The sequence below is a fragment of the Triticum aestivum genome, chromosome 7D, assembly GCF_018294505.1.
Source record: "Triticum aestivum cultivar Chinese Spring chromosome 7D, IWGSC CS RefSeq v2.1, whole genome shotgun sequence".
Taxonomy (NCBI): domain Eukaryota; kingdom Viridiplantae; phylum Streptophyta; class Magnoliopsida; order Poales; family Poaceae; genus Triticum; species Triticum aestivum.
The window spans coordinates 620,619,324-620,691,412 of NC_057814.1; the positions used below are offsets into that span (position 1 = coordinate 620,619,324).

At 41.5% G+C, this 72,089-nt stretch overlaps 1 protein-coding gene and 1 pseudogene across 1 annotated transcript; both read right to left on the reverse strand.

Moving 5' to 3' along the window:
- Positions 1 to 3,603: 3,603 nt before the first annotated feature.
- Positions 3,604 to 6,864, reverse strand: LOC123164711 (senescence/dehydration-associated protein At3g51250). The gene is made up of 4 exons (XM_044582262.1): positions 5,981 to 6,864; positions 5,137 to 5,303; positions 4,133 to 4,217; positions 3,604 to 4,045 (listed from the first exon to the last, which is right to left on the reverse strand). Exons 1-4 carry the CDS (start codon positions 6,733 to 6,735, stop codon positions 3,847 to 3,849), a joined length of 1,206 nt encoding a protein of 401 aa, XP_044438197.1. The 5' UTR covers positions 6,736 to 6,864; the 3' UTR covers positions 3,604 to 3,846.
- A 4,503-nt stretch (positions 6,865 to 11,367) lies between these two features.
- On the reverse strand, positions 11,368 to 16,382 carry LOC123167975 (protein argonaute 4B-like; annotated as a pseudogene).
- Between the last annotated feature and the right edge of the window lie 55,707 nt (positions 16,383 to 72,089).

The following is a 72,089-nucleotide window of genomic DNA, read 5'->3' on the forward strand; positions in this document are numbered from 1 at the left end:
CGTTCTCATAGTGCAAAATCATATCCACCAGGGTCATTTCACCGTCTAGGTGGAGGTGAAGGCATGAGTTTAGACTTTCACTCCTCTGGTTGCTTTTCATGCCAAGCCAAAAACCCTCTGTCAGATAAGCCGCGGCCCACAGTCTCCTCTTCTTATACATCCGTCTCAACCATGTTACTGTTTTTTCCGACTGCCATCTTTTGGAAAACGCGTGCCATCTCTCCTCAAACGTGGCCGTGGACGTGCTGTAGTACAGAAGAGTTCGGAACTTCTTCAAGGACTTGTGACTGAGGTGAATCTTCATAATTTTTTCTATATGCCACGTACATATACGGTGCCACACGTCTGGCAAGACTTGGCGAATTGCCTTGATCATCGCAGCGTCGGCATCCGTGATAACACTCATAGGCATCTTTTGACACATGGACCTCAAAAAAGTCTCCAACAGCCACACATATGTCTCTTCGGTCTCGTCCGAAACTATGGCACAAGCAAAAACAGTGGCCCCGCTAGGTTAACCACTACGACGAAAACAGCGGCAGTTCGTTTGATGCTGCCGCGAGCGAGACAAACGTGGGGAAACGGGATGCGGTACCTGCGAGCGCTGGAGGTTGACGACGGTGCCGCGCGCGCTCTCGGACGAGATCGCCGGCGATAAGATCGCTGCCGCCGATATTCCTACAGAAACTCACCAGAATGATGGAGGAGCTGCGTGATTGATGGATCGGCCGTCGGCAGGTCCTACCTGGTCGTGGGGTCGTGTCATCCTTTTTTTTCGGGATGTCACCGTATACATACGTATGGGTCATACGGGTTATACGGGGCTTGAATATGGGCTACGGGGCTTGGATATGGGCAGCGGCGGGCCGGAGAAAAAATAGACGGCGGGGGTCAAGAATACCCCTAGGAAATTGAGTTAGGGGGGTGCACCGGAGCAAGCCTCTTGTGTCACAAGGAGCATTAGGGGAGCAGAGCAGAGGATGGTTTGTTTCATTGTTGCATCTGATGCTATTGACAGTTGCACACTTTGTACTGTAGACAATACTGCATGGATGTATACAAAAAGATACTACTAGCACACTACGATTGTAACCAGAGGAGAAGGGAAATATCGAGCTGGGACTCTATTTTGCAGCGCTGCTGTGCACCAAAAACAACATCACACATTGCTGAGGTAATTGCACAAAATCATCACATTTTTGGGCTATGGTAACCAAAATTCAGACAACTCACAAACTAATAGATTTCGGCGCATCCCGGGCCTCACAACTCTATCATCTCTCTCAAGCTTCTCTTTTTGAATTTGTGCTGTGTTGCCCATCACGCTCCAGCCTCTGTCACATCTTGCCGCTTCTCACGGCGTCGCCATATCACATTGCACCATCGGCATCTCGTGGTGCTCGTCGGATTGCACGGCATCCTGCCTCCCTCGTGCGCACAGCTGAAGCAATATTTGCGTGCGTACACTTCCATAAATCATCTAAACTACATGCCAACTCAAAACTAAACATGCGGATACAAATAACAAGATTAGTGCCAACACATTTCTGGCAACAAAACTATCTTCTCGTTCGAACTACTGTGGTTTGAAAGGGAAGACTTCTTGGGCATGGTGACTAGGGAGTGGGGTAAAGAAAACCAAGAGGAATCGAATGTGGAAAGGTGGCAGTACTTAAGACAATTCTTGCGGGGTTGGGCTAAAAATGCGAGTAGAATGTATAAAATGGAAAAAAGAAAAACTTCTTAGTATCATTAACTAATTTGATATTAAAGCTGAGGTGAGTCCTCTCTATATGGTTGATAGAGTGGCTAAAAGAGAAGCCGACGAGAATCTTGCGAAACTTCTCAGAATGGAAAGCACAAGAAAAAGAAAATCATCCAACTTGAACACGATGAGGGTACAATAGTAGGTCATGAAAACCCTAAATTGTACATCTCGAATTTCTATAAAAAGCTCTTTGGGCTTAGAATTTTGTCTCTTAGGATGAGGGAACGATGGGGATATCCCACAATTATGTGCGGAAGTGAATGCGGTGCTCAACCCTCCCTTGACGGAAAAGGAGGTGTTCGAGACAACGGCATAATGAAGAATAATAAGGCGCCCGGTCCAGATGGATTCCCGGCGGAATTATCAGAGGTGTTGGGGGATAATTAAGGGAGACTTGATGCCCATGCTCCAGGATCTTTTTCAATGGCCAACTTTATTGGGACTATTCCTTTACTATCTAAGAAGGAAGAGGCGGTTCACATTGTGCAGTTCAGACCGATTTGCTTGCTCAATATGCTAGTTTTAAAATTTTCACCAAAGTGGGCACAAATCATCGTACACAGATTGCGCATAATGTGGTTAAGCTGACTCAAACTGCTTTCATGCATGGGCGCCACATGCTTGAGGGTGTTGTGGTTCTGCATGAAATTTTACACGAAATCCATTCGAAGAAATTGTGTGGAGTCATCTTCAATGTGGATTTGAGAAGGTGTACGATAAAGTTAAGTGGTCAGTTCTGCAACAAGCTCTGCGCATGAAGGGCTTCGAGTCTCATTGGCGGAAGCAAGTCGAGGCCTTCGTGCAAGGAGACAGTGTTGGTGTCAAGATAAATTATGATGTCGGTCATTATTTCTAGACATAAAAGGGATTGCCACAGAGAGATCCATTGTCTCCTATCCTTTTTAATATTGGTGCAGATATGTTGGCAATCCTTATTGGTAGAACCAAGGAGGACGATCAGGTAGGGCGATGGCACAACATCTCGTGGATGGGGGTGTCTCTATCCTACAATATGCCCGACGTCCGGGATTTGCGAAGCGATTCGCCGCCCCCAAAGAAGAAACACCGATAAAGGCCTTTAGAAACTCCGAAGACCACAAATGCTTGCCGAATCCATATGGATCCTCCAGAAACCTAAGCCGACCAGATCCTGGAAGACCCGTTTGAAACACGGCTCCACATGCCCTCCGCCGGTAATAAGCACACCAAAAGAACGAGAAAAGGTGAGGAGAAGATAATTCCTACACCAGAACAGTGTCGCCTCGCGGTTCCAAACAAAACTATGAAGACTCACTAAAAGAAACCTAAAAAACACCCATGTCGCTACACAATAGGTCTAAGTCCGATGTCGTCAGGACCATGCACCGACTCCCTCTTCTCTGGTGACCTAGCTAGGTCGGGGTGCCGTTGAAGATGGCCATGCTGGCACCGACTCCCTCTTCTCTGGTGACCTAGCTAGGTCGGGGTGCCGTTGAAGATGGCCATGCTGGCACCGACTCCCTCTTCTCTGGTGACCTAGCTAGGTCGGGGTGCCGTTGAAGATGGCCATGCTGGCACCGACTCCCTCTTCTCTGGTGACCTAGCTAGGTCGGGCTGCCCTTGAAGATCGCCATGCTGGATCACCAACGCCGTCGAGCACCGTCTGACAAAGTCCGTTACTATAGCACACAACTCCTTGGACATCCCACCGCAGCCCTCAAACGCTTTAAGCTCGTTGTTGTGCTTGTCCTCAACCTCCACAAGGAGTAACAAAGTTTAAAAGAGGACGCTCACAGAATATGCCAAATCCAAAGTCAGTCAGCCTATGCCAAATGAATGAAGGGCCAACACCGCAATAACAGCAGTAAAATCCAGTGATTAACCTACTCCATTTCATCGACTGACAGAGCACATAACGAAAACCAAGCAACAGATACTCCACTGAGAAACGCATCAGCCGAGGGAAAGACATGACAGGCAGGTAGTTCTCCTTTTCCAGTGCACATATCTACAAACAAGACGGTACATCAACTGGGACTGGCGGGAGATGCAAACTTCTGATGGTCAGATCCCTGACACGACCGGCTCGACTTCGAACCCTACTTGCTCTTGCTGCTGCTCTTCGCCCGGAGTTCCGCGGCTCCAGCCTTGACGGTAGACTTGGCGAGCGACGTGGGTTTCAAGACACTCTTCGGGTTCAATGCTTGCCGGAGCTTGAACACGGCCCACGCCGTTCCGATGGCATGGCCTGCCGCATCGAGCCCTTCGTTGGTCGCCGCAGCAGCTTTCTCTCCGTACCTGACAAACGAAGAAGAAACATGGTGTGAGGGGAAGTACTCCATCTTCTAGTCCAGGAACCAACATGGAGTGGAGAATAACACCTACTTGTGAGATACCAGACCGGTTGTCACCGTTGACGATGTTGATAGCACATCCTTCCCAGCCACTTCTACAGCGTCAGAAATCTTGCCTGTTGACACCAGTAAAAGATACATAAGCAGGACGACATAATCGAATATCAGAAGAACGTAAGTTCCCCTGTTACTTTTAAGAATGACGTTCAGGTACACCTAACAGTTAGAAGCAACTCAGCAGATGAAATGCATGATTTGATAGAGACTATTTTGCAAGAGCAAGAACAGATCACAATGTGCTCCCAGGAGATCATGTTATCACTTAAAGTAGATTATGCAACGAAACATTTTACGAGAGCCGGCATCCCTACATATTCAGATTTAAGGAAGTATGGTGGCAGTTGGCAAACCGAGGACAGGCTTTTGGTTCACTCCACCATACTGAGGTAAGTTCAACCAGCATATAGAGGGCTTGATGGCATCACCAGTGGTTGAGTGTCTGAACTAAAACTAGTTTTGCTGCCAGTGACTTCATATGGATATGATGGCAGTAGCTGATAGCTCGACTAATATTACAGCATTTTACAAGGAGAAGCAACAGTTCTTTTGGGTTTCATCTCCATAAGAGGAGAAGCAGCAGGAATTAACCATTTTTAATGTAGGACTGAATATTGTGCAACATTGAGAAAAGAGGGGACAAGGAAAATGAAAATTGCCAACCAATTTACTTCTCTTACTACTTGTAAACTAGTACACTTAAGTACCAGGGGTAATTTAAAAAAAAAAAAGTACCATGGGTAGAAGAAACTAAAGCACACCCACAGCCTGCTTTCCTTCAACTAGTAAAAATCAAGTGATTTTTCACACTTCTGCAGGCATGTTCAAATTACAGTGTGGTATATTGTTCATGTTTCAGAGTGTACTGGAAGTTAGCATCTTTTCCATGATTCACATGGCAAATACTTTACTGACAACACAAGATGCACCACCAATATTAACTTAGGTCACATTCTGCTCAAGAGAAGGATCACATACCAAATCCATCAAGCGAAGCAAGAACAACCTCTCCAGGCAATAGGCTGAAAAACTTCTTGCCAGCTTTTGAGTTAACCAATGAGCTTGTAACATAGCTAGTAACCTTCACAACTCCAGACAGTATTCCAGTTGCTACTTTCTCTGACATTTTTGTCACCTTCTTAGCCCTGCCAGCAATCACATGCACATATTCTTTCAGACCAACAGTACCAGAAATATTTGACTGAAATTAAATTCTCAAATTGTGTAATTAAGCACAAGGAAGCCTAAAACACATAAAAGCAGAGCAAGGCCAGAAATCTCAAAATGGAACAACACAATCAGCCTAAGGAGCACAAGTTTAAGTTAGTCCAGTTGCAAAATTCATCAGAATGCAGCTGTCTACAATCACAGAGCCTTTCGACGCGAGTGCTTGTGATTCTTCCTACATGAGATAGTATGCAATCACGGCATCAAGCCATAGCTATAATTCATGAATCACCATACAGAACAGGACCAACCAGCCAAGTTTGACATAGCACCACGGATGCCAAACAGCAGAACAAGTAAAACAGAGCAAGTGTCAGCTCGATTGCATAAATGATTTTGGGAGATTATCCATACCAATTATAAAGATTTTTAGCACTACCGAAAAACCATCGAATGGAAATGAGATACCCATGATAGCATTTTGCATCACGATTTAAACTAGTAATCTAGTCTAGCATTCTAGCTATGAACTGTGATGTGCCCAAACCTGAAGCATTTACTCATTATGCATCACAAATTGCACTGAATAAGTTCGCATCACTGCAAATTAGATACACATCTGATATGAAGAACTGAGAAAGACAGTAGTAAGTACCTTTTGATCCGCCGGAGCATCTCCGGGCTGACCTCGGCCTCGGTATCGCCGGGCTGGATCCTCTTCCTGAGCACCTCCTGCCCCCACCGGAGCCGGTCGACGGTCATCACCCCGCACCACAGGATCCCCTTGGCCACGTTCTCGGCGCCGGACGCGATGGCCCTGGCCACGGCGCTGCCGTACTCCTCGACGTTGGGCGCGACGGCGGTCCAGTACGCGGCGGCCTCGACCTCGCCGCGGACCCCGCCGGCGAGCCCCTCGCTGCCGGCCACGGAGTGGGCGGAGAACCTGGTGTAGGCGCCGAGCAGGGCGTCGAGGCGCGGGTCGGGGACGGAGAGCGTGAGGCCGTAGTGGAGCGGGTCGGGGGCCGGGTCGTCGGGGGAGGCGGGGACGGCGAAGGAGAAGGAGTAGTGGCGCGGGTCGAGCTTGACGGCGGCGACGTCGCGGGCGAGCGGCCACTGGACGGGGCCGAGCGCCGCGATGGCGGCCAGGGAGGTGTCGCCGGCGCGGATGCGGTGGAGGGAGAGCTCGCCGGCGGCCAGCGGGTGGCTGCGGCGGCGGTCGACGAGGTGGAGCTGCGCGCCGGGGGCGCGCAGCAGCACGTCGTCCGATGGCGCCGGCGCGTCGGGGGAGACCGGGGACCGCGGGATCTCGGGCGGCGCGAGGTCGGCCATGGTGAGCGACGGGTAGAGCGGCGGCGCCGACGGGGCCGGGCTACTAGGGTTGGCGGGGTTCGGGCGGGTGTAGGAGGCCATTCGGGGGATTGCAATGCGGGAGAGCTTTAAGGCGGGGAGGAGTGGCGGAGGAGGAGGGAGAGCCGTGGGGATTGGGGAGGACGACGGCGACGGCACGTCGGCGGTGGCGTGGCGCCTTGTATAGGGGATCCCCGGCCGCGTGCGTGGCGACGTGGCGTTGGCCGGCCGGGTCCACGCGGTTGGGGGTGGTGGGGCCCGGCTGCACGGTTGGGTTTGTTAATTGGTTGGGTTGTGCGATCCAGGGCGCTGCTCTCTGGTGTATGACTGGTGGGGCCAACGCTTTGTTTGCTTAGCCTCCGGTGGTATGTCGACCCCACTGTCGGTGACGTAGCTTCGTTGGGTGCTGAGCGCGGTCGGCGCACGCGTGGGCTCGTTTCACCAGCAATCCCATCCATAGCTAGCGGTGGGGTGTGCGTGGCCACACTCGGAGACGTACCCCAAGCATGGAGTTTTCCTCCATGACGAAGCAACTTCAAGGACAAGAACGTCAACCAAATATCGCTTGACAGTTGACATCACAAGAAACGAATAGACCTAGGAGGATGGTACTTTTCCTCCGAAATATAGCGTACATAAATCTCTAGACTAGAAATCATTTATGAACAATCCAGTCATGCAAAATCATATGACCTGCATAGAGATACGTAGCTTGGAGCGCTCCATCAAACAATGGTGGATCAACAACTCCGGACACAAAGTCCCAAGGAGGATAGCAAGACTACCGGGAAGAGGAATGCCCGTGTCTTCCGTCACAAGTCTACTCCTCTGGCGGTTCTCCTCGCAATGATCAAGAATGAGTGACGCCTCGCTTTGGGTGGCCGCCGGTGGCAAGTGGCACCCAGGGAAGATAATTTTGGGAGAGTCATGACCTTATGTAATTCGGAGTTCTTGTAACACAACTCCAAACTCTGTTCTGTGGCGCTTGTGGTGGGTGGTCTGATGACCGGGACTGACTACCAGTCAGTCGACTGAAATTGTGATGGGTCAATCGCTTTTTTTACCCCATAGAACGTGTGGTGTGGTGTGGTGTGTCGTGTGCGTGCGCGCGCGTGAGCTAGCTAGCTTCGGCTGGCCGTGGCGCGTGAGCTAGCTAGCTCCAGCTGCGTCCATGCGTGAGCTTCCTAGCTCCGGCTTTGTCAGTGCGTGAGCTGGCTGGCCATGGTTAGTGTCATGATATTGTATTGCACAAAAGAAGAAACAAAATGTAAAAACACATAAAACAAACAATGACGAAAAATGCATATATTTGTTTGAAAAGGAGGAAAGCCCCCGACCTGTGCATCAGAATGATGCATGCAGCCACTAACGAAAAGTACGTAAATGGAGTATGAGGTCTAGAACTAGCTCACAAAAGAAGCACAAGAATAGTAAAGATAAAAAGATGTCACAGCCGGCGGAAAAACAGGCTACAACGACTAAACACCTAGCCTTGGTATTACACTTTCAGAACAAAAAAACTAAAACTAAATCAAAATAATTAAATTTTCTAAGAAAGAATGAAACCCTTTAAGAAGAAAGAAAATGAAAATGAAAACACTTTCAAAACTTGCACACATTTTGCATTGATATTACACTTTTTGAAATATGCAAAGAATAAGCATATAATAGTGCAATTTTTGCATTCTACTATAATTTCCATAGTGTAACTGAAATAATATATTTCCTTTAAGAAGAAACACAACAAAAAGAAAACTTGCGCATAACTTTGCATCGAAATTGCACTTTATCGTACTATGCAAAAATAATCATATAATCATGAAATTTTGGCACATATTATATTCTATTTGTTTGTATAAAATTACACTCAGCCAAAAATCCACAAAAATCAATAATAACCAATAAAGGAAATGAAATGGGAAAAATAAAAAACCATAGAAAAAGAAAACAGAAACAAAAAAGTGAAGCAAAAATACCCTTAAATAGAAAGAAAATGATATAAACAACTAAAACAAAATAATGACAAAATTTGCACACAATCTGCACATAAATTGCGCTTTGTTATAATATGCAAGAATAAACACATAATAGTGAAAATTCTCGCAAAAACAAAATTATCTAAAGAAAGACTGAATTAGTGGCATTGGTATTTGATCCATGGTGTCTCTACTTCTCCAGATCAAAATATTGAATTAGTGCTATCGGTATTAACCGTTTAAGAAGAAAGAAAAGAGAAAAAACAATAATGATAACATTTTTACACGTTTAAAAAGAAATTGCGCTTTTTTATAATATGAAAAAAAAGCACAAACAATGAAATTTCACAAAAAATAAATTCCTAAGTAGGAATGAATTAGAGGTATTCGTATTACCCTTGAAGAATAAATAAAATGAAATAAAAATTTAAACAAAATTAAAATAGTGAAGTTTTCTAAGAAACAATGAATTAATGTTATTGGTTTCCCATTAAAGAAGAAAGGAACTGAAAATAATAAAACAAATAATGAATTAGTTTGCAAACTATTTGCACAGAAGTTGCGCATTTTTAGTGTACATGTAATCATGAAATTTTGGCACATATTATATAGTATTTTTTTATATAATTACACTTAGCCAAAAACCCACAAAAAACAAAATTAACCAATAAAGGAAAGAAAGTGGAGAAAAGAAAAACCCATAGAAACAGAAAACAGAAATAAATCAAAAATTATCCACAAAATAGAAATAAAACCAACTAACAAAGAGAATCAAAAAAACAAAAGCAAAAGCACATAAAACAAAAAAGTATTAAAAAATCAAGGGAGAGAGAGGAGGGTTGGATTGCACAGTTAATGGGCTTCGGCCCAGAAAAGAAATCGACTGACCCAAATAAGGGGTCAGTCAAAAAAAAGAGAAGCCCACACAACAGACAACACAGGTCAGAAAAAAAACGCAGGACGAATCTTACAGAAAAATCCAATGGTCACAAATTCGACTGACCCTAAAGTGAAATTTCAGCTGACTGAAAAGTAGCTAAATTGCTGAAGACCACGGTCGTGTAGGAGCGAGTTCAGCATGGTGTGATACACGAGGCTGGCCTACGCGAACCTCTACAGGTACAAGATGTTGTACCAGAGCTCCTCCCTAACAGGCTACCTCAGAGCCAGCGAATGCCTCATTGTACTGCTGAAGGAGACATGATGATTCACCATCGTGAGCTTCTTCTGCTAATTCCATTAGTTTGGGATTGGTTGCTTATTTGGCTCCTGCTGCTGATGGCTCTAGGCGTTTGCATAGCTAGTTTGTTTGCCGGTGCTTCTACTCTACTCTGGACAATTATTGTTAACTTGCAGTTTGCGCAGCATTTTCTCAATCAGTGATGTAATGAAGCTGGAGATTGTTAGAGGCACAACACATGGTACCAACTGAGCCCCCATAGCAGATTCCTCTACGGGTCCACATCTGACTGAGCCCCCGCGTCGTCCCCGCTAGGGCGACTCGGGCGGCGCGCTAAACCCAGCCACCGGGGGCGCACACTCCTTCTTCCCCTCCCTCCACCGCCGCCGAGGGACGCCGCCGGTCTAAGCCCAGGGGCCGACGGCGGTGGCGGAAGACATCGCCTCTCTCCCGTGGCTCTGGGGTTGTGTGGGGCCTCGAATCGTGTGGAGGCGCGCCCGATCCAGTCAGCACGACGGCGATGGCTGTGGCACGGCGGCGGCGTGGGCTGTGGGCGCGGCGGCCAGCCCTGTTCGGCCGGAGGCGGCGGCGCACCATCTGCCTTTGGATCGGCGGCGGCGGCGGCGTGGAGGGCCCGGTGGTCGCGTGAGTCATGCCTGGCCGACAGGTGCTACGTTGAGTCATGCCTGGTTGGCAGATGCTACGCACAACAGATCTTCCAGAGTCTTCGCATCTGGACGGACGAGCGCATGGCGGTGGCGCCGTGATGGCATCGACGGATGTCCGGACTGACAAGGATGATGCGGATCTCTCTCCTGAAGATGGGTCAGTGGTCCAATGATGATGGCGGTTTCTAAAACATATGCATGTGGTGTGCGCTTTAGGTAGACTGCACCGGCTGTTGCTCCCGATATGTTATATGTATGGATCGGCGACGACACCGGTTTTAGATATGGAGAGTGAGAGCACTCCACATTATCGAGTTTGTATTTGTGAATGGTGGCTTCGAGTGAATTATGGATAGATGTCAGACCTTTGTGGAATAATTAATAAAGATGGCTGCATGCATCGATTGATGCAGAGACCGGGGTTTAACCTCCTCTTCTAAAAAAAAGGGTACCAACTGAAGCCATAATAGATCAAGAGACTGAAACTGAAACAATCCCCACCTGCAAACCTGTGCTAATTAATTCTCCATCCATAGAATTCGACAGCATCTTTTTCTTTACATTCACAACTGCAAAGAAAGATCACACATCCATCCACAACTACCTGCAACACCATACCACCATACCAACAACATGCATGGTTCACCCATATCATCTCCAAGTCTAGTAGTAGTAGTAGTAGATCCAAGGTCGGGTTGGTTCGATGCCAACACAAAAGACAACATGCAGTTCCATGGTTTCCATCGACATCAAAGGACCGACTCACACACGACAGCTAGAGTAGTTCCAGCTGCTATTTACTTAGATAGATATAGATAGACACAGGCACATAGCGAGACACAGCTTTCCACTACCCCCTGCAGCAAGCGGATCAGCAGAAAAACATGGAGGTCCTCACATTCTTGTGCAGTTCCGGCACCGGGATGTGCCCCCCTCCCTGGCTTGACGACGCGTCCGACATGTCTTCAAACTTCACGAATGTGCCAGATGCGCATACATAATCGGAGCAACTGCAAGCCATCCCAAGCAAAAACACAACAAAACATAAGGAACAATGCTCATTATTTGCCAAGCAAAGACAATGAGGAACAATGCTCATTATTTGCCAAGCAAAGACTGATATCGCTGTTGTGCTCCTCTGGTACCTGAAAAGGTCACAGCAACAGGGTTAAGGCATAGCTTGGCCACAGTTTAATTTTTTTATCAGATACAAATTCATCAAGCTCTGTCACCCTAGACTGCGTGTCTACGTACACGTATGAAAGCGAATGCACAAATTCCTGAAGCTCATCCGCGGTGAAGCCGATCTCATCATGCAGAACATGGTAATGTGTTGGCCTCGACGTGCCCTGGCACACACAACAAACACAAACTTAAGTAGGACCATCACCGGGCATACTGGTACGTGGTGGTAGTAACAAAAAAACAGAGCAGAAAACAGAGATTACTTACTATCATCCCAGCATGTGCACACATGTAGAAGTCGAAATTCTTGGGATGGCAGACCTGTTTATCAACGACAGTCCCTACAGAATGGTGACATGAACACTTGCTTTTACCATCGTTTCAAAAAAAAAATTGCAAGTTTATGTGACAGGCGATGTTTCACTCTACAAAAAAAAAGTAGGGGACTCTGCCGTGATTGGTCGAAATAAAGTTTACCAGGAGGAACATTATCTGGAGACTGAGTCTGGAAAAATCTCGTATGATGATTTTTCTGAGCAACAATGACTGTGAACTTAGGCTGCCACGTCTCGTCAAGGAGCTTGCAGGCCTGCATTGATTAAAAGTAAATGAAATAACACTGTCAAATGCAGGGTAATTACTTGTACGTCACACAAATACACTACCTCGATGATCTGCTCCAGCTCAATGTTGATGACCTGAGTAAACTGGCTTTCGCTAACTCCATCCCTAGAATTAGCAAAAGTTATACAAGTTGGTGGTTAAGACATCATCAACTATCCATTTTCAGTAGAAAAAATTTCTGGAACTACAAAATTTACTGGTATTACCAAATGGTAATTTCCAAACTTAGTACCTGAAAATAATAATTTGCTCTGGTTTTCGATTCCCAGAACTAGTGTAGAAGTCGATAAGCGATTCCCTGGAAGTCCCAAGTGCAATGGTATTTATTCAATTAGGAAAGTGTGCAATAAAGTATAACATACATACAAGGACATGCACACATAGTATTATTCACAACAAACTGAACACAAGATTGGATCATATGTCGCGTCTTACCGAATAAGGCCATCATCGCCCTGTCTCCGTGGTTTAAATAAGGAGGACATCATTTCTAGTTTGGGTGATTGAGTGTGCACTGTTGCTCTGTACTTAGAGATGAGAGGCCACTCGCGAGAATTAACCACCTAAAGGAAATCCAAAGCCATACTTACAAGTACAGCCATAGAAACATTTCAAAATTGCAATCATGCAGATGACATCTGAGCTACTATTCAGAGATTAAAAATGCATCCCTCTTACCGCAGCAATGGAAGGCCTATCTGATTGCCCAGGCTGACCATGTGATACATCCATGCCCAAGATGATTGTAGGCACCTTCCCCACAATGGGTAGAACTGCAGGTGCAGGGGGTTGTTCACCTTGCAGAAGTGTGTTCAGCCCATCAAGCTGGGTAACAACCGGTGAAAGGACAACAGCCATATATAAGCATACACACTAGTCAATAAATACAGTAAAAAGAAAAAAGGGTCATGTCAACAAACCTTAGCATTTATCTTCAATAGCACATTAATTAGATACTGATCGTTGACTCTTGGTGGAGGAGCTAGACATTGTGTGAGGATGCCCCATTCAACAAGACACTTCCTCTTCCAAGGACCTGGTTGAAGCAAATATATATTAGTCCCTCCGTCCCATAACGCAAGACGTTTTTTGACACTAGACACTAGTGCAGTGTCAAAAAAACGTCTTACATTATGGGACGGAGGGAGTATATATTCTGCAACAGGTAATCATGCTTATAGGGAAGGGCAGATGAACCAACCATAAATTTCGCTGTTTTTCTTCACAGGAAGAAGGCACAACAGGAACTTTGGTTCTTCAGGTAGCTTGGATTCTAACTGAGCAACCATCTTGTCCACTCTTTTCGACACGGGATCTCGTCTTGATGACGGGCTCTCCTCAAATACATCATCAAGAGGGTCCTCCATTTTCTGCAAACAAATGAAGTTCAGCAACAGAAAATAACAAAAACTGAAGATGTTGTAGAAAAAGTAGAACGTACAATCCCCAGTCCGGATGCAATCCTTTTAAGGCCTTGGACAAGACCAAGAACATCACAACGTGCAGAGAAATTGACAACTGCCCACCTCGTGACAGAACAGGTCTGAATCAGCTTCTGAAACAAAAAGAATCAGCAAACAATCAGAAGGTTCATTAATGATGAAGAAGCAATAAAGGAATGTTATGAACAGAAAACGTGCTGACCTTTCTCGCAAGATTCCAACGACCTTTTTGTGGGACGAATTCTTCACCGTCACCGGCTTTCAGCTACATATAGAAGGCTTACTTAGATACATTCAGAAGAACATCGAGCACAAGCATGCTAAACTATGTTTGGGAAACTGTCACTAACCTTGGGTGGTGACAGGATCCTCCCTTCAATTTGAGGAAGATTTCGGGCAATTGAAATGCCGCACGCCTTAAGCATGGGGTCAGAGTCATAGTCGCTACGTTTAAGTGCCTTGCATTTAGCGTAGGATGAACTATCAGTGAATATCCATATGACTAAAAGCAGCAAGTTATATATGGTGGTAGCAAGCTGAAATCTACTAGATGATAACTCACATCATCAAGAGTTGACATTCTTTGATGAGGCTTTTGTCTGGACTTCTCCACAAGAGTTGACATTCTTTGATGAGGCTTTTGTCTGGACTTCTCCACAAGTGAGGACCTCTGCGGAGTAGACAGAGCTTTGGTGTATCTTTGCAGAGGAACAAGCGTGCAAAGCTGGCCATGCGAAAAGTTCACACCAGGATATCAGATCGTTGATAAAATTTCCGAAGGAGAGAATATTATAAGGGTGAAATAGCATAACTGAGATGAACCTCGACAGGGAAGTACGTTGGACGCTTTGGCCTCCCAGCATTGATACATGGAAGATTACCAGAATAGCGCAGTTCTATGCCTCTGTTCTGTACGAAGTAATCATAGACTGTTATTTCAACAGTATCAGTGTCTCCGTTGTCACCGTTCCTCCGCCTCAATGGAAACCTAGTTAAGCAATCGATAAGTATAGCAGTAAAATGCACAAAATATAACAAGCACCGGTAAACAATAAGACACCTTCCCAAATTACTAATTTATAAGCACTGGTAAAATGAGTTGAACGGTAAGGAGGAACTCTCACGTTTGTTCGTTGCAATTTTTCTCACTCAAACCAAATATCTTGAACTCTGAATTTGTGTGAGTTGTTTTTATCTTCAAACTCTTGAGGGCACGCTTGGCCTGTGAGGCAAAAACATCCAAATTAGAATTATCAAAATAAATATAGTAGGATGATTGTTCATGCTATATTATCAAGAACATCAAAGATACAACTAAACTTTGGCCAGTTAATTTCGTCGGGGCGACGAACCATCTGGTTAGCAAGAAGAAAATCGATAACAGGACCAGGTTTAACTAGCATGGTAGTCGAAACATCTGCAAGTTAAAATAAGTTTGACATGACAACGTTAAATAGCTTGTGGCCGATGGAGTTACATGACAATACAATAGTGTGAGATGCATACCAATATTTAGGGAGAGCCCACTCTGTGCACCACGGAAACTTGAGTGAAATCCTTGGCATCCCAACAAACCGCCGCCCAAATCAATGAAACTTTTAGGATTATTGTGGAAAAATGATTGGCGGACTAGAAGACAGCCCCTGTGAATAGTCAGAAAAATTAACCATGGTCAGGGCATGAAGGCATATCTAGAGCATAAGCGCAGAGTAATGCTTGTGAGAGGCATGGGAGCAAGACATTCATGAAGATACATACTGTTTTGCAGAATGCTGCCTTAGTATGATATCAAGAACTCGAATAGCCTCCAGGGAGTTCTCTGATTCTTCACCTCTAATGGCCTGCGCGATTGCGGCCATAGGGATTTTCGCCGCAAAGCTCAGCTCCACTTTTATAATCTTTGACTGGTACGGCCTCCTCACTCTCTTCGTGTCACTACCTTCAGGACTGTTGCCACTATTACCTCCAGAGCTCCTACAACCAACTAATAATTGGGTTACACTGAACACAGAGGATGGTATGTAGTACTACATAGGGGCAGATAGCCTGCAAGCAGGTCAAGGAGTAGAACTCACTTTCCACTTCCAATGTCTTCCAATACTACAGTGAATTCATTGTGTACTTGGGGAAGAGCCCCAATTGTAAAGAGGCTCTTCTCACCATCATATGCAAAGTCCTTGTTCGCAAGATCGGAATGGTACATTTGCACCAGTTTATCCTGCACCTTTCTCCCTATCCCCTTTTCAACAACAGGTTGATCATCCTCATACTTCAGATTAACCTACACATCGACAGTGCCAGATAGCATGGGGATATGGAAATTAAGGTCACTTTTGAAATTACTAGGTGGTGAATTAGCATGGGGAAAGCAAGTAAAGCGTGATCACATGGTAGTGGTAGAAAAATTCCTCTGAACCCTTCAGGGAGACTTTATAGTGGTTAGCAAGTAGCTGGATGGTGTGCCCTCTCTTCCCTAGCCTAGCCCAGGCCTGGCCATTGGGAGCCTTTTGGGCTTTGTTGGCTTGTTTGGAGGCAGTTCCTCGGCGACATCTTCTTCTGCTTTGATGGGCACCACGTCGGGAGGCAGAGGAGGTGGTGGTGGCAACTCCTCTGGGCCTCCATCACTCGGGTCCATCTTGGCAGGACAGATGGAGCTCTCTGCATGTGCGGAAGGTCAGATGATTAGCAGTAAAAAACAAGTAAAAACAAAATTGATTCCAGTTCCATGATGACCAAGAAGCATCAGCTGTTCAGATGAAAGATTAAGTGCAGTGTATGCTTATACAGTCATTATATACATTGTAGGTGTAGGAATTACTGGAATGATGATTATTGTGATCAGAAAGAAATGTCTAGATATGAACAATATTTACACTCTGGCTCTAATCAGAGTTATCCTTCACTAGGAGAACCTGTATATATATAAAAAAAGACTTCTACTTCGGTACACCCCCTCTAAACACAAGGACGGCTCAGATTAGCCCATACCTCTTCATATGTAAGGGCATGATAGACATTTTTTATAAACTCTTTTTTTTAATCACGTATACGCTGTACATTAACACACCCTGCCGTGCTGGGCTGGCCCATTCAGCACATTCATCCTTTCTTTTTTTTGAAACCGCAAAAAAGGTGCTTGCTGTAGGATTCGAATCTAGGTCCTTCAACAATTAGCACAGCCGCATTAACCAGCTATGCAACCGGACCTCAAGTGTTAAATAAGTTTTTTTATAATTGAAATACAACACTTGAAAAGCGCAACATTTTCTGGTTGTTTTTTTCTTTTCTTTTTTTGTTTCTTAAATGCGTCGTGAAGTTCTTATAATTCATGATTTTTTAATCAAAAATGACCACAAAATTTTAAATTCTTGAATTTTTTCTTTCAAATCAGTGAACTTTTTTCCCCAAAATTGATCAGTTTTCTTCACAAATTCGTGAACTATTTCGCAAGTTGGCAATTTGTTTTTGAAAATTGTTGGCATTTTTTATAAATTGATGAAATTTGTTTCTAAATCAATGGATTTTTTAAACTTTGTTAATTTTTTTCCAAATCATGAACTTAATTTAAATTATTGATGAACTTTTTTCAAAATCAATAAAAGAAAAGAAAAACAAAATAATATAGTGTAAAAACTGAAGAAAAAACCAGCCCGGTTGAAAAGGAAAACCAGAGTCTTTCTTTTTAGCGTTATATTTGACGCACTACAAAAGATGAAAAAAGGAAACTTAGACCATGATCAACGGAGGTGTTCGAGTAAGCGAGATGGCTCCGTCTAAGAGCACGTCGTTTTCCGACATGCTTGAAATGGCCCCGATTTTTTTTCATGCCTTGTATGACCAATTCAAGGCACCATGCCAAGTTGTTTTGGTTTTCGACAAGTTTTGCATTTTTTGTAGTTTTCTCAGTAAAAAAATGCTCGATAATGGGCGGCCGTGTCGCAACTTGCATACGGTGTCAGAAATCGTACAAACCTGGCACAGATGACTACCATGGTCATGCCCACCTGCTTGAAAAGGTTGGGGTCATTTTAAGAATGTCCAAAAGTAGACCATGTTTAATGAAGGGGTGTTCAGGTTGGCTAGAAGGCTCTACCTGAGGGTGCGTTGTTTCTCAACATCCTTCGAAAGGCCTAATTTCTCCACTTCCTTCTATGATCAAATCAAGGCACCATGTCAAGCTGTTTAAGTTTTCTACAATTCTTTCATTTTCTAGAGTTTTCTCGGTGAAAACAAGTTGATAAATGGCGGGACGTGACACAACATGCATACGTTGTGGGAAATTCATTCAAACCTGGCATGGATTGAAGGAAATATGCCCTAGAGGCAACAATAAAGTTATTATTTATTTCCTTATATCATGATAAATGTTTATTATTCATGCTAGAATTGTATTAACCGGAAACATGATACATGTGTGAATACATAGACAAACAGAGTGTCACTAGTATGCCTCTACTTGACTAGCTCGTTGATCAAAGATGGTTATGTTTCCTAGCCATAGACATGAGTTGTCATTTGATTAATGGGATCATATCATTAGGAGAATGATGTGATTGACTTGACCCATTCCGTTAGCTTAGCACACGATCGTTTAGTATTCTGCTATTGCTTTCTTCATGACTTATACATGTTCCTATGACTATGAGATTATGCAACTCCCGTTTACCGGAGGAACACTTTGTGTGCTACCAAACGTCACAACGTAACTGGGTGATTATAAAGGTGCTCTACAGGTGTCTCCGAAGGTACTTGTTGGGTTGGCGTATTTCGAGATTAGGATTTGTCACTCCGATTGTCGGAGAGGTATCTCTGGGCCCACTCGGTAATGCACATCACTATAAGCCTTGCAAGCATTGCAACTAATGAGTTAGTTGCGGGATGATGTATTACAGAACGAGTAAAGAGACTTGCCGGTAACGAGATTGAACTAGGTATTGAGATACCGACGATCGAATCTCGGGCAAGTAACATACCGATGACAAAGGGAACAACGTATGTTGTTATGCGGTCTGACCGATAAAGATCTTCGTAGAATATGTGGGAGCCAATATGAGCATCCAGGTTCCGCTATTGGTTATTGACCGGAGACGTGTCTCGGTCATGTCTACATAGTTCTCGAACCCGTAGGGTCCGCACGCTTAACGTTTCGATGACAGTTATATTATGAGTTTATATGTTTTGATGTACCGAAGGTTGTTCGGAGTCCCAGATGTGATCACGGACATGACGAGGAATCTCGAAATGGTCGAGACATGAAGATTGATATACTGGAAGCCTATATTTGGATATCGGAAGTGTTCCGGGTGAAATCGGGATTTTACCAGAGTACCGAGGGGTTACCGGAACCCCCCGGGGGCTTAATGGGCCATAGTGGGCCTTTGTGGAGAAGAGGAGAGGCGGCCAGAGCAGGGCCGCGCGCCCCTCCCCCCTAGTCCAAATAGGACAAGGAGAGGGGGGCGGCGCCCCCCTTTCCTTCCTCTCTCCCTCCTCTTTCCCCCTCCACTCCTAATCCAACTAGGAAAAGGGAGGGAGTCCTACTCCCGGTAGGAGTAGGACTCCACCTGGCGCGCCCCTCCTGGCCGGCCGCACCTCCCCCCTTGCTCCTTTATATACGGGGGCAGGGGGGCACCCTAGAGACACAACAATTGATCGTTTGATCTTTTAGCCATGTGCGGTGCCCCCCTCCACCATAGTCCACCTCGATAATACTGTAGCGGTGCTTAGGCGAAGCCCTGCGTCGGTAGAACATCATCATCGTCACCACGCCGTCGTGCTGACGAAACTCTCCCTCAACACTCGGCTGGATCGGAGTTCGAGGGACGTCATCGGGCTGAACGTGTGCTGAACTCGGAGGTGTCGTGCGTTCGGTACTTGATCGGTCGGATCGTGAAGACGTACGACTACATCAACCGCGTTGTGCTAACGCTTCCGCTTTCGGTCTACGAGGGTACGTGGACAACACTCTCCCCTCTCGTTGCTATGCATCACCATGATCCTGCGTGTGCGTAGGAATTTTTTTGAAATTACTACGTTCCCCAACAGTGGCATCCGAGCCTGGTTTTATGCGTAGATGTCATATGCACGAGTAGAACACAAGTGAGTTGTGGGCGAGACAAGTCATACTGCTTACCAGCATGTCATACTTTGGTTCGGCGGTATTGTTGGATGAAGCGGCCCGGACCGCATTACGCGTACGCTTACGCGAGACTGGTTTTACCGACGTGCTTTGCACACAGGTGGCTGGCGGGTGTCAGTTTCTCCAACTTTAGTTGAACCGAGTGTGGCTACGCCCGGTCCTTGAGAAGGTTAAAACAGCACTAACTTGACGAAACTATCGTTGTGGTTTTGATGCGTAGGTAAGAACGGTTCTTGCTCAGCCCGTAGCAGCCACGTAAAACTTGCAACAACAAAGTAGAGGACGTCTAACTTGTTTTTGCAGGGCATGTTGTGATGTGATATGGTCAAGACGTGATGAGATATAAGTTGTTGTATGAGATGATCATGTTTTGTTGAAGTTATCGGCAACTGGCAAAAGTCTTATGGTTGTCTCTTTATTGCATAAGATGCAAGCGCCAAATAATTGCTTTACTTTATCGCTATGCGATAGCAATAGTTGCAAGAGCAATAGTTGGCGAGACGACCATGTGACGACACATTGATATAGATCAAGATGATGGAGATCATGGTGTCATGCCGGTGACGATGGAGATCATGACGATGCTTTGGAGATGGAGATCAAAGGCACAAGATGATGATGGCCATATCATGTCACATATTATGATTGCATGTGATGTTTATCTTTTATACATCTTATTTTGCTTAGTTCGACGGTAGCTTTATAAGATGATCTCTCACTAAATTTCAAGGTATAAGTGTTCTCCCTGAGTATGCACCGTTGCGAAAGTTCTTCGTGCTGAGACACCACGTGATGATCGGGTGTGATAGGCTCTACGTTCAAATACAACGGGTGCAAAACAGTTGCACACGCGGAATACTCAGGTTAAACTTGACGAGCCTAGCATATAACAGATATGGCCTCGGAACACTGAGACCGAAAGGTCGAGCGTGAATCATATAGTAGATATGATCAACATAGTGATGTTCACCATTGAAACTACTCCATCTCACGTGATGATCGGACATGGTTTAGTTGATATGGATCACGTGATCACTTAGAAGATTAGAGGGATGTCTATCTAAGTGGGAGTTCTTAAGTAATATGATTAATTGAACTTAAATTTATCATGAACTTAGTCCTGATAGTATTTGCAAATTATGTTGTAGATCAATAGCTCGCGTTGTTGCTTCCCTATGTTTATTTTGATATGTTCCTAGAGAAAAATTATGTTGAAAGATGTTAGTAGCAATGATGCGGATTGGATCCGTGATCTGAGGATTATCCTCATTGCTGCACAGAAGAATTATGTCCTTGATGCACCGCTAGGTGACAGACCTATTGCAGGAGCAGATGCAGACGTTATGAACGTTTGGCTAGCTCAATATGATGACTACTTGATAGTTTAGTGCACCATGCTTAACGGCTTAGAATCGGGACTTCAAAGACGTTTTGAACGTCATGGACCATATGAGATGTTCCAGGAGTTGAAGTTAATATTTCAAGCAAATACCCGAGTTGAGAGATATGAAGTCTCCAACAAGTTCTATAGCTAAAAGATGGAGGAGAATAGCTCAAGCAGTGAGCATGTGCTCAGATTGTCTGGGTACTACAATCGCTTGAATCAAGTGGGAGTTAATCTTCCAGATAAAATAGTGATTGACAGAATTCTCTAGTCACCATCACCAAGTTAGTAGAACTTCGTGATGAACTATAGTATGCAAGGGATGACGAAAGTAATTCCCGAGCTCTTCGCGATGCTGAAATCGACGAAGGTAGAAATCAAGAAAGAGCATCAAGTGTTGATGGTTAAAGACACTAGTTCAAGAAAGGGCAAAGGGATAGAAGGGGAACTTCAAGAAGAACGGCAAGCAAGTTGCTGCTCAAGTGAAGAAGCCCAAGTCTGGACCTAAGCCTGAGACTAAGTGCTTCTACTGCAAAGGGACTGGTCACTGGAAGCGGAACTGCCCCAAGTATTTGGTGGATAAGAAGGATGGCAAAGTGAACAAAGGTATATTTGATATACAGATTATTGATGTGTATTTTACTAGTGTTCGTAGCAACCCCTCGGTATTTGATACTGGTTCAGTTGCTAAAGAGTAGTAACTCGAAACGGAGTTGCATAATGAACAGAAACTAGTTAAGGATGAAGTGACGATGTGTATTGGAAGTGGTTCCAAGATTGATATGATCATCATCGCACACTCCCTATACTTTCGGGATTAGTGTTGAACCTAAATAAGTGTTATTTGGTGTTTGCGTTGAGCATGAATATGATTTGATCATGTTTATTGCAATACGGTTATTCATTTAAGTTAGAGAATAATTGTTGTTCTGTTTACATGAATAAAACCTTATATGGTTACACACCCAATGAAAATGGTTCGTTGGATCTCGATCGTAGTGATACACATATTCATAATATTGAAGCCAAAAGATGCAAAGTTAATAATGATAGTGCAACTTATTTGTGGCACTGCGTTTAGGTCATATTGGTGTAAAGCGCATGAAGAAACTCCATGCTGATGGGCTTTTGGAATCACTTGATTATGAATCACTTGATGCTTGCGAACCATGCCTTATGGGCAAGATGACTAAGACTCCGTTCTCCGGAACAATGGAGCGAGCAACTGACTTATTGGAAATAATACATACTGATATGCGATCCGATGAGTGTTGAGGCTCGCGGCAGGTATCGTTATTTTCTGACCTTCACAGATGATTTGAGCAGATATGGGTATATCTACTTGATGAAACATAAGTCTGAAACATTTGAAAAGTTCAAAGAATTTCAGAGTGAAGTGGAAAATCATCGTGACAAGAAAATAAGGTTTCTACGATCTGATCGCGGAGACAAATATTTGAGTTACGAGTTTGGTCTTCAATTAAAACAATGTGGAATAGTTTCACAAATTCGTGCCACCTGGAACACCACAGCATAATGGTGTGTCCGAACGTCATAACCGTACTTTATTGGATATAGTGCAATCTATGATGTTTCTTACCGATTTACCACTATAGTTTTGGGGTTATGCATTAGAGACAGCTGCATTCACGTAAAAAAAGGGCACCATCTAAATCCGTTTGAGACGACACCGTATGAACTGTGGTTTGGCAAGAAACCAAAGTTGTCGTTTCTTAAAGTTTGGGGTTGCGATGCTTATAAGAACAAGTTTCATCCTGATAAGCTCAAACCTAAATCGGAGAAATGTGTCTTCATAGGATACCCAAAGGAGACAATTGGGTACACCTTCTATCACAGATCCGAAGGCAAGATATTCATTGCTGAGAATGGATCCTTTCTAGAGAAGGAGTTTCTCTTGAAAGAAGTGAGTGGGAGGAAAGTAGAACTTGATCAGGTAACTGTACCTGCTCCTTTATTGGAAAGTAGTTCATCACAGAAATTTGTTCCTGTGACTCCTACACCAATTAGTGAGGAAGCTAATGATGATGATCATGTAACTTCAGATCAAGTTACTACCGAACCTCGTAGGTAAACCAGAGTGAGATCCACACCAGAGTGGTACGGTAATCCTGTTCTGGAGGTCATGTTACTTGACCATGACGAACCTACGAACTATGAGGAAGCGATGATGAGCCCGGATTCCGCGAAATGGCTTGAGGCCATGAAATCTGAGATGAGATCCATGTATGAGAACAAAGTATGGATTTTGATTGACTTGCCCAATGATCGGCGAGCCATTGAGATTAAATGGATCTTCAAGAGGAAGACGGGCGCTGATAGTAGTGTTACTATCTACAAAGCTAGAATTGTCGCAAAAAGGTTTTCGACAAGTTCAAGGTGTTGACTACGATGAGAGTTTCTCACCCGTATGTATGCTTAAGTCTGTCCGAATCATGTTAGCAATTGCCGCATTTTATGAAATCTGGCAAATGGATAAACAAACCTGCATTCCTTAATGGATTTATTAAAGAAGAGTTGTATATGATGCAACCAGAAGGTTTTGACAATCATAAAGGTGCTAACAAAATATGCAAGCTCCAGCGATCCATCTATGGACTGGTGCAAGCATCTCGGAGTTGGAATATACGCTTTGATAAGTTGATCAAAGGATATAGTTTTATACAGACTTGCGGTGAAGCCTGTATTTACAAGAAAGTGAGTGGGAGCACTACAGCATAAAGGAGTGTTTGAAATGAGTTTTTCAAAGAAAGACCTCGGTGAAGCTGCTTACATATTGAGCATCAAGATCTATAAAGATAGATCAAGACGCTTGATAAGTTTTTTCAATGAGTACATACCTTAACAAGATTTTGAAGTAGTTCAAAATGGAACAGTCAAAGAAATAGTTCTTGCCTGTGTTATAAGGTGTGAAATTGAGTAAGACTCAAAGCCCGACCACGGCAGAAGATAAAAAGAGAATGAAAGTCATTCCCTATGCCATAGGTTCTACAAAGTATGCCATGCTGTGTACCAGATCTATTGTATACCCAACCACTGAGTTTGGCAAGGGAGTACAATAATGATCTAGGAGTAGATCACTGGACAGCGGTCAAAATTATCCTTAGTGGAATAAGGATATGTTTCTCGATTATGGAGGTGAAAAAAGGTTCATCGTAAAGGGTTACGTCGATGCAAGTTTTTGACACTGATCCAGATGACTCTAAGTCTCAATCTAGATACATATTGAAAGTGGGAGCTATTAGCTAGAGTAGCTCCGTGCAGAGCATTGTAGACATAGAATTTGCAAAATACTTACGGATCTGAATGTGACAAACCCGTTGACTAAAATTATCTCACAAGCAAAACATGATCACACCTTAGTACTCTTTGGGTGTTAATCACATAGCGATGTGAACTAGATTACTGACTCTAGTAAACCCTTTGGGTGTTGGTCACATATCGATGTGAACTATGGGTGTTAACCACATAAAGATGTGAACTATTGATGTTAAATCACATGCCGATGTGAACTAGATTATTGACTCTAGTGCAAATGGGAGACTGAAGGAAATATGCCCTAGAGGCAATAATAAAGTTATTATTTATTTCCTTATATCATGATAAATGTTTATTATTCATACTAGAATTGTATTAACCGGAAACATGATACATGTGTGAATACATAGACAAACAGAGTGTCACTAGTATGCCTCTACTTGACTAGCTCGTTGATCAAAGATGGTTATGTTTCCTAGCCATAGACATGAGTTGTCATTTGATTAACGGGGTCATATCATTAGGAGAATGATGTGATTGACTTGACCCATTCCGTTAGCTTAGCACACGATCGTTTAGTATTCTGCTATTGCTTTCTTCATGACTTATACATGTTCCTATGACTATGAGATTATGCAACTCCCGTTTACCGGAGGAACACTTTGTGTGCTACCAAACGTCACAACGTAACTGGGTGATTATAAAGGTGCTCTACAGGTGTCTCCGAAGGTACTTGTTGGGTTGGCGTATTTCGAGATTAGGATTTGTCACTCCGATTGTCGGAGAGGTATCTCTGGGCCCACTCGGTAATGCACATCACTATAAGCCTTGCAAGCATTGCAACTAATGAGCTAGTTGCGGGATGATGTATTACGGAACGAGTAAAGAGACTTGCCGGTAACGAGATTGAACTAGGTATTGAGATACCGACGATCGAATCTCGGGCAAGTAACATACCGATGACAAAGGGAACAACGTATGTTGTTATGCGGTCTGACCGATAAAGATCTTCGTAGAATATGTGGGAGCCAATATGAGCATCCAGGTTCCGCTATTGGTTATTGACCGGAGACGTGTCTCGGTCATGTCTACATAGTTCTCGAACCCGTAGGGTCCGCACGCTTAACGTTTCGATGACAGTTATATTATGAGTTTATATGTTTTGATGTACCGAAGGTTGTTCGGAGTCCCGATGTGATCACGGACATGACGAGGAGTCTCGAAATGGTCGAGACATGAAGATTGATATATTGGAAGCCTATATTTGGATATCGGAAGTGTTCCGGGTGAAATCGGGATTTTACCGGAGTACCGAGGGGTTACCGGAACCCCCCGGGGGCTTAATGGGCCATAGTGGGCCTTTGTGGAGAAGAGGAGAGGCGGCCAGGGCAGGGCCGCGCGCCCCTCCCCCTAGTCCGAATAGGACAAGGAGAGGGGGGCGGCGCCCCCCTTTCCTTCCTCTCTCCTCCTCTTTCCCCCTCCACTCCTAATCCAACTAGGAAAAGGGAGGGAGTCCTACTCCCGGTGGGAGTAGGACTCCACCTGGCGCGCCCCTCCTGGCCGGCCGCACCTCCCCCCTTGCTCCTTTATATACGGGGGCAGGGGGCTCCCTAGAGACACAACAATTGATCGTTTGATCTTTTAGCCGTATGCGGTGCCCCCCTCCAACATAGTCCACCTCGATAATACTGTAGCGGTGCTTAGGCGAAGCCCTGCGTCGGTAGAACATCATCATCGTCACCACGCCGTCGTGCTGACGAAACTCTCCCTCAACACTCGGCTGGATCGGAGGTCGAGGGACGTCATAGGGCTGAACGTGTGCTGAACTCGGAGGTGCCGTGCGTTCGGTACTTGATCGGTCGGATCGTGAAGACGTACGACTACATCAACCGCGTTGTGCTAACGCTTCCACTTTCGGTCTACGAGGGTACGTGGACAACACTCTCCCCTCTCGTTGCTATGCATCACCATGATCCTGCGTGTGCGTAAGAAATTTTTTGAAATTACTGCGTTCCCCAACATGGATGCCTACCATGGGCATGCACGCCTACTGAAAAAGGTTGGGGTGATTTCATGCATGTTCAAAAATAGATTATGTTCAACAGAGGATGTTCGGGTAAGCGAGAAGGGTCCATTTGAGAGCATGTTTTTGCGGCATCCATTAACTCACCCCAAATCTTTCCATGATCTTATATCACTGATTAAACGCACCATGCGAAGTTATTTTGGTTTCTACAAATTTCACTTTTCCGGGGTTCTCTCGGTTAAAAAAAGGTAGATAAATGGCCGGACGTGTCGCAACTTGCATATTTTGTCGGAAATCATTCAAACCTGGTATGGATCCTTACCAGGGGCATGCCCTTTGCCTGCAAAAGTTGGGGTCATTTAAAAAATGTTCAGAACTAGACCATGTTCAATGGAGGATGCACCCGGATGGGAGTGACCATGGTAGGCAACCATGCTAGGTTAAACAATTTTCGACACCGTATGCAAGTTGCGACATGTTCGACCATTTTATCGGTCTTCTTTTACAAAGGAAACTCCAAAAAATGCAGAATTTATCAAAAACCAAATCAACTTGGCATGGTGCCTTGAATTGCTCGTAAAAGACCATGAAAAAAATCGGATCCATTTCTCCGTCTTTTTTGGTGGGAAATTGGGGCCATTTCGAAGATGTTGAAAAATAACGTGCTCTCAGATGAACCATTCTGACCTTACCGAATAATCTCCGTTGAACATGGTGTTTTTTGGACATCCTTGAAATGACCCCAACTAATAAATACAAAGGGATAAAATTGAAAACAGTAAGTGTTTTTTTAAACATTTAATAAATATTTTATATTTATTTTAAAATCACTAGTTTAAAAAGTTAGTTACAACTTGTATTTTGGTATTCAAAAAAGAGAAAAATGAATTAACAAAATAAGAAATCAAATGAAAATATAGAAAAGAAAATAAAACGCTTAGGCCTTGGTCCAACTAGGCGACAACATTGCTCTCGTCGGGCACTTGTTGGGCCGGGAGCTCGCGGATTTGAAAAGTTCATCAATTGTTTTAAAAATATTCATGGATTTGAATATTTTCACAAAAATTCAAAACAAAGTTCACTATGAAATTTGCAAAAAAGTTTTCTCGGTCTTGGGAACCTCGGGTTCCCAGCCATTTTTCCCTGTTTTGGGACCTTCTCGGAGGTCGTGAACCGTGTTTTTCTTTTTCTTTTTATCTTCTCTCGTGTTTATTTGTTTGTCTTCTTAGACTTTTCGTTTATTATGTTTATTGTTTCTATTTCTCATATATTTAAATTTTTTCAGAATTCAAATTTTGTTCATATTTTTCTGTTTTTTCTAGAATTCCAATTTTTTACTGTTTTAAAAAAATGTTTGTGTTCAAATTTTTGTTATTTTTTTAAAAAGTTGTTCGCATTTTGACATTCTGAGCATGTTTGAAAGGCATGAACATTTGTTTTGAAATTTATGTACAATTTTTAAAAATACAAATATTAGTATTTTATGAACAAAACAGGAAAACTAGAAACCCTAAAGAAAACCGTGCAAAAAAAAAAAGATACATAAACTAAAGAGTGGAGGTGCTGTGTTTTTTTCTTGGCGTTATTTCTCCCGCACAGGAAGACGTAAACAAGCAAAGAGAGCAAATCTGATGTGCTGTCCCGGATGGTTTGTGCAGTTATATGTAGTGCGTGAGGGCTGTGGTTCGAATCCAGCCGAGGACATCCGGTTTTCTGACAATTAAAACTAAAAAAACGTAAATGGGCTGAGCCCATGAGGGAGGGCTGTTCGCCGGGTATTATACAAAACTAAAGCGTATATACTTTCTATATACAAAAATGAATACAATTTTGAAAAGTCCATACTATCCTTTATACGGTTTGTGAGGGGGGTGTACCGAAGCACTTCTCGTAAAAAAATACGTGCATATTTAGTAGCAGTAACTTTGTAAACAGGAATTAATGATGATACTGATATATTATCAACACAAAATAAATGGTACATATGAAGAAGATTTACTCTGTAGCTCCAAAGTGGGTTATAATTTTATCCACAAAAATATATTTGGTGCACATATTTTACAAGAAATATAAGCAAAACAGAGATTCCAGAGTTCTATGGTATATGAACTCCCAATAAAATGCATGGCTACACTATGAGAGTATTTGCCTCCTCGCACTTTGTATTAGGAAAAAGGGAAGAAAGAAGTCGAGGTTGTTGGTCATAAAAATGAAAGGATATTCACATTGAACCCAAAAGTTCAAAGCAGAATGAGAGCAGTTCTTTCATACAAAAAACCCTAGCCAAGAACAAATGTCACCCTTGGGAAAACCCCCAAGAAGAACCTCTTCTCATTTACTTATTTTGGTCATCCATGAAAGGAATCGCGTGCGATAATATATTTCGTGGCTCGCTAGAATCTTAGATAGGAGACATCGTGTGCTATAAATGAGATGAGAAATGTAAATATAAATGGCCGGATACTGGAAAGGAGGAGGATTTGTTGGCAGAGACAGATTGGTAGTCGTACCACAAATAAGAGAATGCATAAAGTTCTCTTTCTTTTCAAATAACCCAGATCGAAAACCAAAGTTAGCAAAACCCCCAAGAAAAATTGTTGGCAAAACCCCTAAAACGTTGGGATTGCGAATCTCTCCAGAACAGAAGAGAGAAACCCATGAGGGGGCGATGGGGGAAGAACGCATTGCAGATTATAAACCAACAATGGAAAGATTCACAAACCCCAGGAAGAGCAAGCTAGCTAGATGGAAGATGGAGATGAGACAAGGGAGGCGATGGGATTACCGGTGGAGCCGGGCGCGGTGGGTCGGGTTGTCTTCTCCGCTGGTCAGATCTCCTCCTTTCGTCTTCACTTGTGTGTGTGCGCTGCTTGTGGTTTTTTAAAGAGGGCGAGGGGGAGGTGAGAGGTGAGTGGTGGGGGTAGTAATGGGGGAGGCGGGGAGACAGAAAGGCTTCTCCGAGAAGCCGTGAAGGCGACCTGCTGCTCCGCTTTCTTGCGAGAGTACCAATACACCATTTTCCATGCAGTGCACTCTGGTGCATGCAACGGTGCGTGTCTTTTTTTTTGCGGGTGAAAAGGGATTATTATTGATTGCTCAGGAGCCAGTTCATTCTTACAAAGGTCAGGGATATCACCTGGACCTGAACCCAGCCACACGACGGTGCGGTATTCAGTTCTACCAAAGGAAGTAAGGTAATGGCTTATGCCATTCTGCTCTCTACGTACATGCACTAGCTTAACTAATCTCCCTTCTCCCGATGGAGATTGTGATTCGTCGCGTTTGGCCTTGAGGCCATGGCGTGCTGTGCTGGATGTCTGCGACGTCGACTGCTGACTTGGGCGATGGGTGCCCGCCTGGCTTGCTGGATCCTTACCGAAAAAGGCTTTTGCCCCACTTTATAAATAAAGCAAACCGCCAAAAGCACATACAAGGACTAGTTCAGAACACACACACCCAAGTCTCACAATAATAAATCCAGAGGTACTGCTGAGGGCACAGCTCAACAAGCCCAAAACACACACGAAATAAGAGACAAGGCTCAGCCGAGGCCAAGGCCGGAGAGCAACAGACGACTAATCAGGCTCTGGTGGAGGCGGCGGTGGGGGCGGCGACAGGCGGACGGCCATCAAGCGGAGGTCGGCGATGAAGGCGGAGATGGCATCCCGGTCCCGAGGACGGCTAAGCGGCCACCAGAGCTGCAAGTAACCAGACAGTTTGAAGAGGGCGTCAGTAGATCGTCGAAGAGGGGAGCGCTGAATCACAAGCTTATTGCGAATCGTCCAGAGCGTCCACGCGAGGACCCCAATCTCAAGCCACCTAATGTGGCGAGAGGACAGCGGGGAGGCCTGTAGTTCGGCGAAGAGGTCGGGGAAGTTGGAGTGGCACCAATCCCCACCAACCGCCTCTCTAAAGCAGCTCCACACGAACTGAGCAGACACGCAGGAGAAGAATATGTGGTTCGAGTCTTCGGGGGTATCACAAAGGGGGCAAAGGCCAGAGTCCGGGCCATTGCGCATGCGGACCTCAACTCCAGACGGGAGCCGACCGCGGATCCATTGCCACATGAAGATCCGGATTTTAAGGGGCAGGCGAATGGACCAAACCGTCTGGAGGGGCGGCGGGGCGGAGGAAGGGGCGATAGCCGGTACAGGGACTTGGTGGAGAATTGACCCGAAGGCTCAAGGCGCCACCGAACCTCATCCGGGCCAGCATCGACAGTCGGCTCATGGAGAGCAATACAATCAAGAAGCTCATGCCAGGCGGCCACTTCTGGAGGCCCAAATGGCCTCCGGAACGCGAGGCGCCCTAAGTCAATAAGGGCCTGTTGAACTCAGATTGTAGGGACGACAGCGATGGAGAAGAGGTCGGGAAAGCGGGCCGCGAAGGGGGCGTCACCCGCCCATCGGTCAAACCAGAACAAGGTCGCTGCTCCCGATCCGACCGAGATGGAAGTCCCAATGCAGAGGACGGGGAGCAGTTGGATGACCAACTGCCATAACTGGATCCTTTCCCCGATCTGATACCCAGATTGGCTGGTGGTTTGACTCTGCATCGGACCGGCGGGATGCTAGTGTTTCCTGCGGCCACCATTCATGTGCTCCGTCCAGCATGAGGAACAACATTTGTTTGGGCTGGCTACAGTGGCGGTGCCTCCTGCCAAGTTTTGTGATGGCCATTGAAAGATCTTCGTGAGTTTGCTTTCTCCAGATCCGATGGCGGCAACCGGCGGCTCATACCGGCGGCGTTGCGAGATGTGGCCAGATGGCTCCTTTGTGAGTTCCGGCAGCTCTTACACTGATGATGAGATGCAATCTATGGACAACACTTGACGCAGAGGTATGGTGCAGCGGCGGCGGCTATTTCTAGCCTAGCATGTAGCTGCTTGGTTCACGGAAAAGTGATGGCGGCATCACATGATTGACTTCGATTTAATGGTGCTTCTCAAGTACCAGATCTTGAGCTCCGGGGTGAAAATCCTAGATTTGACCCAAGTTGGTTACATCTAGCAATGATGATGTGTTTGCATCATTACCTTGTTGAAGGCATTGCACGGATATGCTCAGATTTGTTCTTCAGGGTGAAAACCTTAAATTTGGCCTTTGATGGTTGGATTCGGTGACGGCGGCGCTTGAGCGTTGTTTCCTTCTTGAAGGCGTTACCGTTGAAGAATCTCGTTGTCCTTGTAATGTCATGAGATAGTTGGTGTGGATATGGTCGTTGTTGTAGTTTGTTGATCATTGTTGATCGCTTCAGGGTCCTTTTCTTTTTCGTCGCTTAGGCATGGCTTTGGTCTTGTATGACTTTGCTATTTGCCGGCGGGTTTATTTGTGTGTGAGTTAGTGTTGGCTACGTGCATCTTAGTTATGCAGAGGCCGGGTGTGTGCTCATTGTGTTTGTATCTTCTTGATGCTTCATTCTAGGTCAATAAAATCCACCCTTTATCAAAAAAAATCCCCCTTCTCCCATGAGCCTCTTAATCTGGTCCACAAGCATGGAGTAACGGGACCGATCTCTCTCTCTCTCTTCCTATGATCATGTTGAGAGCAACAAGGCAGTCTGTTTCCACTACGATAGGTTGCTGCGTCCATTGTAAGGCAAGGTTCAGGCCCTTCATACACGCAAGCAGTTCAGCCTCTAGGGGTTCTGCACATGACCTCAGTTCTCTGCATGAGGAGAATATGATCTCGCCGGCACTATCGCGCAGAATCATACCCGCTCCAGCCATACTAGTAGATGCACAGAGCGAGCCGTCGACGTTGAGTTTTGTCCAGCTTGCAGGCAGAAGTGTCCATCGAATTTGCGTCCCAGCCGCAACAGGAGCATGTGATGTGGGTTTCGTCTGCACCACTGCATCGTTCACTTGCTTGACCTTCACTAGATCTGCACTTGGGTTATTTTGTATGCCCACAAGCGAGTCGACATAGCTGAGGAGGAACCTTTTGGAAGCATCGACCGGGGGCGGCTGCTTGTGATGTGTCATCTCGTTTCGTACGTGCCAGCAGCGCCATAGAGTCATCATGAGTTCCGTCCTCTCCGTGTCAGGAAGGTCGCAGAGAGTTTGGGCGAGCCACTCTGAGCCCGTCCTCTGGAACGACGACGCAGCTGGAATCCTCCATCTCTCAGCCATAGCTTGCCATAACGCCACCGCCCTCGGGCACCTGCAAAAGGCATGAAACGTGTCCTCCGGCTCCATAGCGCAGAGAGGGCATTGATCAAATACCTCCAGTCCTTGACGTTTTTTATCTACCCGAGTGGGCAAACAATTAGTGATCAACCGCCAGGTAAAGGTTCGAACCTTGGGAGGAGCAGGGCACCTCCAAATAAAAGCCCAGATGGCTCGTCGCCCGTCCGGTGCCCTACTCGCCGCGACTGAAGAAGATCGAAGATGATCCTCCAAAGCAAGTCGATAAGCGCTTCGCACCGAAAAACATCCATTGCGTTCTGGACCCCATGCAAGGATGTCGTCTCCCATCCTCGGTGATGTTCTGATCTTGGCTATCTCCTCCGCGTCCACCGGAAAAAATGTCTCCCGAACCACATCCATGCGCCAAGCGCCATGGTTATCCAGCAGGTCACTCACCCGGCAGAGACGACAGCGACCCTGCGGTGTCACCGGTCTGCCGCTGCCATTCCTTGGGAGCCAGCGATCACGCCAAATTCTGATGGAGTTCCCATTCCCCACACGCCAAACAAGTCCTGTTTTCAAGAGATCGAGACCATGTACCACCCCTTGCCATGTCGCTGAGGCACCACCTGAGAAGACGGTGTCCTCCAAGCTGCCATTTGGGTAGTACCTTGCCTTCAAAATACGGGCGCACAGGCTATCCGGGTTGATCAATAGCCGCCAAGCTTGGCGTGCGAGGAGGGCTTGATTAAATAGACGCAGATCACGAAAACCCAGTCCCCCTTGTGACTTCGGTTTGATCAAATGAATCCATGCTCTCCAATGCATCTTCCTCTTCCCTTTCTCTATGCCCCAAAAAAAGTTCCGAATCATTCTCATAAGGTCCTCGCAAGTGGCCGCCGGAAGCTTAAAAACGCTCATTACGTACGTCGGATGGACTGGGCTATAGACTTGATGAGCACTTCTCTCCCACTCATGGCAAGTTGGGATCCATCCCAATCAATCATCCTCTTCATATATTTCTGCTGCAGATTTTGAAACCTATCTTTTGACATACGGCCATTGGGGGTGGGAAGTCCCAAGTAACGTTCCTCAAAACATTGCTGTTGTACCCCCAGAACACTCACCACTGCCTCTCGATCATACCGGTGGGAAGTCCCAAGTGCGTGTCTTTTTTCTTCTCATTTTTTTCCGAACATACCAACCCTCTTTTAATAATAGACTAGTACATATGCCCGTGCGTTGCAACGGGAGGAAAAATAGTGTGCACTTAACTTAGTGAGAATTATATGTGCAAGAAAAACCCTGTGTGCATGTCAAGAAGGAACATTTTGGTTCTGGGTTTCGCCGCGTGTGGAGTAATCAATCCGCTATTTTTTTCATTCATTCATCGAGTGGATTTAAGAGTTTTATTAGGTCATCGCATGCCAGAGAAAGCCCGTGAATTATTCAATCTATTTTTTCATTCATTCGAGGGGATTTTAAGCCATGAAGTTCAATAATATGGAAATGAGACGGGTCTTCTCTTTTCCATGTACAAGCCACCGATGTGTACAACCGGAGTTAATTGTACTCCACTATTTTGCGTTCCTTGGTCGAGGGGATTTAAGGCTGAAGTTCCATAACGTGGGAGGTCGCCGGGTCTTTCCTTTTTCATGCATCTAGCTCATGTAGTCGGGTCTTCTCTTCTCTTTGCCTTGAGTAGGAATCCTAGAGAAATTTAGGGCCCTTTTGTAGATAGTTCAGCTACCAATTCATCCATCTAGCTCACGTACTGAATTTAATTCCCTTTTTTAGAAAGTTCACGTACGAATCCATCCATGCTTCATTCAGTTTAATTCATCTATCCTTCATTCAGTTCACTACATATAGTTTCGCACACGTATAAAAATTGTTACGACTGTATGTAAACGAGCAATATGGGACTATTGAACATATTTTATTTTCCTTATTTCCTAGGTAGCTGGGCTAGCTAAATTGCATGGGGTGTGAAATTCTCAGACATCGAATTGACCTGTGTTTTTAAGGCGTGACTAAAAATCCAGAAAGAAAGATGAGTTGAAGGATCGTACTCACAATCTCAAACACCTGACAGAGTGCTGCCATTGACTCGAATAAACATGTCCTGCTAACCAATGGACAACGTAAATATTTAAGAACATATTGCAACGTCAGATTTGAAACATTCTATGATTACATTTTTTTACTTGTTAAAAAATAATTATTAATATGAATTGCCGAATATTCTTGGAAACATGAACAAATTTTGAAATCCCAAACAATTTTCAAAAGTGCAATTTGTTTTTTGGATGTTTCATACATTTTCATAAATACAGAAACAAAATTTGAAATGGGAACATTTTCTAAAATTCACAAACATTTTTCAAAAACACGAACCTTTTATAAGAACATGAGCATTTTTTGAATTTTGAACAATTTCCAAAAATGGGAACATGTTTCCCTTTCAGAACAATTTTAGAAAATGTGTAATTTTTAATGTGAACATTATTTGAATTTGTGAGCATTCCTCTAAAGCAAGAATATTTTTCAAATTTGGAGCATTTTTTAAAAATGTAATTTTTTTAAGAATTTTGAACAATTTTGTAAAATAAATTTTTTTTTTGAAAAAATGGGAACATTACTTTTCATTTAAAAATTTCAGTGTCCTTTTACAGCTAGCTCACGTGCCAATACATCCATCCTTTGTCCGGAATAATATATCCATACTTCAAACATCTTATTACTACATGTAGTTTCACACACGTTTATAAATTGGTACGACCGTATGTAAAGAGCAAAATGGGGCTATTTAAAATATTTTTATGTTCAATTGGTGAATGTTTCACTACTATAAGAATTTTTTAGAATTTGGAACATTTTTTAAAATACAATGTTTTTTTTGAAAATCTGAAATAATTTTGTAAAACAGAAATATTTTTTCCGTTTTCAACAAATTTCAGAATGACACTTTTTTTTAATATCTGAACATTTGTAAAACGGGAATGAAATTTTGGAATTCTGAACATTCTTCAAAATTTTCAACGAAATTGAAATTCTAAACATTTCATAAAAAAATTATTTGACCAAAAAAGTAAAAATAAACAAAAATGAGATTAAAAATGAAAAATGAAATAGGAAATAAAAAGAGAAAGGAACATAAAATGTTAAATTTAAAATGAAAATAAAAAATTAAAACAGGCCGGTCCAGTCTAGGGCTATCTGTGCGAATCTCCCACTATCTATCGCCGCGTGCGGCAAATAGGAGTTTCCCAGCTGCCTGGGCAGGGAAATAAGTGGGCTGGCTTTACTGGGCTTTAGCACGGGGCCCATGGACGAAATTCTGGATGAACCTTATTTTGTTTTCTAGCACATGGATGCACAAAAAATTAGTACCACCTCGGATAGTAAAAAAATCTATTCGCTGGTGAACGGATGAAAAATTTGGAGAAACGCACCTTGCTTTATTAGTAGATATAATATATACATAGGTTCGACACATCTCTTCATCAGTTATTTCTCCACACAGCTTCATTCTTTGCTTGGTTTTATGTAGATTATTTTAACGAATGCCGCACAAACGAAACTAATGTATGTCTCTATTATTAAAGGAGAGTTGGTAGGTTCGCCTCATCTTCTCTGTGTTCTTTCTTTTCTGGGCCCAATCCAGTTTGTTTTTTTTTAGTTTTTTTTGATCATCTCAACCGATGCCGCACAAAACAAAAGTTGATGTATATCTCAACTATGAAAGGGGAATTGCTAGATTTGCCAAGGTTGAAAAAAGCTCTAGGCATAAGCAAGGCGGTTGACCTTCGCCTAGTGCATAGGTGGTGCTTAAGCACCCTAGGCGCAGCCTAGAAGCACGTACGCTTTTGGCTACAAGGGTGTATTTGGGGTATTATATGCGCTTCAGTGTTGATTTAGAGCATATAAGTGTGTGAACTACCAACTATTGTCATTGGAATATGGCCCATTTGGCCTGCTTGTGCAATCTGACCGGATTTTTCGCTTGAGTCGACAAACTCTTTCATGTTGTCAACTTATGAATGAACCAAACTGGCCAAACCTCTATTATATTGTAAACTTTCGACAAATATGCTTAACTGGCAATACAACATAGACTCTATTAACATATTTTTTAGATTATAGCATTTAGAAATCTCTACCATGAGTTTTTAAGAATCTCTGCCATGATATTTATTAATATTAAATACACATGAAGAAACACAAATATAAAAATATAAATTCATATAGTGTGAAGTACCTCAAACAATCAAAATTAATTCAAAAAATATTTTTTACAACATATTTTTTTAATTAGTAGAATCAACTTTTGCAGTGATATAATTACAATATTTAACTTACCGGGTTATATATACATTACAATTATGTAACAAAAAATCTTGCCAACCAAGATTATAAAAAATATTCCCATTAAATTTATAATATGACAAAAATAAATTATAAAATGTATAAAAGTTCAATATGGAAAATATTAATTTTAATTAGTCCCGGGCACTGCTTTGGATTTCTGTCCAAAATGTTCTAATACTGCGCTAATTAATTTTTTTAACGAGATTAAGTAAAGTTGGGTACTTAACATTTATCTTTATGCAATAAATCAACGCCTGTCGTTCAAACCTCCAAGCAGTTCCATACACACCGGTAAATCTAAGAATAGTTTTGCTATAATCAGGTTCATTTAGTCAGTTTCTATATGTGGGTATGTGTAGTTCAGGTGTTAATGGGCTGACTCTGACAACGGTTTAGTTTAGCTCGGTTTTGTGTATCAAATGGTTGGGTATAATCAGGTACGGGCTCAAACAGTTCTGGTTCCAAACAATTCAACCCATGGGTATTACAGTGTTATTTTTGTATAAGTTACGGGGTTATGCCACTACAAAATTTCAGAGTGAGTCAAGCGACATGACCTCGAGCCTCGCTCGCGTCACCTACAGGGGGCAGCTCGGGGAACCCTAGCCGCCGCCGCCCCCTCCCTCCCTGCATCCCCGTCACCATCAGAGGAGGCCGGAGCGAAGCTTGCCCGTGGACGGCGTGTTCGCTCGCCGGCGGACGACAGGCTCTCCTCTCTCCGCGAGGGGATCTCTGGCCAAGACGCGACAGCGACCTTGGGAGCCCGGCGTGGAGGCGGAGTTGGCATGATTGGGTAGCGGCCCAATGGGATTCCGGCGGCGGCTTGGCCAGCACGGCTGTGGGGCAGCGTGGGGCCGAACATGGCGGCTGGCCGCGATGGATCTGGAGTTTCCCACCCCAGATCGGTTCTCCTCCATCATCACGCGGATGCCTGGGGCAGCGACCCTGGGCTTGGCGATGGTGGTCATTGATACATCTCCAATGTATCTATAATTTTTTATTGTTCCATGCTATTATTGTATCAATCTTATATGTTTTATATGCAATTATATATCATTTTTTGGGACTAACCTATTAACCTAGTGTCTAGTGCTAGTTGCTGTTTTTTGCTTGTTTTTGGTTTTCCAGAATATGAGTACCAAACGAAGTGCAATTGCCATGAAACTTTTTGGAGATTTTTTTCTGGACAAAAGAGATCCTAGAAGCTTCGGAAGAGGGCCAGAAGATGAAGGATTAGCCCACAAGGCACAAGGGCGCGCCCTGGTGTGTTGTGGGGCCATGTTCAGCTATTTGACCTAATTTCGCCTCTATAAATTATCTAAAATCAGAAAACCAACGGAGAGCCAGCCAAAACCCTTTTTCCGCCGCCGCAAATACCTGTTCTTGAGAGATCCCATCTAGGGCCTTTTCTGGCACTCTGCCGGAGAGGGATTCAACCACGGAGGGGCTATATATCAACCTTGTTGCCTCTCCGATGATGTGTGAGTAGTTTACCATAGACCTAGGGGTCCATAGCTGCTAGCTAGATGGCTTCTTATCTCTCTTTGATCTTCAATACAATGTCCTCCTTGATGTTCTTGGAGATCTATTCGATGTACTCACTTTTTTGCGATGTGTTTGTTGGGATCCGATGAATTGTGAGTTTATGATCAGATTATCTATAAATATTATTTGGGTCTTCTCCGAACTCTTTTATAAATGATTATTATAGCTTTGTATTTCTCTCTGATCTATTGATTTGGTTTGGCCAACTAGATTGATTTTTCTTGCAATGGGAGAGGTGCTTTGTGATGGGTTGGATCTTGTGGTGCTCAATCCCAGTGACAGAAAGGGACATGACATGTATTTGTATCGTTGCCATTAAGAATAAAATGATGGAGTTTATTCATGCGTGAGTTTACTTTGTGCACATCATGTCATCTTGCTTATGGCGTTACTCCGTTCTTTATGAACTTAATACTCTAGATGCATGCTGGATAGCGATCGATGTGTGGAATAATATTAGTAGATGCAGGCAGAAGTCAGTCTACTTGTCTCGGACGTGATGTCTATATACATGATCATTGCATTAGATATCGTCATGATTATTCGCTTTTCTATCAATTGCCCAACAATAATTTGTTTCCCCACCGTATATTATTTTCAAGAGAGAAGTCTCTAGTGAAAACTATGGCCCCCGGGTCTATTTAAATCATATATAAAAACCCAAAAATATATTGTTGTAGTTTTATTTCTGTTATTTTATTTTGTGTTCCTATTTATCTATTTATCACTACAAGATCTAATCTTTGCAATTTACCGCCAAGGGAATGACAACCCCTTGTTTGCGTTGGGTGCAACTATTTATTATTTTGTGTGTAGGTACTGCTAAAGAGTTGTTGCGTGGTTCTCCTAGTAGGTTGATAACCATGGTTTCTAACCAAGGGAAATACTTATCTCTACTGTACTGCATCATCCCCTCCTCTTCGGAGAAATCCCAACGGAGCTCACAAGTAGCAGTCATCACCTCCGTCGGAGGTGGTCGGCGTAAAGGCTGGGTGGACAGATCTCGAGATCCTTCGTCTAGGCCCAGCTGCGAGCCAGGGAGACATAGTTGCCGGTGAAAACTGAGCCGACGGCGGGTGATGGTGGCATTCTGCGCCGGTACCTTGATGAATGCATCATCGTGTAACTATTGTCAACCCAGTCGCGCTGCTCCAGGGAAAACCCTAGTATCTGGTCTTCCAGATTGGACGATGGTGGCACTGCGGTGTCGTTTCTCTCTTAGGAGCATCGTTTGTGGAGTATCACCGGACGACATAGGCAGGAGGTGGAGCGGCTTCATCTTGCACGGAACTTCAGTGGAGACGTCAAGTCATGCTTGGCTGACAGGTACTACGTTGTGTCATGCCTGTTCGACAGGTGCTACGCATGACAGATCTTCCAGAGACTTCAAGGTGCGTCGGCTAGTGCTACTTGGTGCCATGGTGCTGCAATGCACCGATGATGTCTACTACACAACCTTCTTCTTGTAGACTTTGTTGGGCCTCCAAGTGCAGAGGTTTGTAGGACAGTAGCAAATTTCCCTCAAGTGCATGACCTAAGGTTTATCAATCCGTGGGACGCGTAGGATGAAGATGGCCTCTCTCAAGCAACCCTGCAACCAAATAACAAAGAGTCTCTTGTGTCCCCAACACACCCAATACAATGGTAAATTGTATAGGTGCACTAGTTCGGCGAAGAGATGGTGATACAAGTGCAATATGGATGGTAGATATAGGTTTTTGTAATCTGAAAATATAAAAACAGCAAGGTAACTAATGATAAAAGTGAGCGTAAACGGTATTGCAATGCTAGGAAACAAGGCCTAGGGTTCATACTTTCACTAGTGCAAGTTCTCTCAACAATAATAACATAATTGGATCATATAACTATCCCTCACATGCAACAAAGAGTCACTCCAAAGTCACTAATAGCGGAGAACAAACGAAGAGATTATTGTAGGGTACGAAACCACCTCAAAGTTATTCTTTCCGATCAATCCATTGGGCTATTCCTATAAGTGTCACAAACAGCCCTAGAGTTCGTAGTAAAATAACACCTTAAGAACACATCAACCAAAACCCTAATGTCACCTAGATACTCCAATGTCACCTCAAGTATCCGTGGGTATGATTATACGATATGCATCACACAATCTCAGATTCATCTATTCAACCAACACATAGAACCTCAAAGAGTGCCCCAAAGTTTCTACCGAAGAGCCAAGACGAAAACGTGTGCCAACCCCTATGCATAGGTTCATGGGCGGAACCCGCAAGTTGATCACCAAAACATACATCAAGTGAATCACGTGATATCCTATTGTCACCACAGATACGCACGGCAAGACATACATCAAGTGTTCTCAAATCCTTAAAGACTCAATCCGATAAGATAACTTCAAAGGGAAAACTCAATCCATTACAAGAGAGTAGAGGGGGAGAAACATCATAAGATCCAACTACAATAGAAAAGCTCGCGATACATCAAGATCGTATCACCTCAAGAACACGAGAGAGAGAGAGAGATCAAACACATAGCTACTGGTACATACCCTCAGCCCCGAGGGTGAACTACTCCCTCCTCGTCATGGAGAGCGCCGGGATGATGAAGATGGCCACCGGTGAGGGTTCCCCCCTCCGTCAGGGTGCCGGAACAGGGTCCCAATTGGTTTTTGGTGGCTACAGAGGCTTGCGGCGGCCGAACTCCCAATCTATTCTGTTCCCCGAAGGTTTTAGGGTATATGGATATATATATGTGAAAGAAGTACGTCAGGGGAGCCACGAGGGTGGAGGGCGCGCCCAGGGGGGTGGGCGCGCCCCCTGCCTCGTGCCTTCTTTGTTGCTTTCTTGACGTGGACTCCAAGTCTCCCGGGTTTCTTTCCTTCCAAAAATAACTTCTCCGGAAGGTTTCATTCCGTTTCGACTCCGTTTGATATTCCTTTTCTTCGAAACACTGAAACAAGGGAAAAACAGGAACTGGCACTGGGCTCTGGGTCAATTGGTTAGTCCCAAAAATAATATAAAAGTGCATAGTAAAGCCCATAAAACATCCAAGATGGATAATATAATAGCATGAATACTTCATAAATTATAGATACGTTGGAGACGTATCAGCATCCCCAAGCTTAATTCCTGCTCGTCCTTGAGTAGGTAAATGATAAAAGAAATAATTTATGAAGTGTGAATGCTAGCAGGTGCACAAGTTTGATCAATGATAATTTCAATCACCTTTTCTAGCATCATTATATGTCATAACAGTAGCTCAACTCATAGAACTTTGTATGATCAAGTAACAAGCTATTCACATGTTAAACTATAGATCATAAACTTTCTTGAAAAACTAACAAACCGTGTTATTAGTCATCAAACAATTACAATTCATCTTATTTTCAGGAAGAGTCTATGTCAGAACTTTGATTCAGCAAACTTCACATACTCAACTATCATATAGTCTTCCATGATTGCTACCACTCAAAGCATATTTTTAGAACAAATAGTATTCATCGAACACAGAGAAAGATACGGGCTTAATATTTCGCCTCCAACTTTTTACCTCAAGGTTAATATCAACAATAATAATTCATGCTCAAATGTATTTGAATGGCCATATATGCCTAAATCTTTCCATCACATGATGCTTGCCAACTAAAGAGTAGGTTGGAATGAGAAGGAATACTACTGACTCTTGCATAAAAGTAAAAAGATAGGCCCTTCGCAGAGGGAAGCAGGGATTTGCAGAGGTGCCAGAGCTCGAAGCAAAAGCAGAGATGAAAATAATTTTGGGAGGTATGCTTTCATTGTCAACATAACGACCAAGAGTTCCCAATATCTTCCATACTGCATACATTATAGGCGGTTCCCAAACAGAAAGATAAAGATTTTTACTCCCCCTCCACCAACAATCATCAATCCATGGCTTGCCCGAAACAATGGGTGCCTCCAACTAACATCAAACCTGGGGGAGTTTTGTTTGCAATTATTTTTGATATTATTTTGATCTTTTGATCATGGGACTGGGCATCCCAGTTACCGGCCATTTTCTCGTGAATGATGAGCGGAGTCCACTCATCATGAGAATAATCCACCTAGCATGGAAGATACTGCTAACCCATAGTCGCTACATGAGCGATTCGGGCATACAAAACAGATTATTATTTGAAGGTTTAGAGTTTGGCACATGCAAATTTACTTGGAACGGCAGGTAAATACCGCATATAGGTAGGTATGGTGGACACTCATGGAAGAAACTTGGTTCAAGGAATTTGGATGCACAAGCAGTATTCCCGCTTAGTACAGATATTTTGGCTAGCAAAGAATTCTAAATAGCAAGCCCCACATGTTAGAGGATCCATAACAATATAACTTCTATACAAATATACCCAAGCATAACTCATTATGTTGTCTTCCTTGTCCAACTTCAACTAATTTGCTTAGGTTTGAAAATAATTAATGGGGATCACAATCATAGAAGATGTCCAGGATAGTATATTTATATGTGAAATCTCTCTTCCTTCAATATTCTTTCATGAATTGTTCAAGTGACCAATACAACGTTTGCTAACCTACAAAAAATTTACCACCTCTACTTCTTATATGTGAAGGTATTACTCCCCATGGGTTAAGCATATGAAACATATATAATTTCAGATTTATGACATTCAAATCATTCAACCATTTACTCATAGGATATAAGTGAAGCACACGAGTAAATGACAAACTAGTCCAAAAAGATATAAGTGAAGATCAATGAGTAGTTAAATAATTATGTAGCTATGTGAAGACTCTCTCTCATTTAAGAATTTCAGATCTGGGTATTTTATTCAAACAGCAAGCAAAGCTAAAGAAAACGACATTCTAAGATAGCAAACATCACGTGAAGAAGCAAAAAACTTAGGATCAACCGATACTAACCGATAGTTGTCGAAGAAGAAAGGTGGGATGCCAACCGGGGCATCCCCAAGCTTAGACGCTTGAGACTTCTTGAAATATTATCTTGGGGTGCCTTGGGCATCCCCAAGCTTGAGCTTTTGTGTCTCCTTAATTCTTCTCATATCACGGTCTCCCTAAATCTCAAAAGCTTCATCCACACAAAACTCAACAATGACTTGTGAGATAAGTTAGTATAAACCAATGCAAAAACTTTATCATACTCTACTGTAGAAAATCACTAAAATTATTATTCAACATTTCATACTAAATTCCTCTGCATATTTAATACTCCTATCATCAAATAGAATCATTAAACAAGCAAACATATGCAAACATAATGGCAATCTGCCAAAACAGTACAGTCTGTAAAGAATGCAAGATTCATCATACTTCCCTAACTCCAAAAATTATGAAAGAAAATTCCCACTGTAGTAAATTTATCAGAGCTTATTATGCAAAATGTTTCAACATTTTATCACATTCTGAATTTTCTAGGGAATTTTTGCAACGGCGGTAAACTTTCTGTTTTCAAACAGCAACATGTATACTTGCAAAATAAGCATGGTAAAAGCTATTCTTGACATTCTTATTGAAAATAAAGATGCAAAACATTATTCTAAATAACAGAAAGCAAATACTAACAAAATAAAATGACGCTCCAAGCAAAACACATATCATGTGGTGAATAAAAATATAGCTCCAAGTAAAGTTACCGATGAACGAAGACGAAAGAGGGGATGCCTTCCGGGGCATCCCCAAGCTTAGGCTCTTGGTTATCCTTGAATATTACCTTGGAGTGCCTTGGGCATCCCCAATCTTAGGCTCTTGCCACTCCTTATTCTATAGTCCATCGAATCTTTACCCAAAACTTGAAAACTTCACAACACAAAACTTAACAGAAAATCTCGTGAGCTCCGTTAGCGAAAGAAAACAAAACACCACTTCGAGTTACTGTAATGAACTCATTATTTATTTATATTGGTGTTAAACTTACTGTATTCCTACTTATCTATGGTTTATAAACTATTTTACTAGCCATAGATTCATCAAAATAAGCAAACAACACACGAAAAACAGAATCTGTCAAAAACAGAACAGTCTGTAGTCATCTGTAACTAACGCAAACTTCTGGAACTCCAAAAATTCTACCAAAATAGGAAGACCTAAATAATTTGTTTATTGATCTGCTGCAATTGGAATCAGTATTTTATCACGTTCTGGTGATTTGTAACAATTGTTTTCGTGAACAGAAAGTTTCTGGAATTTTCAGCAAGATCAAATAACTATCATCCAAGAAGATCCTATAGGTCTTACTTGGCACAAACACTAATTAAAACATAAAACCACATCTATTGATTATTTATTCCTAAACAGAACCAAAAAGCAAGAAACTAAAATAAAATTGGGTTGCCTCCCAACAAGCGCTATCGTTTAACGCCCCTAGCTAGGCATGATGATTTCAATGATGCTCACATAAAAGATAAGAATTGAAACATAAAGAGGGCATCATGAAGAATATGACTAGCACATTTAAGTCTAACCCACTTCCTATGCATAGGGATTTTGTGAGCAAACAACTTATGGGAACAATAATCAACTAGCATAGGAAGGCAAAACAAGCATGACTTCAAAACTTTAAGCACATAGAGAGGAAACTTGATATTATTGCAATTCCTACAAGCATATATTCCTCCCTCATAATAATTTTCAGTAGCATCATGAATGAATTCAACAATATAACCAGCACCTAAAGCATTCTTGTCATGATCTACATGCATAGAAAATTTACTACTCTCCACATAAGCAAAATTCTTCTCATTCGGAATAGTAGTGGGAGAAAGCTCAACAAAACAACTATCATGTGATTGAAAATTAAGATCAAGATGACAAGTTTCATGGTTATCATTATTCTTTATAGCATACGTGTCATCACAATAATCATCATAGATAGGAGTCATGCTTTCATCATAATAAATTTGCTCATCAAAACTTGGGGGACAAAAAATATCATCTTCATCAAACATAGCTTCCCCAAGCTTGTGGCTTTGCATATCATTAGCATCATGGATATTCAAGGAATTCTACTAACAACATTGCAATCATGCTCATCATCCAAATATTTAGTGCCTAACATTCTAATGCATTCTTCTTCTAGCACTTTGGCACAATTTTCCTTTCCATCATACTCACGAAAGATATTAAAAAGATGAAGCGTATGTGGTAAACTCAATTCCATTTTTTGTATTTTCTTTTAAAGACTAAACTAGTGATAAAATAAGAAACAAAAAGATTTGATTGCAAGATCTAAAGATATACCTTCAAGCACTCACCTCCCGGCAACGGCGCCAGAAAAGAGCTTGATGTCTACTACACAACCTTCTTCTTGTAGACGTTGTTGGGCCTCCAAGTGCATAGGTTTGTAGGACAGTAGAAAATTTCCCTCAAGTGGATGACCTAAGGTTTATCAATTCGTGGGAGGCGTAGGATGAAGATGGTCTCTCTCAAGCAACCCTGCAACCAAATAACAAAGAGTCTCTTGTGTCCCCAACACACCCAATACAATGGTAAATTGTATAGGTGCACTAGTTCGGCGAAGAGATGGTGATACAAGTGCAGCAAGGTAACTAATGATAAAAGTGAGCGTAAACGGTATTGCAATGCTAGGAAACAAGGCCTAGGGTTCATACTTTCACTAGTGCAAGTTCTCTCAACAATAATAACATAATTGGATCATATAACTATCCCTCACATGCAACAAAGAGTCACTCCAAAGTCACTAATAGCGGAGAACAAACGAAGAGATTATTGTAGGGTACGAAACCACCTCAAAGTTATTCTTTCCGATCAATCCATTGGGCTATTCCTATAAGTGTCACAAACAGCCCTAGAGTTCGTAGTAAAATAACACCTTAAGAAACACATCAACCAAAACCCTAATGTCACCTAGATACTCCAATGTCACCTCAAGTATCCGTGGGTATGATTATACGATATGCATCACACAATCTCAGATTCATCTATTCAACCAACACATAGAACCTCAAAGAGTGCGCCAAAGTTTCTACCGAAGAGCCAAGACGAAAACGTGTGCCAACCCCTATGCATAGGTTCATGGGCGGAACCCGCAAGTTGATCACCAAAACATACATCAAGTGAATCACGTGATATCCTATTGTCACCACAGATACGCACGGCAAGACATACATCAAGTGTTCTCAAATCCTTAAAGACTCAATCCGATAAGATAACTTCAAAGGGAAAACTCAATCCATTACAAGAGAGTAGAGGGGGAGAAACATCATAAGATCCAACTACAATAGAAAAGCTCGCGATACATCAAGATCGTATCACCTCAAGAACACGAGAGAGAGAGATCAAACACATAGCTACTGGTACATACCCTCAGCCCCGAGGGTGAACTACTCCCTCCTCGTCATGGAGAGCGCCGGGATGATGAAGATGGCCACCGGTGAGGGTTCCCCCCTCCGTCAGGGTGCCGGAACAGGGTCCCAATTGGTTTTTGGTGGCTACAGAGGCTTGCGGCGGCCGAACTCCCAATCTATTCTGTTCCCCGAAGGTTTTAGGGTATATGGATATATATATGTGAAAGAAGTACGTCAGGGGAGCCACGAGGGTGGAGGGCGCGCCCAGGGGGGTGGGCGCGCCCCCTGCCTCGTGCCTTCTTTGTTGCTTTCTTGACGTGGACTCCAAGTCTCCCGGGTTTCTTTCCTTCCAAAAATAACTTCTCCGGAAGGTTTCATTCCGTTTCGACTCCGTTTGATATTCCTTTTCTTCGAAACACTGAAACAAGGGAAAAACAGGAACTGGCACTGGGCTCTGGGTCAATTGGTTAGTCCCAAAAATAATATAAAAGTGCATAGTAAAGCTCATAAAACATCCAAGATGGATAATATAATAGCATGAATACTTCATAAATTATAGATACGTTGGAGACGTATCAGCATCCCCAAGCTTAATTCCTGCTCGTCCTTGAGTAGGTAAATGATAAAAGAAATAATTTATGAAGTGTGAATGCTAGCAGGTGCACAAGTTTGATCAATGATAATTTCAATCACCTTTTCTAGCATCATTATATGTCATAACAGTAGCTCAACTCATAGAACTTTGTATGATCAAGTAACAAGCTATTCACATGTTAAACTATAGATCATAAACTTTCTTGAAAACTAACAAACCGTGTTATTAGTCATCAAACAATTACAATTCATCTTATTTTCAGGAAGAGTCTATGTCAGAACTTTGATTCAGCAAACTTCACATACTCAACTATCATATAGTCTTCCATGATTGCTACCACTCAAAGCATATTTTTAGAACAAATAGTATTCATCGAACACAGAGAAAGATACGGGCTTAATATTTCGCCTCCCAACCTTTTACCTCAAGGTAATATCAACAATAATAATTCATGCTCAAATGTATTTGAATGGCCATATATGCCTAAATCTTTCCATCACATGATGCTTGCCAACTAAAGAGTAGGTTGGAATGAGAAGGAATACTACTGACTCTTGCATAAAAGTAAAAGATAGGCCCTTCGCAGAGGGAAGCAGGGATTTGCAGAGGTGCCAGAGCTCGAAGCAAAAGCAGAGATGAAAATAATTTTGGGAGGTATGCTTTCATTGTCAACATAACGACCAAGAGTTCCCAATATCTTCCATACTGCATACATTATAGGCGGTTCCCAAACAGAAAGATAAAGATTTTTACTCCCCCTCCACCAACAATCATCAATCCATGGCTTGCCCGAAACAATGGGTGCCTCCAACTAACATCAAACCTGGGGGAGTTTTGTTTGCAATTATTTTTGATATTATTTTGATCTTTTGATCATGGGACTGGGCATCCCAGTTACCGGCCATTTTCTCGTGAATGATGAGCGGAGTCCACTCATCATGAGAATAATCCACCTAGCATGGAAGATACTGCTAACCCATAGTCGCTACATGAGCGATTCGGGCATACAAAACAGATTATTATTTGAAGGTTTAGAGTTTGGCACATGCAAATTTACTTGGAACGGCAGGTAAATACCGCATATAGGTAGATATGGTGGACACTCATGGAAGAAACTTGGTTCAAGGAATTTGGATGCACAAGCAGTATTCCCGCTTAGTACAGATATTTTGGCTAGCAAAGGATTCTAAATAGCAAGCCCCACATGTTAGAGGATCCATAACAATATAACTTCTATACAAATATACCCAAGCATAACTCATTATGTTGTCTTCCTTGTCCAACTTCAACTAATTTGCTCAGGTTTGAAAATAATTAATGGGGCTCACAATCATAGAAGATGTCCAAGATAGTATATTTATATGTGAAATCTCTCTTCCTTCAATATTCTTTCATGAATTGTTCAAGTGACCAATACAACGTTTGCTAACCTACAAAAAATTTACCACCTCTACTTCTTATATGTGAAGGTATTACTCCCCATGGGTTAAGCATATGAAACATATATAATTTCAGATTTATGACATTCAAATCATTCAACCATTTACTCATAGGATATAAGTGAAGCACACGAGTAAATGACAAACTAGTCCAAAAAGATATAAGTGAAGATCAATGAGTAGTTAAATAATTATGTAGCTATGTGAAGACTCTCTCTCATTTAAGAATTTCAGATCTGGGTATTTTATTCAAACAGCAAGCAAAGCTAAAGAAAACGACATTCTAAGATAGCAAACATCACGTGAAGAAGCAAAAACTTAGGATCAACCGATACTAACCGATAGTTGTCGAAGAAGAAAGGTGGGATGCCAACCGGGGCATCCCCAAGCTTAGACGCTTGAGACTTCTTGAAATATTATCTTGGGGTGCCTTGGGCATCCCCAAGCTTGAGCTTTTGTGTCTCCTTAATTCTTCTCATATCACGGTCTCCCTAAATCTCAAAAGCTTCATCCACACAAAACTCAACAATGACTTGTGAGATAAGTTAGTATAAACCAATGCAAAAACTTTATCATACTCTACTGTAGAAAATCACTAAAATTATTATTCAACATTTCATACTAAATTCCTCTGCATATTTAATACTCCTATCATCAAATAGAATCATTAAACAAGCAAACATATGCAAACATAATGGCAATCTGCCAAAACAGTACAGTCTGTAAAGAATGCAAGATTCATCATACTTCCCTAACTCCAAAAATTATGAAAGAAAATTCCCACTGTAGTAAATTTATCAGAGCTTATTATGCAAAATGTTTCAACATTTTATCACATTCTGAATTTTCTAGGGAATTTTTGCAACGGCGGTAAACTTTCTGTTTTCAAACAGCAACATGTATACTTGCAAAATAAGCATGGTAAAAGCTATTCTTGACATTCTTATTGAAAATAAAGATGCAAAACATTATTCTAAATAACAGAAAGCAAATACTAACAAAATAAAATGACGCTCCAAGCAAAACACATATCATGTGGTGAATAAAAATATAGCTCCAAGTAAAGTTACCGATGAACGAAGACGAAAGAGGGGATGCCTTCCGGGGCATCCCCAAGCTTAGGCTCTTGGTTATCCTTGAATATTACCTTGGAGTGCCTTGGGCATCCCCAATCTTAGGCTCTTGCCACTCCTTATTCTATAGTCCATCGAATCTTTACCCAAAACTTGAAAACTTCACAACACAAAACTTAACAGAAAATCTCGTGAGCTCCGTTAGCGAAAGAAAACAAAACACCACTTCGAGTTACTGTAATGAACTCATTATTTATTTATATTGGTGTTAAACTTACTGTATTCCTACTTCTCTATGGTTTATAAACTATTTTACTAGCCATAGATTCATCAAAATAAGCAAACAACACACGAAAAACAGAATCTGTCAAAACAGAACAGTCTGTAGTCATCTGTAACTAACGCAAACTTCTGGAACTCCAAAAATTCTACCAAAATAGGAAGACCTAAATAATTTGTTTATTGATCTGCTGCAATTGGAATCAGTATTTTATCACGTTCTGGTGATTTTTAACAATTGTTTTCGTGAACAGAAAGTTTCTGGAATTTTCAGCAAGATCAAATAACTATCATCCAAGAAGATCCTATAGGTCTTACTTGGCACAAACACTAATTAAAACATAAAACCACATCTATTGATTATTTATTCCTAAACAGAACCAAAAAGCAAGAAACTAAAATAAAATTGGGTTGCCTCCCAACAAGCGCTATCGTTTAACGCCCCTAGCTAGGCATGATGATTTCAATGATGCTCACATAAAAGATAAGAATTGAAACATAAAGAGGGCATCATGAAGAATATGACTAGCACATTTAAGTCTAACCCACTTCCTATGCATAGGGATTTTGTGAGCAAACAACTTATGGGAACAATAATCAACTAGCATAGGAAGGCAAAACAAGCATGACTTCAAAACTTTAAGCACATAGAGAGGAAACTTGATATTATTGCAATTCCTACAAGCATATATTCCTCCCTCATAATAATTTTCAGTAGCATCATGAATGAATTCAACAATATAACCAGCACCTAAAGCATTCTTGTCATGATCTACATGCATAGAAAATTTACTACTCTCCACATAAGCAAAATTCTTCTCATTCGGAATAGTAGTGGGAGAAAGCTCAACAAAACAACTATCATGTGATTGAAAATTAAGATCAAGATGACAAGTTTCATGGTTATCATTATTCTTTATAGCATACGTGTCATCACAATAATCATCATAGATAGGAGTCATGCTTTCATCATAATAAATTTGCTCATCAAAACTTGGGGGACAAAAAATATCATCTTCATCAAACATAGCTTCCCCAAGCTTGTGGCTTTGCATATCATTAGCATCATGGATATTCAAGGAATTCTACTAACAACATTGCAATCATGCTCATCATCCAAATATTTAGTGCCTAACATTCTAATGCATTCTTCTTCTAGCACTTTGGCACAATTTTCCTTTCCATCATACTCACGAAAGATATTAAAAAGATGAAGCGTATGTGGTAAACCTCAATTCCATTTTTTGTATTTTCTTTTAAAGACTAAACTAGTGATAAAATAAGAAACAAAAAGATTTGATTGCAAGATCTAAAGATATACCTTCAAGCACTCACCTCCCGGCAACGGCGCCAGAAAAGAGCTTGATGTCTACTACACAACCTTCTTCTTGTAGACGTTGTTGGGCCTCCAAGTGCATAGGTTTGTAGGACAGTAGAAAATTTCCCTCAAGTGGATGACCTAAGGTTTATCAATCCGTGGGAGGCGTAGGATGAAGATGGTCTCTCTCAAGCAACCCTGCAACCAAATAACAAAGAGTCTCTTGTGTCCCCAACACACCCAATACAATGGTAAATTGTATAGGTGCACTAGTTCGGCGAAGAGATGGTGATACAAGTGCAGCAAGGTAACTAATGATAAAAGTGAGCGTAAACGGTATTGCAATGCTAGGAAACAAGGCCTAGGGTTCATACTTTCACTAGTGCAAGTTCTCTCAACAATAATAACATAATTGGATCATATAACTATCCCTCAACATGCAACAAAGAGTCACTCCAAAGTCACTAATAGCGGAGAACAAACGAAGAGATTATGGTAGGGTACGAAACCACCTCAAAGTTATTCTTTCCGATCAATCCATTGGGCTATTCCTATAAGTGTCACAAACAGCCCTAGAGTTCGTAGTAAAATAACACCTTAAGAAACACATCAACCAAAACCCTAATGTCACCTAGATACTCCAATGTCACCTCAAGTATCCGTGGGTATGATTATACGATATGCATCACACAATCTCAGATTCATCTATTCAACCAACACATAGAACCTCAAAGAGTGCCCCAAAGTTTCTACCGAAGAGCCAAGACGAAAACGTGTGCCAACCCCTATGCATAGGTTCATGGGCGGAACCCGCAAGTTGATCACCAAAACATACATCAAGTGAATCACGTGATATCCTATTGTCACCACAGATACGCACGCAAGACATACATCAAGTGTTCTCAAATCCTTAAAGACTCAATCCGATAAGATAACTTCAAAGGGAAAACTCAATCCATTACAAGAGAGTAGAGGGGGAGAAACATCATAAGATCCAACTACAATAGAAAAGCTCGCGATACATCAAGATCGTATCACCTCAAGAACACGAGAGAGAGAGAGAGATCAAACACATAGCTACTGGTACATACCCTCAGCCCCGAGGGTGAACTACTCCCTCCTCGTCATGGAGAGCGCCGGGATGATGAAGATGGCCACCGGTGAGGGTTCCCCCCTCCGTCAGGGTGCCGGAACAGGGTCCCAATTGGTTTTTGGTGGCTACAGAGGCTTGCGGCGGCCGAACTCCCAATCTATTCTGTTCCCCGAAGGTTTTAGGGTATATGGATATATATATGTGAAAGAAGTACGTCAGGGGAGCCACGAGGGTGGAGGGCGCGCCCAGGGGGGTGGGCGCGCCCCCTGCCTCGTGCCTTCTTTGTTGCTTTCTTGACGTGGACTCCAAGTCTCCCGGGTTTCTTTCCTTCCAAAAATAACTTCTCCGGAAGGTTTCATTCCGTTTCGACTCCGTTTGATATTCCTTTTCTTCGAAACACTGAAACAAGGGAAAAAACAGAACTGGCACTGGGCTCTGGGTCAATAGGTTAGTCCCAAAAATAATATAAAAGTGCATAGTAAAGCCCATAAACATCCAAGATGGATAATATAATAGCATGAATACTTCATAAATTATAGATACGTTGGAGACGTATCAGCATCCCCAAGCTTAATTCCTGCTCGTCCTCGAGTAGGTAAATGATAAAAGAAATAATTTATGAAGTGTGAATGCTAGCAGGTGCACAAGTTTGATCAATGATAATTTCAATCACCTTTTCTAGCATCATTATATGTCATAACAGTAGCTCAACTCATAGAACTTTGTATGATCAAGTAACAAGCTATTCACATGTTAAACTATAGATCATAAACTTTCTTGAAAACTAACAAACCGTGTTATTAGTCATCAAACAATTACAATTCATCTTATTTTCAGGAAGAGTCTATGTCAGAACTTTGATTCAGCAAACTTCACATACTCAACTATCATATAGTCTTCCATGATTGCTACCACTCAAAGCATATTTTTAGAACAAATAGTATTCATCGAACACAGAGAAAGATACGGGCTTAATATTTCGCCTCCAACCTTTTACCTCAAGGTTAATATCAACAATAATAATTCATGCTCAAATGTATTTGAATGGCCATATATGCCTAAATCTTTCCATCACATGATGCTTGCCAACTAAAGAGTAGGTTGGAATGAGAAGGAATACTACTGACTCTTGCATAAAAGTAAAAAGATAGGCCCTTCGCAGAGGGAAGCAGGGATTTGCAGAGGTGCCAGAGCTCGAAGCAAAAGCAGAGATGAAAATAATTTTGGGAGGTATGCTTTCATTGTCAACATAACGACCAAGAGTTCCCAATATCTTCCATACTGCATACATTATAGGCGGTTCCCAAACAGAAAGATAAAGATTTTTACTCCCCCTCCACCAACAATCATCAATCCATGGCTTGCCCGAAACAATGGGTGCCTCCAACTAACATCAATCCTGGGGGAGTTTTGTTTAAATTATTTGCGAATTTGTTTTTGATCTTTTGATCATAGGACTGGGCATCCCAGTTACCAGCCATTTTCTCGTGAATGATGAGCGGAGTCCACTCATCGTGAGAATAACCCACCTAGCATGGAAGATACTGACAACCCCTAGTCGCTACATGAGCGATTCGGGCATACAAAACAGATTATTATTTGAAGGTTTAGAGTTTGGCACATGCAAATTTACTTGGAACGGCAGGTAAATACCGCATATAGGTAGATATGGTGGACACTCATGGAAGAAACTTGGTTCAAGGAATTTGGATGCACAAGCAGTATTCCCGCTTAGTACAGATATTTTGGCTAGCAAAGAATTCTAAATAGCAAGCACCACATGTTAGAGGATCCATAACAATATAACTTCTATACAAATATACCCAAGCATAACTCATTATGTTGTCTTCCTTGTCCAACTTCAACTAATTTGCTCAGGTTTGAAAATAATTAATGGGGATCACAATCATAGAAGATGTCCAGGATAGTATATTTATATGTGAAATCTCTCTTCCTTCAATATTCTTTCATGAATTGTTCAAGTGACCAATACAACGTTTGCTAACCTACAAAAAATTTACCACCTCTACTTCTTATATGTGAAGGTATTACTCCCCATGGGTTAAGCATATGAAACATATATAATTTCAGATTTATGACATTCAAATCATTCAACCATTTACTCATAGGATATAAGTGAAGCACACGAGTAAATGACAAACTAGTCCAAAAAGATATAAGTGAAGATCAATGAGTAGTTAAATAATTATGTAGCTATGTGAAGACTCTCTCTCATTTAAGAATTTCAGATCTGGGTATTTTATTCAAACAGCAAGCAAAGCTAAAGAAAACGACATTCTAAGATAGCAAACATCACGTGAAGAAGCAAAAAACTTAGGATCAACCGATACTAACCGATAGTTGTCGAAGAAGAAAGGTGGGATGCCAACCGGGGCATCCCCAAGCTTAGACGCTTGAGACTTCTTGAAATATTATCTTGGGGTGCCTTGGGCATCCCCAAGCTTGAGCTTTTGTGTCTCCTTAATTCTTCTCATATCACGGTCTCCCTAAATCTCAAAAGCTTCATCCACACAAAACTCAACAATGACTTGTGAGATAAGTTAGTATAAACCAATGCAAAAACTTTATCATACTCTACTGTAGAAAATCACTAAAATTATTATTCAACATTTCATACTAAATTCCTCTGCATATTTAATACTCCTATCATCAAATAGAATCATTAAACAAGCAAACATATGCAAACATAATGGCAATCTGCCAAAACAGTACAGTCTGTAAAGAATGCAAGATTCATCATACTTCCCTAACTCCAAAAATTATGAAAGAAAATTCCCACTGTAGTAAATTTATCAGAGCTTATTATGCAAAATGTTTCAACATTTTATCACATTCTGAATTTTCTAGGGAATTTTTGCAACGGCGGTAAACTTTCTGTTTTCAAACAGCAACATGTATACTTGCAAAATAAGCATGGTAAAAGCTATTCTTGACATTCTTATTGAAAATAAAGATGCAAAACATTATTCTAAATAACAGAAAGCAAATACTAACAAAATAAAATGACGCTCCAAGCAAAACACATATCATGTGGTGAATAAAAATATAGCTCCAAGTAAAGTTACCGATGAACGAAGACGAAAGAGGGGATGCCTTCCGGGGCATCCCCAAGCTTAGGCTCTTGGTTATCCTTGAATATTACCTTGGAGTGCCTTGGGCATCCCCAATCTTAGGCTCTTGCCACTCCTTATTCTATAGTCCATCGAATCTTTACCCAAAACTTGAAAACTTCACAACACAAAACTTAACAGAAAATCTCGTGAGCTCCGTTAGCGAAAGAAAACAAAACACCACTTCGAGTTACTGTAATGAACTCATTATTTATTTATATTGGTGTTAAACTTACTGTATTCCTACTTCTCTATGGTTTATAAACTATTTTACTAGCCATAGATTCATCAAAATAAGCAAACAACACACGAAAAACAGAATCTGTCAAAAACAGAACAGTCTGTAGTCATCTGTAACTAACGCAAACTTCTGGAACTCCAAAAATTCTACCAAAATAGGAAGACCTAAATAATTTGTTTATTGATCTGCTGCAATTGGAATCAGTATTTTATCACGTTCTGGTGATTTTTAACAATTGTTTTCGTGAACAGAAAGTTTCTGGAATTTTCAGCAAGATCAAATAACTATCATCCAAGAAGATCCTATAGGTCTTACTTGGCACAAACACTAATTAAAACATAAAACCACATCTATTGATTATTTATTCCTAAACAGAACCAAAAAGCAAGAAACTAAAATAAAATTGGGTTGCCTCCCAACAAGCGCTATCGTTTAACGCCCCTAGCTAGGCATGATGATTTCAATGATGCTCACATAAAAGATAAGAATTGAAACATAAAGAGGGCATCATGAAGAATATGACTAGCACATTTAAGTCTAACCCACTTCCTATGCATAGGGATTTTGTGAGCAAACAACTTATGGGAACAATAATCAACTAGCATAGGAAGGCAAAACAAGCATGACTTCAAAACTTTAAGCACATAGAGAGGAAACTTGATATTATTGCAATTCCTACAAGCATATATTCCTCCCTCATAATAATTTTCAGTAGCATCATGAATGAATTCAACAATATAACCAGCACCTAAAGCATTCTTGTCATGATCTACATGCATAGAAAATTTACTACTCTCCACATAAGCAAAATTCTTCTCATTCGGAATAGTAGTGGGAGAAAGCTCAACAAAACAACTATCATGTGATTGAAAATTAAGATCAAGATGACAAGTTTCATGGTTATCATTATTCTTTATAGCATACGTGTCATCACAATAATCATCATAGATAGGAGTCATGCTTTCATCATAATAAATTTGCTCATCAAAACTTGGGGGACAAAAAATATCATCTTCATCAAACATAGCTTCCCCAAGCTTGTGGCTTTGCATATCATTAGCATCATGGATATTCAAGGAATTCTACTAACAACATTGCAATCATGCTCATCATCCAAATATTTAGTGCCTAACATTCTAATGCATTCTTCTTCTAGCACTTTGGCACAATTTTCCTTTCCATCATACTCACGAAAGATATTAAAAAGATGAAGCGTATGTGGTAAACTCAATTCCATTTTTTTGTATTTTCTTTTAAAGACTAAACTAGTGATAAAATAAGAAACAAAAAGATTTGATTGCAAGATCTAAAGATATACCTTCAAGCACTCACCTCCCGGCAACGGCGCCAGAAAAGAGCTTGATGTCTACTACACAACCTTCTTCTTGTAGACGTTGTTGGGCCTCCAAGTGCATAGGTTTGTAGGACAGTAGAAATTTCCCTCAAGTGGATGACCTAAGGTTTATCAATCCGTGGGAGGCGTAGGATGAAGATGGTCTCTCTCAAGCAACCCTGCAACCAAATAACAAAGAGTCTCTTGTGTCCCCAACACACCCAATACAATGGTAAATTGTATAGGTGCACTAGTTCGGCGAAGAGATGGTGATACAAGTGCAGCAAGGTAACTAATGATAAAAGTGAGCGTAAACGGTATTGCAATGCTAGGAAACAAGGCCTAGGGTTCATACTTTCACTAGTGCAAGTTCTCTCAACAATAATAACATAATTGGATCATATAACTATCCCTCACATGCAACAAAGAGTCACTCCAAAGTCACTAATAGCGGAGAACAAACGAAGAGATTATTGTAGGGTACGAAACCACCTCAAAGTTATTCTTTCCGATCAATCCATTGGGCTATTCCTATAAGTGTCACAAACAGCCCTAGAGTTCGTAGTAAAATAACACCTTAAGAAACACATCAACCAAAACCCTAATGTCACCTAGATACTCCAATGTCACCTCAAGTATCCGTGGGTATGATTATACGATATGCATCACACAATCTCAGATTCATCTATTCAACCAACACATAGAACCTCAAAGAGTGCCCCAAAGTTTCTACCGAGAGCCAAGACGAAAACGTGTGCCAACCCCTATGCATAGGTTCATGGGCGGAACCCGCAAGTTGATCACCAAAACATACATCAAGTGAATCACGTGATATCCTATTGTCACCACAGATACGCACGGCAAGACATACATCAAGTGTTCTCAAATCCTTAAAGACTCAATCCGATAAGATAACTTCAAAGGGAAAACTCAATCCATTACAAGAGAGTAGAGGGGGAGAAACATCATAAGATCCAACTACAATAGAAAAGCTCGCGATACATCAAGATCGTATCACCTCAAGAACACGAGAGAGAGAGAGAGATCAAACACATAGCTACTGGTACATACCCTCAGCCCCGAGGGTGAACTACTCCCTCCTCGTCATGGAGAGCGCCGGGATGATGAAGATGGCCACCGGTGAGGGTTCCCCCCTCCGTCAGGGTGCCGGAACAGGGTCCCAATTGGTTTTTGGTGGCTACAGAGGCTTGCGGCGGCCGAACTCCCAATCTATTCTGTTCCCCGAAGGTTTTAGGGTATATGGATATATATATGTGAAAGAAGTACGTCAGGGGAGCCACGAGGGTGGAGGGCGCGCCCAGGGGGGTGGGCGCGCCCCCTGCCTCGTGCCTTCTTTGTTGCTTTCTTGACGTGGACTCCAAGTCTCCCGGGTTTCTTTCCTTCCAAAAATAACTTCTCCGGAAGGTTTCATTCCGTTTCGACTCCGTTTGATATTCCTTTTCTTCGAAACACTGAAACAAGGGAAAAACAGGAACTGGCACTGGGCTCTGGGTCAATTGGTTAGTCCCAAAAATAATATAAAAGTGCATAGTAAAGCCCATAAAACATCCAAGATGGATAATATAATAGCATGAATACTTCATAAATTATAGATACGTTGGAGACGTATCAGCATCCCCAAGCTTAATTCCTGCTCGTCCTTGAGTAGGTAAATGATAAAAGAAATAATTTATGAAGTGTGAATGCTAGCAGGTGCACAAGTTTGATCAATGATAATTTCAATCACCTTTTCTAGCATCATTATATGTCATAACAGTAGCTCAACTCATAGAACTTTGTATGATCAAGTAACAAGCTATTCACATGTTAAACTATAGATCATAAACTTTCTTGAAAAACTAACAAACCGTGTTATTAGTCATCAAACAATTACAATTCATCTTATTTTCAGGAAGAGTCTATGTCAGAACTTTGATTCAGCAAACTTCACATACTCAACTATCATATAGTCTTCCATGATTGCTACCACTCAAAGCATATTTTTAGAACAAATAGTATTCATCGAACACAGAGAAAGATACGGGCTTAATATTTCGCCTCCAACTTTTTACCTCAAGGTTAATATCAACAATAATAATTCATGCTCAAATGTATTTGAATGGCCATATATGCCTAAATCTTTCCATCACATGATGCTTGCCAACTAAAGAGTAGGTTGGAATGAGAAGGAATACTACTGACTCTTGCATAAAAGTAAAAGATAGGCCCTTCGCAGAGGGAAGCAGGGATTTGCAGAGGTGCCAGAGCTCGAAGCAAAAGCAGAGATGAAAATAATTTTGGGAGGTATGCTTTCATTGTCAACATAACGACCAAGAGTTCCCAATATCTTCCATACTGCATACATTATAGGCGGTTCCCAAACAGAAAGATAAAGATTTTTACTCCCCCTCCACCAACAATCATCAATCCATGGCTTGCCCGAAACAATGGGTGCCTCCAACTAACATCAAACCTGGGGGAGTTTTGTTTGCAATTATTTTTGATATTATTTTGATCTTTTGATCATGGGACTGGGCATCCCAGTTACCGGCCATTTTCTCGTGAATGATGAGCGGAGTCCACTCATCATGAGAATAATCCACCTAGCATGGAAGATACTGCTAACCCATAGTCGCTACATGAGCGATTCGGGCATACAAAACAGATTATTATTTGAAGGTTTAGAGTTTGGCACATGCAAATTTACTTGGAACGGCAGGTAAATACCGCATATAGGTAGATATGGTGGACACTCATGGAAGAAACTTGGTTCAAGGAATTTGGATGCACAAGCAGTATTCCCGCTTAGTACAGATATTTTGGCTAGCAAAGGATTCTAAATAGCAAGCCCCACATGTTAGAGGATCCATAACAATATAACTTCTATACAAATATACCCAAGCATAACTCATTATGTTGTCTTCCTTGTCCAACTTCAACTAATTTGCTTAGGTTTGAAAATAATTAATGGGGATCACAATCATAGAAGATGTCCAGGATAGTATATTTATATGTGAAATCTCTCTTCCTTCAATATTCTTTCATGAATTGTTCAAGTGACCAATACAACGTTTGCTAACCTACAAAAAATTTACCACCTCTACTTCTTATATGTGAAGGTATTACTCCCCATGGGTTAAGCATATGAAACATATATAATTTCAGATTTATGACATTCAAATCATTCAACCATTTACTCATAGGATATAAGTGAAGCACACGAGTAAATGACAAACTAGTCCAAAAAGATATAAGTGAAGATCAATGAGTAGTTAAATAATTATGTAGCTATGTGAAGACTCTCTCTCATTTAAGAATTTCAGATCTGGGTATTTTATTCAAACAGCAAGCAAAGCTAAAGAAAACGACATTCTAAGATAGCAAACATCACGTGAAGAAGCAAAAAACTTAGGATCAACCGATACTAACCGATAGTTGTCGAAGAAGAAAGGTGGGATGCCAACCGGGGCATCCCCAAGCTTAGACGCTTGAGACTTCTTGAAATATTATCTTGGGGTGCCTTGGGCATCCCCAAGCTTGAGCTTTTGTGTCTCCTTAATTCTTCTCATATCACGGTCTCCCTAAATCTCAAAAGCTTCATCCACACAAAACTCAACAATGACTTGTGAGATAAGTTAGTATAAACCAATGCAAAAACTTTATCATACTCTACTGTAGAAAATCACTAAAATTATTATTCAACATTTCATACTAAATTCCTCTGCATATTTAATACTCCTATCATCAAATAGAATCATTAAACAAGCAAACATATGCAAACATAATGGCAATCTGCCAAAACAGTACAGTCTGTAAAGAATGCAAGATTCATCATACTTCCCTAACTCCAAAAATTATGAAAGAAAATTCCCACTGTAGTAAATTTATCAGAGCTTATTATGCAAAATGTTTCAACATTTTATCACATTCTGAATTTTCTAGGGAATTTTTGCAACGGCGGTAAACTTTCTGTTTTCAAACAGCAACATGTATACTTGCAAAATAAGCATGGTAAAAGCTATTCTTGACATTCTTATTGAAAATAAAGATGCAAAACATTATTCTAAATAACAGAAAGCAAATACTAACAAAATAAAATGACGCTCCAAGCAAAACACATATCATGTGGTGAATAAAAATATAGCTCCAAGTAAAGTTACCGATGAACGAAGACGAAAGAGGGGATGCCTTCCGGGGCATCCCCAAGCTTAGGCTCTTGGTTATCCTTGAATATTACCTTGGAGTGCCTTGGGCATCCCCAATCTTAGGCTCTTGCCACTCCTTATTCTATAGTCCATCGAATCTTTACCCAAAACTTGAAAACTTCACAACACAAAACTTAACAGAAAATCTCGTGAGCTCCGTTAGCGAAAGAAAACAAAACACCACTTCGAGTTACTGTAATGAACTCATTATTTATTTATATTGGTGTTAAACTTACTGTATTCCTACTTCTCTATGGTTTATAAACTATTTTACTAGCCATAGATTCATCAAAATAAGCAAACAACACACGAAAAACAGAATCTGTCAAAAACAGAACAGTCTGTAGTCATCTGTAACTAACGCAAACTTCTGGAACTCCAAAAATTCTACCAAAATAGGAAGACCTAAATAATTTGTTTATTGATCTGCTGCAATTGGAATCAGTATTTTATCACGTTCTGGTGATTTTTAACAATTGTTTTCGTGAACAGAAAGTTTCTGGAATTTTCAGCAAGATCAAATAACTATCATCCAAGAAGATCCTATAGGTCTTACTTGGCACAAACACTAATTAAAACATAAAACCACATCTATTGATTATTTATTCCTAAACAGAACCAAAAAGCAAGAAACTAAAATAAAATTGGGTTGCCTCCCAACAAGCGCTATCGTTTAACGCCCCTAGCTAGGCATGATGATTTCAATGATGCTCACATAAAAGATAAGAATTGAAACATAAAGAGGGCATCATGAAGAATATGACTAGCACATTTAAGTCTAACCCACTTCCTATGCATAGGGATTTTGTGAGCAAACAACTTATGGGAACAATAATCAACTAGCATAGGAAGGCAAAACAAGCATGACTTCAAAACTTTAAGCACATAGAGAGGAAACTTGATATTATTGCAATTCCTACAAGCATATATTCCTCCCTCATAATAATTTTCAGTAGCATCATGAATGAATTCAACAATATAACCAGCACCTAAAGCATTCTTGTCATGATCTACATGCATAGAAAATTTACTACTCTCCACATAAGCAAAATTCTTCTCATTCGGAATAGTAGTGGGAGAAAGCTCAACAAAACAACTATCATGTGATTGAAAATTAAGATCAAGATGACAAGTTTCATGGTTATCATTATTCTTTATAGCATACGTGTCATCACAATAATCATCATAGATAGGAGTCATGCTTTCATCATAATAAATTTGCTCATCAAAACTTGGGGGACAAAAAATATCATCTTCATCAAACATAGCTTCCCCAAGCTTGTGGCTTTGCATATCATTAGCATCATGGATATTCAAGGAATTCTACTAACAACATTGCAATCATGCTCATCATCCAAATATTTAGTGCCTAACATTCTAATGCATTCTTCTTCTAGCACTTTGGCACAATTTTCCTTTCCATCATACTCACGAAAGATATTAAAAAGATGAAGCGTATGTGGTAAACTCAATTCCATTTTTTTGTATTTTCTTTTAAAGACTAAACTAGTGATAAAATAAGAAACAAAAAGATTTGATTGCAAGATCTAAAGATATACCTTCAAGCACTCACCTCCCGGCAACGGCGCCAGAAAAGAGCTTGATGTCTACTACACAACCTTCTTCTTGTAGACGTTGTTGGGCCTCCAAGTGCATAGGTTTGTAGGACAGTAGAAAATTTCCCTCAAGTGGATGACCTAAGGTTTATCAATCCGTGGGAGGCGTAGGATGAAGATGGTCTCTCTCAAGCAACCCTGCAACCAAATAACAAAGAGTCTCTTGTGTCCCCAACACACCCAATACAATGGTAAATTGTATAGGTGCACTAGTTCGGCGAAGAGATGGTGATACAAGTGCAGCAAGGTAACTAATGATAAAAGTGAGCGTAAACGGTATTGCAATGCTAGGAAACAAGGCCTAGGGTTCATACTTTCACTAGTGCAAGTTCTCTCAACAATAATAACATAATTGGATCATATAACTATCCCTCAACATGCAACAAAGAGTCACTCCAAAGTCACTAATAGCGGAGAACAAACGAAGAGATTATTGGTAGGGTACGAAACCACCTCAAAGTTATTCTTTCCGATCAATCCATTGGGCTATTCCTATAAGTGTCACAAACAGCCCTAGAGTTCGTAGTAAAATAACACCTTAAGAAACACATCAACCAAAACCCTAATGTCACCTAGATACTCCAATGTCACCTCAAGTATCCGTGGGTATGATTATACGATATGCATCACACAATCTCAGATTCATCTATTCAACCAACACATAGAACCTCAAAGAGTGCCCCAAAGTTTCTACCGAAGAGCCAAGACGAAAACGTGTGCCAACCCCTATGCATAGGTTCATGGGCGGAACCCGCAAGTTGATCACCAAAACATACATCAAGTGAATCACGTGATATCCCATTGTCACCACAGATACGCACGGCAAGACATACATCAAGTGTTCTCAAATCCTTAAAGACTCAATCCGATAAGATAACTTCAAAGGGAAAACTCAATCCATTACAAGAGAGTAGAGGGGGAGAAACATCATAAGATCCAACTACAATAGAAAAGCTCGCGATACATCAAGATCGTATCACCTCAAGAACACGAGAGAGAGAGAGAGATCAAACACATAGCTACTGGTACATACCCTCAGCCCCGAGGGTGAACTACTCCCTCCTCGTCATGGAGAGCGCCGGGATGATGAAGATGGCCACCGGTGAGGGTTCCCCCCTCCGTCAGGGTGCCGGAACAGGGTCCCAATTGGTTTTTGGTGGCTACAGAGGCTTGCGGCGGCCGAACTCCCAATCTATTCTGTTCCCCGAAGGTTTTAGGGTATATGGATATATATATGTGAAAGAAGTACGTCAGGGGAGCCACGAGGGTGGAGGGCGCGCCCAGGGGGGTGGGCGCGCCCCCTGCCTCGTGCCTTCTTTGTTGCTTTCTTGACGTGGACTCCAAGTCTCCCGGGTTTCTTTCCTTCCAAAAATAACTTCTCCGGAAGGTTTCATTCCGTTTCGACTCCGTTTGATATTCCTTTTCTTCGAAACACTGAAACAAGGGAAAAACAGGAACTGGCACTGGGCTCTGGGTCAATAGGTTAGTCCCAAAAATAATATAAAAGTGCATAGTAAAGCCCATAAAACATCCAAGATGGATAATATAATAGCATGAATACTTCATAAATTATAGATACGTTGGAGACGTATCAGCATCCCCAAGCTTAATTCCTGCTCGTCCTCGAGTAGGTAAATGATAAAAGAAATAATTTATGAAGTGTGAATGCTAGCAGGTGCACAAGTTTGATCAATGATAATTTCAATCACCTTTTCTAGCATCATTATATGTCATAACAGTAGCTCAACTCATAGAACTTTGTATGATCAAGTAACAAGCTATTCACATGTTAAACTATAGATCATAAACTTTCTTGAAAACTAACAAACCGTGTTATTAGTCATCAAACAATTACAATTCATCTTATTTTCAGGAAGAGTCTATGTCAGAGCTTTGATTCAGCAAACTTCACATACTCAACTATCATATAGTCTTCCATGATTGCTACCACTCAAAGCATATTTTTAGAACAAATAGTATTCATCGAACACAGAGAAAGATACGGGCTTAATATTTCGCCTCCAACTTTTTACCTCAAGGTTAATGTCAACAATAATAATTCATGCTCAAATGTATTTGAATGGCCATATATGCCTAGATCTTTCCATCACATGATGCTTGCCAACTAAAGAGTAGGTTGGAATGAGAAGGAATACTACTGACTCTTGCATAAAAGTAAAAGATAGGCCCTTCGCAGAGGGAAGCAGGGATTTGCAGAGGTGCCAGAGCTCGAAGCAAAAGCAGAGATGAAAATAATTTTGGGAGGTATGCTTTCATTGTCAACATAACGACCAAGAGTTCCCAATATCTTCCATACTGCATACATTATAGGCGGTTCCCAAACAGAAAGATAAAGATTTTTACTCCCCCTCCACCAACAATCATCAATCCATGGCTTGCCCGAAACAACGGGTGCCTCCAACTAACATCAAACCTGGGGGAGTTTTGTTTGCAATTATTTTGAATTTGTTTTTGATCTTTTGATCATGGGACTGGGCATCCCAGTTACCAGCCATTTTCTCGTGAATGATGAGCGGAGTCCACTCATCGTGAGAATAACCCACCTAGCATGGAAGATACTGCTAACCCCTAGTCGCTACATGAGCGATTCGGGCATACAAAACAGATTATTATTTGAAGGTTTAGAGTTTGGCACATGCAAATTTACTTGGAACGGCAGGTAAATACCGCATATAGGTAGATATGGTGGACACTCATGGAAGAAACTTGGTTCAAGGAATTTGGATGCACAAGCAGTATTCCCGCTTAGTACAGATATTTTGGCTAGCAAAGGATTCTAAATAGCAAGCACCACATGTTAGAGGATCCATAACAATATAACTTCTATACAAATATACCCAAGCATAACTCATTATGTTGTCTTCCTTGTCCAACTTCAACTAATTTGCTCAGGTTTGAAAATAATTAATGGGGATCACAATCATAGAAGATGTCCAGGATAGTATATTTATATGTGAAATCTCTCTTCCTTCAATATTCTTTCATGAATTGTTCAAGTGACCAATACAACGTTTGCTAACCTTCAAAAAATTTACCACCTCTACTTCTTATATGTGAAGGTATTACTCCCCATGGGTAAGCATATGAAACATATATAATTTCAGATTTATGACATTCAAATCATTCAACCATTTACTCATAGGATATAAGTGAAGCACACGAGTAAATGACAAACTAGTCCAAAAAGATATAAGTGAAGATCAATGAGTAGTTAAATAATTATGTAGCTATGTGAAGACTCTCTCTCATTTAAGAATTTCAGATCTGGGTATTTTATTCAAACAGCAAGCAAAGCTAAAGAAAACGACATTCTAAGATAGCAAACATCACGTGAAGAAGCAAAAACTTAGGATCAACCGATACTAACCGATAGTTGTCGAAGAAGAAAGGTGGGATGCCAACCGGGGCATCCCCAAGCTTAGACGCTTGAGACTTCTTGAAATATTATCTTGGGGTGCCTTGGGCATCCCCAAGCTTGAGCTTTTGTGTCTCCTTAATTCTTCTCATATCACGGTCTCCCTAAATCTCAAAAGCTTCATCCACACAAAACTCAACAATGACTTGTGAGATAAGTTAGTATAAACCAATGCAAAAACTTTATCATACTCTACTGTAGAAAATCACTAAAATTATTATTCAACATTTCATACTAAATTCCTCTGCATATTTAATACTCCTATCATCAAATAGAATCATTAAACAAGCAAACATATGCAAACATAATGGCAATCTGCCAAAACAGTACAGTCTGTAAAGAATGCAAGATTCATCATACTTCCCTAACTCCAAAAATTATGAAAGAAAATTCCCACTGTAGTAAATTTATCAGAGCTTATTATGCAAAATGTTTCAACATTTTATCACATTCTGAATTTTCTAGGGAATTTTTGCAACGGCGGTAAACTTTCTGTTTTCAAACAGCAACATGTATACTTGCAAAATAAGCATGGTAAAAGCTATCTTGACATTCTTATTGAAAATAAAGATGCAAAACATTATTCTAAATAACAGAAAGCAAATACTAACAAAATAAAATGACGCTCCAAGCAAAACACATATCATGTGGTGAATAAAAATATAGCTCCAAGTAAAGTTACCGATGAACGAAGACGAAAGAGGGGATGCCTTCCGGGGCATCCCCAAGCTTAGGCTCTTGGTTATCCTTGAATATTACCTTGGGGTGCCTTGGGCATCCCCAATCTTAGGCTCTTGCCACTCCTTATTCTATAGTCCATCGAATCTTTACCCAAAACTTGAAAACTTCACAACACAAAACTTAACAGAAAATCTCGTGAGCTCCGTTAGCGAAAGAAAACAAAACACCACTTCAAGTTACTGTAATGAACTCATTATTTATTTATATTGGTGTTAAACTTACTGTATTCCTACTTCTCTATGGTTTATAAACTATTTTACTAGCCATAGATTCATCAAAATAAGCAAACAACACACGAAAAACAGAATCTGTCAAAAACAGAACAGTCTGTAGTCATCTGTAACTAACGCAAACTTCTGGAACTCCAAAAATTCTACCAAAATAGGAAGACCTAAATAATTTGTTTATTGATCTGCTGCAATTGGAATCAGTATTTTATCACGTTCTGGTGATTTTAACAATTGTTTTCGTGAACAGAAAGTTTCTGGAATTTTCAGCAAGATCAAATAACTATCATCCAAGAAGATCCTATAGGTCTTACTTGGCACAAACACTAATTAAAACATAAAACCACATCTATTGATTATTTATTCCTAAACAGAACCAAAAAGCAAGAAACTAAAATAAAATTGGGTTGCCTCCCAACAAGCGCTATCGTTTAACGCCCCTAGCTAGGCATGATGATTTCAATGATGCTCACATAAAAGATAAGAATTGAAACATAAAGAGAGCATCATGAAGAATATGACTAGCACATTTAAGTCTAACCCACTTCCTATGCATAGGGATTTTGTGAGCAAACAACTTATGGGAACAATAATCAACTAGCATAGGAAGGCAAAACAAGCATAACTTCAAAACTTTAAGCACATAGAGAGGAAACTTGATATTATTGCAATTCCTACAAGCATATATTCCTCCCTCATAATAATTTTCAGTAGCATCATGAATGAATTCAACAATATAACCAGCACCTAAAGCATTCTTTTCATGATCTACATGCATAGAAATTTACTACTCTCCACATAAGCAAATTCTTCTCATTCGAATAGTAGTGGGAGCAAACTCAACAAAATAACTATCATGTGATTGAAAATTAAGATCAAGATGACAAGTTTCATGGTTATCATTATTCTTTATAGCATACGTGTCATCACAATAATCATCATAGATAGGAGGCATGCTTTCATCATAATAAATTTGCTCATCAAAACTTGGGGGACAAAAAATATCATCTTCATCAAACATAGCTTCCCCAAGCTTGTGGCTTTGCATATCATTAGCATCATGGATATTCAAGGAATTCATACTAACAACATTGCAATCATGCTCATCATTCAAATATTTAGTGCCAACATTCTAATGCATTCTTCTTCTAGCACTTGAGCACAATTTTCCTTTCCATCATACTCACGAAAGATATTAAAAAGATGAAGCGTATGAGGCAAACTCAATTCCATTTTTTTGTAGTTTTCTTTTATAGACTAAACTAGTGATAAAACAAGAAACAAAAAGATTCGATTGCAAGATCTAAAGATATACCTTCAAGCACTCACCTCCCCGGCAACGGCGCCAGAAAAGAGCTTGATGTCTACTACGCAACCTTCTTCTTGTAGACGTTGTTGGGCCTCCAAGTGCAGAGGTTTGTAGGACAGTAGCAAATTTCCCTCAAGTGGATGACCTAAGGTTTATCAATCCGTGGGAGGCGTAGGATGAAGATGGTCTCTCTCAAGCAACCCTGCAACCAAATAACAAAGAGTCTCTTGTGTCCCCAACACACCCAATACAATGGTAAATTGTATAGGTGCACTAGTTCGGCGAAGAGATGGTGATACAAGTGCAATATGGATGGTAGATATAGGTTTTTGTAATCTGAAAATATAAAAACAGCAAGGTAACTAATGATAAAAGTGAGCGTAAACGGTATTGCAATGCTAGGAAACAAGGCCTAGGGTTCATACTTTCACTAGTGCAAGTTCTCTCAACAATAATAACATAATTGGATCATATAACTATCCCTCAACATGCAACAAAGAGTCACTCCAAAGTCACTAATAGCGGAGAACAAACGAAGAGATTATGGTAGGGTACGAAACCACCTCAAAGTTATTCTTTCCGATCAATCCATTGGGCTATTCCTATAAGTGTCACAAACAGCCCTAGAGTTCGTAGTAAAATAACACCTTAAGACACACATCAACCAAAACCCTAATGTCACCTAGATACTCCAATGTCACCTCAAGTATCCGTGGGTATGATTATACGATATGCATCACACAATCTCAGATTCATCTATTCAACCAACACATAGAACCTCAAAGAGTGCCCCAAAGTTTCTACCGGAGAGTCAAGACGAAAACGTGTGCCAACCCCTATGCATAGGTTCATGGGCGGAACCCGCAAGTTGATCACCAAAACATACATCAAGTGAATCACGTGATATCCCATTGTCACCACAGATGCGCACGGCAAGACATACATCAAGTGTTCTCAAATCATTAAAGACTCAATCCGATAAGATAACTTCAAAGAGAAAACTCAATCCATTATAAGAGAGTAGAGGGGGAGAAACATCATAAGATCCAACTATAATAGCAAAGCTCGCGATACATCAAGATCGTGCCAATCAAGAACACGAGAGAGAGAGAGAGATCAAACACATAGCTACTGGTACATACCCTCAGCCCCGAGGGTGAACTACTCCCTCCTCGTCATGGAGAGCGCCGGGATGATGAAGATGGCCACCGGTGAGGGTTCCCCCCTCCGGCAGGGTGCCGGAACAGGGTCCCGATTGGTTTTTGGTGGCTACAGAGGCTTGCGGCGGCGGAACTCCCGATCTATTCTGTTCCCCGAAGGTTTTAGGGTATATGGATATATATAGGGGAAAGAAATACGTCAGGGGAGCCACGAGGGCCCACGAGGGTGGAGGGCGCGCCCAGGGGGGTGGGCGCGCCCCCTGCCTCGTGCCTTCCTCGTTGCTTTCTTGACGTGGACTCCAAGTCTCCCGGGTTGCTTTCCTTCCAAAAATAACTTCTCCGAAGGTTTCATTCCGTTTCGACTCCGTTTGATATTCCTTTTCTTCGAAACACTGAAACAAGGGAAAAAACAGGAACTGGCACTGGGCTCTGGGTCAATAGGTTAGTCCCAAAAATAATATAAAAGTGCATAGTAAAGCCCATAAAACATCCAAGATGGATAATATAATAGCATGAATACTTCATAAATTATAGATACGTTGGAGACGTATCAGCATCCCCAAGCTTAATTCCTGCTCGTCCTCGAGTAGGTAAATGATAAAAGAAATAATTTATGAAGTGTGAATGCTAGCAGGTGCACAAGTTTGATCAATGATAATTTCAATCACCTTTTCTAGCATCATTATATGTCATAACAGTAGCTCAACTCATAGAACTTTGTATGATCAAGTAACAAGCTATTCACATGTTAAACTATAGATCATAAACTTTCTTGAAAAACTAACAAACCGTGTTATTAGTCATCAAACAATTACAATTCATCTTATTTTCAGGAAGAGTCTATGTCAGAACTTTGATTCAGCAAACTTCACATACTCAACTATCATATAGTCTTCCATGATTGCTACCACTCAAAGCATATTTTTAGAACAAATAGTATTCATCGAACACAGAGAAAGATACGGGGCTTAATATTTCGCCTCCCAACCTTTTTACCTCAAGGGTAATATCAACAATAATAATTCATGCTCAAATGTATTTGAATGGCCATATATGCCTAAATCTTTCCATCACATGATGCTTGCCAACTAAAGAGTAGGTTGGAATGAGAAGGAATACTACTGACTCTTGCATAAAAGTAAAAGATAGGCCCTTCGCAGAGGGAAGCAGGGATTTGCAGAGGTGCCAGAGCTCGAAGCAAAAGCAGAGATGAAAATAATTTTGGGAGGTATGCTTTCATTGTCAACATAACGACCAAGAGTTCCCAATATCTTCCATACTGCATACATTATAGGCGGTTCCCAAACAGAAAGATAAAGATTTTTACTCCCCTCCACCAACAATCATCAATCCATGGCTTGTCCGAAACAATGGGTGCCTCCAACTAACATCAAACCTGGGGGAGTTTTGTTTGCAATTATTTTGATATTATTTTGATCTTTTGATCATGGGACTAGGCATCCCAGTTACCGGCCATTTTCTCGTGAATGATGAGCGGAGTCCACTCATCATGAGAATAATCCACCTAGCATGGAAGATACTGCTAACCCATAGTCGCTACATGAGCGATTCGGGCATACAAAACAGATTATTATTTGAAGGTTTAGAGTTTGGCACATGCAAATTTACTTGGAACGGCAGGTAAATACCGCATATAGGTAGGTATGGTGGACACTCATGGAAGAAACTTGGTTCAAGGAATTTGGATGCACAAGCAGTATTCCCGCTTAGTACAGATATTTTGGCTAGCAAAGAATTCTAAATAGCAAGCACCACATGTTAGAGGATCCATAACAATATAACTTCTATACAAATATACCCAAGCATAACTCATTATGTTGTCTTCCTTGTCCAACTTCAACTAATTTGCTTAGGTTTGAAAATAATTAATGGGGATCACAATCATAGAAGATGTCCAGGATAGTATATTTATATGTGAAATCTCTCTTCCTTCAATATTCTTTCATGAATTGTTCAAGTGACCAATACAA

Coding starts and splice junctions, on each gene's coding strand:
- LOC123164711 (XM_044582262.1), bottom strand. CDS start 6,735: ATGGCCTCCTACACCCGCCCGAACCCCGCCAACCCTAGTAGCCCGGCC. Junction 4,218..5,136: donor TGCTTCGCTTGATGGATTTG/GTATGTGATCCT, acceptor TGGTGTCAACAG/GCAAGATTTCTGACGCTGTA. Junction 4,046..4,132: donor ACCGGTCTGGTATCTCACAA/GTAGGTGTTATT, acceptor TTCGTTTGTCAG/GTACGGAGAGAAAGCTGCTG.